Below are 52,238 nucleotides of genomic sequence, written 5' to 3'. Positions count from 1 at the left end.
CCTGGTGCCACAGTGCCCCCCACCCCTCCAGGTCCTGGAAGGAGCAATTGCAGGGAAAGTCCTGATCAATCCTTGCTGCCCTGGGCTGGAGCAAGCCCTGTACAAACAGAATCATCAGAAAACATAGCTGCAAAGTCTCTATGGAGCACATGCAAACTGTAGTTTTTCAAAGATTTATAAATTGGCCAAATTTTGGAGGAATTTTCATGGGGATAGCCACAGGCACATCCCTGCCACTAGGGAGAGCCTCTTGCCAAATTTTCATGTCCTTGCTCCAATGTCTGAGGCCACTATAGCTTCTCAGTGAAGGGGTTGTAAGACTTTAATATGGGCAAAGTAACACTTTTTTTCTCCTATTTTTGCTGAAACATTCCCAAAAAATTGCCACAGGGAGACACCCCAGCATGGAACATTTCAGCTCCAATGGCCAACCTTTGACAAAGGTATAAGTAGCTGAACACAGGGTCTAATCATGGAAAGCATTAGGCAACCATGATGATAGATGTAGCTACCAGCTTTCCCTAAAACAGGTAAGAAACTACAGTGTGGTGTTGCCCTGTGACTGCCACAGGTGAGAAGTGTTAGCTGATGCAGTCTGAGCTTTGGTCAGGCACATAGAGGCTCCTTTACTCAACTTGTTTTAAGCTAAGAAAACTGAATTAATTATTTTAAGGGAACCAGTTGAGTAAAGAAACCTATATGTCAGAATAGTTCAGCCTGCATTAGCTAACCCTTTTCACCTGTGAGTTGGGTTAGCATTAACAACACTGGTTTCTTGTACAGTTGTAAGGAAAAATGCCTTTACATGACTCAGCTCTACTTATTTTGGGGTTCATTTGTTTTCCTGAAGGGGCGGGGAAGGGACAATAGTTATCTGGCACATTTTAAAACAATAGTTATGCTGACGCTATCTCTTAGGGAAAAAAATGAAAATGTTCATTGTACAAGTGTGTATGTAGTTTTACACAGAGGAGAGGTTAAAAAAAATTAATGTAAAACACCAAAATTGAAGCATTTTTGCCTTTAGTTTACAGGCTATTCAATAGATGCCTGCAGATACCTAAATAGCCTTTGAAATAGGTGGAACAAACTTGATTTGTGCTCGCCGTTCCTCCTTTAATAAATAAGGGCATGGTCTTGCCAACTTTTACTTATAGAAGCTGTCCAAATGTTAGTAAGCAGTGCCATTGTAGTAAATGGGCCTGCTCTTTTGAGTAAGTACTTCCATGAGTAAAAGTTTATAGGATCTGGCCCTCGGCCTCCTACAAACACCTAAGAGATCTGTATAATAAGTGCCCTTTTTGTAATATTATCCCCTATATTTTTAAAGGGTTACATAGGGTTTTGGCCCTGATTCAGCAAAGTAGTTTTAAGCATATGACTAATTCTATTAACATCAATGTAATTACATGCTTAAAGTTATGCATCTGCTCAGGTATCTTGCTGAATTGGAACCCTACCCATTTATCTTCTCTTGTATGTTCAAATGCATATAAAGAGCTAAAAGTTCCATGGTTGATTCCATAGCTACGGAGTCCTGGCATTCCCGGTAGCTGTCCACCAGATGGCTGGGTTGCAGCACACATATGGCATGGAACAGAAGCAAGGGGTTTAATACTGCTTCCAACAGTCTTACCTTGTCAAATGCTTTATCTTTTACCATTTATCTTCATGGTGTGGCATATGGCCATCCCTTTTTTGTTGTCATTTGTTTTTAATCTTTGCATGAAATATTACAAAGAGGCAACAGTGGGTTTTCATTGAATCATATATTTAACACCCCCAAAAAAGAGAAGCTACAAGCTTTTTCCCCAGAGTACAAAGCAACATGCTAATATTTTCTTATATCTTTCTTATGTGATTAACAAGTATAATACAAAAGAAAAGGACATAAAAACCACCATACTGGGTCAGACCAAAGGTCCATCTAGCCCAGTATCCTGTCTTCTGACAGTCGCCAATGCCAGATGCCCCAGAGGGAATGAACAGAACATGTAATCATCAAAGTGATCCATCCCCTGAAACCCATTCCCAGCTTCTGGCAAACAGAGCCTAGGGATACCATCCCTGCCCATCCTGGCTAATAGCCATTGATGGACCTATCCTCCATGAATTTATCTAGTTCTTTTTTGAACCATTATGGTCTTGGCCTTCACAACATCCTCTGGCAAAGAGTTCCAAAGACTGTGCACTACGTGAAGAAAAAAAAACCCCTTCCTTTTGTTTGTTTTAAACCTGCTGCCTATTAATTTCATTTGGTGATTCCTAGTTCTTGTGTTATGAGGAGTAAATATCACTTCCTTATTTACTTTCTCCACACCAGTCATGATTTTATAGACCTCTATCATATTCCCCCTTAGTCATCTCTTTTCCTAGCTGAAAAGTCCCAGTCTTATTAATCTCTCCTCACACGGCAACTGGTCCATACCCCTAATTATTTTTGTTGCCCTTTTCTGAACCTTTTCCAATTCCACTATATATATTTTTGAGATGGGACAGCAAGGGCAGGAGGAGTTAATCTTGAATTATAAGTAAAATCTACGCTCAGTGGCCTTCTTGGTGACAGCACAATGACTTGTTACAGCCTCTCTGACATCTTTGGGGGACATAAGCAGGTGCATGTCCTCCCTCTTTTGAGATCTGAACATTCTCAGTTAAATTTCTGATCAAAGGAGATTGGAATTCTTATCCCCTTCAAAACAGGTGTAAGAAGCATCTCATTGTGAGAGATGCTGTCATAACTTAGGCTCTGTCTGCATTAAGGAAATGCATTCCATTGTAACAATATTAGTATCAATGTACTTATGCCAGCAAACCCCTAAAGCAGACAAGCTGCACTGGTGAAGCTCACTTCAGAGTCACACTGGTATGAATTGTCTTAATGTTGACAAAGTCCAAATCACAGAAACAAGTTATTAGGCAAAAAACCTTTACAGGAAAGGAATTCTTTATTAAATGACTTGATCCACAGGAGGTCAAATCCAAAGCATGACCCTTGTACACAGATATTTCTCTCTATGAAGGATGGCCTTGCTGCATGCAGGAGTCATTGATAATTAGTATGAAGTTCAATTCTATTATATGCAATCGGAGGAGGAAAGAATCATTCCACATCCAAACAGCTGTGGAGTAGACTAAGCCAGGTTGAGTGAGTCCGTATTACTAGCACATCCAGAAAGGGAACTTCATAAAAAAAAAAATTAAGGACACAATCCTGTCACTGGGACTATTCACAGCATGAGGAACATTTCAGTGTGAATGATGGCATCATCATCTGCCTCTATACTATTTATGACAAAAACTGAAGGGGAAATCTTTACATCTGAGAAAATTAAAGAAGAGATCTCTCAGCTTTCTGGTCAATTAGACATGTCAAAATATAAACAGCAATAATGGAAGGCCTGGATTTTTCTGACCCACGTTCTCTCTCCATGGCACAGAATTCACTGGGAAAACAGCACTTGTTCATTTTGCGCTTCCCAGGTCACAACTGACACAGCAGTCTCAAACCCAAGACTACCCAAGCTATGTCCCCAATGTTCAGAACAGAAAAAAAAAAACAGCTTCCTGCTCTTCATCAACAGTAACCTGTGAAAACTGCTAATGAAACCATCAAAAGGATAAAACTACAAAAGGATGCAACTGTGCCATAACCACTATAATGCTATTTTGTTAAAATGAGATGGAGTATTTAAAGTGAAGTTGCTGAGATTGACATTCTTGTTCAATGATCTGGTCATATAATATTGGATGCATCATAAATTTATTATAAAATTTGGCCACTGACCCTTTCAGGAATTAAAGATAATCTGCCAGTATGGTTTTGTGTAGTGTATGGTTGTTGAACTTAGTTTTCATTAGCCTCCCATGCAGCTCAGGATTTAAGTTCTTAGCTTTTGATGAAACACATACAATTACTCATAGCCTTCAGATTTTTCACTAGGAGTTGTTCTCTCATCAAATCTCTCAAGCTAAGCAGGGGCAGTGTGACTCTGTACTTGGATAGACCTCCAAGGAAAATCCAGGTAATACAGGAATCATTGTAACGATTCAGTAGATTTTGCTCTTTTGAGTCAGTCTTGAACCTAGACTGACTCATGTTACTGATGCATTATACTATTGAAAGTGGTATCTTTCAGTGGAGACTTCATACAAGTCCTGGCCAAACTATTTCACGGCACTTTCACAAGGTGAGGGCAATTTAGCATTGTGTCCATGCCCAGTTTGTGTATGCATAATAAAATCCTTCCAATTTCGTTTCCTTCTCTCACTCCAGTTGAGTAAGTTCTCTTCAGCTACCCAACATGGATGTGTAGTAGTGTTATGCTCTATTTAACAGTTGCCAGCATTTCACCAGATAGCTGGCTATACGATTCCTGTATATAGTGTGACAAAGTCAGACCTGACAGCTACAGGAGTTAAAGCCCTTTTTTCTATGCACTGATAAGAGGTTACCTCAGGTTAATTAGAGTCACACCTGAGCCCAATTAAGGACTTGCTGGTGACCTTTAAAAACCTCTTCCCATGGGAGAGAGAGGAGAGCAGGGACAAGAAACAAGCTGCGGAAGGATGGCAGGGAGAAAAGGTTCCACCTAGGGGGAGAGCCGTTCGCCTCCCTACTGGGGAAATACTGAGTTTACTATGGTTTGAGGAGGGGTTGAGGACCAGGAGCCAGCATAAGAAGGATCAGTGCTCTGGTGGGAGCAAGGAAATGAATTTGTGTTAGAAGTTATGCTTAAGGAAGCAATTCAGGCCAACTCTGAGGCCTAGCTTGTGAAAACTGTATATAAACTACTGTTAAGAATTATAAACCCCTAGAGAAGGACTGATTTAATCCAGCCACAGCCCCCACCCCCAGCCTGCTGACAGAGTGAGAACTGTTGAGGCTGACGTGGTGATAGAGATGCGTTGCCACAATTTTATATAAAAAGTTTGGAAGAGGCAATATGTAAATAAAGGGACACTGTTAAGGTCCAAATATTCCTTCCCCTGCACAAATTGCTTGATGGCCTGTGTTGTTCAGGAGGTGAGAGTAGATGATCATATCGATCCCTTCTGGCTTTAAAATGAAAGTCAATATATGCCTATGGTCACATGTGAAAATGATGAAATCCCTTAATTTAAATGTCAGAATTCTTAGTCTGTTATTGTGAGACACTGAGTGGTGGGCAATATGCCAGATACACATTGGAGTGAAGGGCAGTATCCACAAAGGAGTAACTCCATCTAGCGATGTTGTCTTGCAGCAACTGTGTGTCTACATAAAGGCTAGGGGAGAAATCTCTAGCGCAGAAAACATCAGGCGGTTGGCCCTGCAAGTCAGCTCTATCGTCCGACATCTCCTGTAGATGTGTTGGCTTCCAAATGTCTCAGCCTCCAAGCTTTTGGGCTCAGTCAGTATCACCAAGAGGGGTTTTGGTCTTAAGACGAGCTTCTGCCTCCTTATTTATTTCTGCCTAGGCATATATGCAGCAGGTTCAGGTACAATGGTCGCCCTCTTTAAACTTGCTTGTTGGAATGTGAGGACAAAGTACACGATATGCCAATGACCCTATGAAGTCCACCATCACAGACTGCAAGCTGAAGAAACCTGACTGATGTAGCCCCTCTATCTGAAACCAGACTAGATGACAGGTTCTCTACACGAGATGCAGTACAATTTTTTCAGGCATGGAAAAATCAAACAAGACTGCTGTGAGCACAGGATAGGTTTGGCAGTTAAAAATTCATTAGCATCCAGGGGCAAATGTCTTGTTACAACATCAAAATGCATCATAGCATTAAGAATATCTACCACAGGTGGCTTTGCTAAAATCAGGATATATACCCCAATACTTTCATCTGTGAACAGAAGGACTTGCTCCGTCAGCAACTTGAGAGCATTACCAAAAAGCTACCACTGGGAGATTTCAACACTAGAATCGGCTCAGCTCATGAGATGGGGCCACTATGCACTGGCCACCACAGAGAGGGAAAAAATGAACCACAATGGGCAAAGACCACAGGAGCTCTGCACTCACTGGGGGCTGTGCATTGCAAACTGTAAGGAACTTATGCAGCCTGTGCAAGGCCCGTCACTGAAGTAATTTGGCTTACCCTGGTTCGTCATCATCCACAAGAAACTGCCCACGCAGGCTATATAAGAACTCAACAAGTGCCAGTCTGTGTCTGCCAAACCCAGCAGCAGCCTGACTCCCTACTCGCTAAGTGCTGTGTTGTGCTTTTTGAAATAAAGTCTGATTCTGCTTCAACTGAAGCAGAGTCTGTTGTGAGTGCTATCTTGTCCAGTGACATCAACACCTACTTCCAAGATGGTCGTTGCCAGTGCTGGTCATGGAGACACCTCAGATTTGAACACTGGCACCAACTGGATTTAACTGTCACCTGTAGAAAACACCTACAGGATGTTCTCCATACTTGCAGTTTTCACAGTGAAGTCTGGGCTGTGCTGCAAAATAAGGCTTTTACTATGGAAAATTCATTGTACCGAACACCACTGCCACCTATACAGTATCAGCTCAAAAGACCAAACAAGGTGTCTTCAATTCATTGCAAATCTCAGGGAAGCTATGTCATTGATTCCATTTTCCCTGAATGCTGATGTAGCATGGAACACAGTCAGAATGAATATCCATATATAACTGCAACTTTGGCTTTTGGTAAAAAGACTGTAGAAGATAAAGACTGGTTAGCAGCATACTCTGAGAAATACTTCCAGTTATTGAAACAAAATGCACAGCATATCTTTACCACAAAATGAACTCCTCTCCTGAGATAAGTGCTAACCTCAGGCTGGCCAAGAACGCATTGCAATGAACAACAAGGCAATGTGCACGATGACACTGGATCAAACTGTGAGAGAAGGTAAAAATGTCCTTTGAAAATGGAGAGCTAAGAGGTATGTATGATGGATTCAACCAAGCAATATATCCTTCAGCCAAGAAGGCTGTCCTGCTCAAATCTCTTAATGGAAACATATTGTTGACAGAAGCAAACAGATGCTATGCTGGATGGAACACTATCACAAACTCTATGCACGTGAAATCACTGTTTCGGAAGAAGCACTAAATGTGATCCCCAGAGTCCAGATTATCGAAGAGCTAGATATAGAATCATCTATGAATGAGCTTGAAAAGGCAATCACTTCCCAGGAAAGGTGACAAGAAAAGATGGAATTCCAGGTGACATAGTGAAACAAGGAGGACAGATTGTGCTTAAATATCTGCCAATGTTCTGTTTGCCTGTTGGAGGGAAGGAGGTGTGCCACAAGGCATGAAGAATGCCACCATCACAACATTGTACAAAAACCAAAGGAGATCAAAATGATTGCAACAGCTACAGGGGAATCTCTCTCCTTAGAGTTGCTGGCAAGACATTAGCACAGGTCACTCAAGACTGCAAGTTCTTTTGCATCTATGCCAGTAGATCAATTATCCATCACTGTTGCACTAAGGCAACTGCCAGAAACATTGACACCACCAACTGGGAAGACGCAGCTAGCAACAGCCCATACTGAAAGGCTGTACCAGGAAGTCAGAGAGACCAAAGAGAGTGAAAGTGAGGAGAGCAAAGAGGAAAGCGCAACAGGCCTCAAACACCAGTCATGCTCCAGCTTCATTTTCTGGCCATGCCCCTTATGCATGCATTATCTGTGGCAAGGACTGTTGCTCGAGAATTGGACTTTTTAGCCACTCACGATGTTGCAGGAGTGCACACAGAAACTGAACTGTTTTGATATAGTTAAACCATTGTCTTTCAAGACAGACAGTTGCCATTCCATTCCGATCATAAGACAAGTCAAATCTGTGCCTCCCAACTATCTTGACTCGAGGCTATTGGAAACTCTTGAGCAAGACTGGAAGTATTTAGCAGATAATTTAGTATTATAGGGTCTTGCATCTCAAAAAGCTATATTTAAAGAAAGCATCACATTATCAAAAACAAAATAAAGAGAGCTACAAGTAAAATGTCAGTTATTTTTCAACATGATGTGGTCATTCTACTTTCAACCTCAATTAGTCAACCAGCAAATGATTTGAATTTGCTATAGAAGCTGGTTATTAGAAATAAAAAACACCAGAATAATGTTAAGAACTCCATCACTACCATAACAAGATTTCACACACATACATATAAATAACTTACAATAATTTTGTAACAGTTTTATTGATTTATGACATCTTGCCATATCAAAAACAGTTTAGAACACAGTATAATGAGCATTATATTGTAAATACATTTTGTTTTACCATAGGATTTTATATTTTACTCTGTGCAATTTCAGTTTCTTTTTAAAATAGCATCCTCAAAATATGAAGTAAATTAAGGTGGCTTTTAAAATATATAATATTCCTTCATTGTGTTGTTCTGACAGTTGTAGTCTGTTCTCCTCAGTATTACATTTATTTTCCTTAAAGGGCAAAAGCCATGTTGCTTCAACCACAAAATGTTATTAAGTTAATAAAAGCCACCTTTGGTTTCCTAATTTGTGCAACTGTAGATTGTTTTAAAAACATCCTCTAAAATGTTTACAAAACAGAAGGACAACAGTGTCATCATGGGCCCAATAGTTTCATCATGTCAGCCCAGGAGGCACATGTCTGAAGTAAGAAGAGATTTTCAATCCAATTGCAAAAAACCAAAAACTTTATTAATAAAGTCACAGTAAGACTATTACGTTTTTCGTCCCTTAAAAAAGTCCACTCCTTTCAGTGCTTCAGGCAGATATTCTTGCTCTGCAGGTTCCTTGTACATCGGGTTATATTTATAATCTTTACCATAGCCCAAGTCCTTCATGAGCCTGGTTGGAGCATTTCTCAAGTGCAGTGGAACTGGTGGAAGTGGTCCCTGGTGGTTTCTCAAACATGCTTTGACATTGCTGTATGCACTGTACACCTCAATAGACTTGGGTGCTCTAGCAAAGTAGACTACACATTGGGCTAGTATGACCTGCAAAACAGAGGGAGAACAATATTACTTCACTTTTAGATTGTAAACTCTTTGGAACAAGGACCATCATTTAGTTTGTTTGTACAGCATGTAGCACCAGGGACCAGGTCCTTGTCTGGCCTGTAGTTGCTATTGCACTATGACTGTTTAATAATAAATAATAATAATAATAACAACACTTCCTCTTGCTTCTGGCTGATTAAGAAGCAAAAGAATAGTTAACTTAGAGTACAAAGTTTTAAATATTATACAAAGAAACCAAGAGTGACAAGACAAAATAAAACTGGTTGAAAATGTGCGTATGGTCATACAAACAAGTTTGACAGCCTTACCTCACATTCTGGCATTCCAATAAAATGACAGCCTTGGTATGCAGCAACTGCTTGTGTTAATGCCAAAGGATCTCCCAGTCCTACAACAAAAAGGATCATATGTGAGTAAATTAAAAACAGCAAGTACTGTCTTTCTTCAGCTACGCTACGAAGTCATACCTCTGCTACTAAAGCGAAGGTATGTATGTCTATTTTGGGGTGGCTTTTTCAGATAACAGGTCATTTTAGATAATATATGTATATGGTTTCCCCAAGACTGCAACCATCACATCTTTAGTAAAGTATCATAAGGGAAGTTTTGGTGAATCAGTCAGCTGTGGATAAGCCAGCAAGGTGTTTACAACTGGGAAAATAGCTAGCAGGCTTTGAAGTCAGGGTGATTATTATAGAGTTAGTTTCCTCAACTACCAGAAAATATGGGTGTCCCTAACACCCTCTGGATAATTTACGTTCAAATGAAAATACATTTTTAATCAAAACAATTTTATTTTATTTAACTATCTACTGAAACTTAAAAATTCAGGGATCTGTGTTTTTCCTGTAAGAGTTTATCAGATCACTAACACCGAAAGTGGAATACTGAATGCAGTCACCCACTTAATCTGAGGTGTCAATTATATCATCATTTGTTGCAAAAGAAAAAGTTTAGCCCTGAACTCTAGTTATGACAACAGACTTTGATTTGTTGTTTTTTTTAAGCAAACAGATTTTTCCAAAAGTAACTGATGCAAACTGAAGAATGTTTAGATATTATTTTTTAAAATGTTCCGGTACTATTATTGTGGTGCCCACCTATATCTTCGCTTGCAAATCTCACCAGCCTTCTTGCCACATACAGTGGATCCTCACCACCTTCAAGCATTCGGGCAAGCCAGTAAAGGGAAGCATTTTCATCGGAGCCTCGCATAGATTTATGAAGTGCAGAAATACAGTTGTAATGCTCTTCACCTATTTAGAGAGGGGGAAGAAATGGCGAGACATGTTATGTACAGAAATGTAACTGAACAAACCCACAAAACATCTATTTGTTTATTACTTGTGCTTTCACTGGTAAATACATTTTAAGGGATTTTTTTAAAACTGTGTAATAATTAGATATGGGCCAAAACTCCAGATTAAAACCCTAAATCTGTGCATGTATATTGTGTCTGATATGCAGCAGGTTTTTTTTTTTTTTTTTTTTTAAAGTTTTTACCTTTTCTTTATACACTGAAAAACAAAATTGTTTTTGTAGTTCTCCTTTAAAATCTGTCTTCAATAAGAAAAAATTAGTAAATTTTAGGGCAATTAGGAATCAGGAAAGCCATATAGAATATTCATGAGGCCCAAGAAAGGGAAAACATATTCCAGGCAATTGGTGAGTATTACTGGGGAAGGAATTAGTCAACAAGCTTACTGTACCACCATTTTTGAATATTCATGGAAAACTGTGGAAGTGACAGAAGACTGGACAAAAAACAAACACTGTACTACTGATCTAACAAAGAGAAAAGGAGCCTAGCAATTATGTTCCCATAAATTGAACAATATCTCTGACAACATACAGCAAAAATTAAGGGAAAGTATTTCACTCCTGTGCCAATTTTTTCCAATTAAGACAGGGAGAAACCTGGAAAGATGCAATACTGAAAGATCTACAGATGACAGAAGATAGTAAATCAGATGTGAATTTGCAGTATTAGATATCAACAAAGAAACCAATGCAATTTATGATGAATACATAGAGATGTCATATCACAAAGTCTGGAGGAAATAGTTTTTCTCTACAGTGCTGGTGCAACTGCATCCTGAAATACTGGATTCAGTTACAGGCACTTTCTTTACCAGACAGACACTGACAAATGGATGGGAGCTCAGGAGGGAAGAAAGCGATTACATATGGAGCTAGAAGGATTGAAATGCAAAGAAAGTTTAATATATAGAGATTGGCTAACTAACTCTCCCAGGGAGACAACTGAGGAACGGGAATTTTTGAGCAAAGCAAAAGTGGATACAACTAAGAATAAGAAGGGGGAAATTAAGAAAGGGAAAGTTTCTATTTACAAATTTGTGTGTACTTGATTAGCAAGTTTTTTTAAAAAAATAGGTATGTGTTTTAACTTTCCTTATCATCTGCAATTTTTTTTGGCTAAGTGTCTGGTGTGCTTTGGTTTACAGATACCATAAATATAACATGCATTATTAAGACAACTGACTGCACATAAAAGCAACTGTTACATTTCTCTTCCTCCTCTACCCCCAAAAATTCACAACCACAGGGCCATATCTTTAGCATTCATAGGTGCACGTTAGTTTGAGTATAGTTGAGTAACCTTCTGCCATTGAACTGAAAAGGAAAACACAGACTTTCATGGGCGCAAGACCGGACCCATGTCCCATATGGTTATTGTAATCATCATATTGTTATTCTATCTGGATTTTAGACTCACAAGTGTGGTCTTCTAGAACATACAAGCCTGCAGACAGCTATTTTTAATAAGTATTCCACACAGAGTTCACTGGTATGCAGTCATTAACATGCCAACATACGCAGCATATCTGTGCTCCATCATAGCACTCAAGCTTTCAACTTCAGCTGGTAGCAATAAACCCAAGCAGCTGAACTCGCATCATGCTCTTGGAAGAGGCGTCTCTTTGTCTCTTATAAGTAAAGACGACACACTTGCCCATCTTTTTCTAATGAAAGTGCTTTCGTGTGCTGTTTGGGCTGCTAGATGGGAGTTCACTTTGTAATACAACACCAGATGGGGAGAATCCACACATGTATATAAACCCTGAAACACAACAAGGTATGTATTTCACAGCAGATGACTAAGTCCTGTTGGCATAGAAAAGGCCATATTACTATTCTACATTTACATTACAGTCACAGCTAGAGACCTCAACCAGGTCAGCATCTCATTGTGCTAGGCACTGTACAGACAAAACAAGCAATAGTCCCTGCCGCACGCATATTCTGCCCTTTTCAGCCAGAGAAGAATGTAGCCAGCCTGTGGATAAGGGATAGCAAGTACACAGTAAAAGGGAGACCACAATAATAGAACACTATATACCTAAAGCGTCACTGAACTACAGTGACCGCTAGCATAGAGGGAAATGGTCAAGCAGCATACATGACACTTCACAGACTAGGGAGAAGGGAAATGTTGGAGGAGGATACAGGAGGGCAAATTGCGACTCTTAAAAAATTCATCATGGGCTCTTAAAAATTGTTTGCTCTGTGTGTTAATCTTTCAAAGGCAATATCTGATAAACTCAAACAGGTAAACTGCATGGAACCCAGTGCATTTACCTCAGGGACGAGCAATTGACCTAATATGTTTATATTTGAACTAGTGGCTTCAGACAGACACATACTATGGCACCTGGATACATTCTAACTAGACAGACAGAGGACTGGAAGTTGAGGGCACTCAACACCCCACAAGACGTGTTGAGCATTTCAAAGGACTGGGCCATAAAGAGATAGCAAATTGATAAAGGGTGGGGAAAGGTATAACACCACGCTAGTGAATCCCGGGACGTGAAATTTGGCATTTGTCTCCTTACTGTCACAATATCCTCTCCTTTCTTTTTTTTTTTTTTGCTGTCTACCACTAGTCTTGTGTCTCTCCCCAATCAAATCAGTTGCTGGCTGGGTGTCCTTTACCCAAAGATTGTAACAGAAACCTTAAAAGCACCATACAAAGTTTAAAAAAACCCAAACCTACAAATCTCTCATTACAAATTTTGGTAAGTGTAATTACAGATAATCCATTACATTTGATCTACTGGAAAATTAAGTCAATCCATTTTCCAAACTTTTCTTGGCATAATTTTCAGAAGCTAAGATGCAGTGTCATTCACATATTTCCAAAACACTAGCATATAAATCGTTAAATATAAAGAAACTCATCTAATCCTTAATACTCAATCTCTAATTCCCACACATACGGCATAAAAAGGTACAAAGAGCCAGCATTTGAGACACACAGTGTTGCCAAGTCACTAATTTAGCAAGAGCTGGTATCAAATTAGGAATCCTTACATGCAGTTACACGTACATGGCCTGACATTAGCAAACTACAAAATTCATTACCTTATAAAGCAACTCCAAAAATAAAGTGAACCATTCAGATTTTCAAACTGCATTTTGTTGTGAATATGAGCACTGAAAGACTTTTCAGAACGAATAAAAATGCCACTGAAGCATTCCATCTCCCCCACAAAATAAACTGTTAATTAAAAAAAATCCTTTTCTCTCAAACACCTACCAAACAACAAACCAACCAAGCAAAATACATAACATTAGTTGACACTGGCCTGCCTAAAGGTCATTTAGAAACTCTACAATAGTTATGTTGTTGCTGGTATATAATATGTAAAGTGCTTCTGGACAGCAGAAGCTGTATACATATAAAATTTCTAAGCACCCTCTGCTCTGCCATTCCAGCGATTCCATTCCAGGCCTTACACATCACCCTGATACAATGCTTCTCCAGGGCTCAAACGAGACCTAGAGTTAGCGGAAAGGAAAGTCTCTCTCACTGGCATTGGAAAGACTCCCAACTCTTGCCTGCCTCCAGAAACCAGCACTCTGGGATTAGGCAGGGACTCAGAGCACTGGTGTTTCACAGCTGGCAGCCTCTGCCAGATCGACAGTCTGCAGGCACCCACATCAAGACATGAGCAGTGGACTATTTCACTGAAACCATGTGCTGTGATAGGTGCTGGAACTAGAGGTGCTGGCTTGAAGTGGTTTCCATTATATACATCGTTTATAGTTTGGTTCAAAGGCTCTCCGCAACCCCACTACACAAGTTGTTCCAGCACCGCTGTATGGCGCTCTCTTTTGTGAGACCGGCACACCACTTTAGGTCATGTGATTTGGGGTCAACCAACCAAATTACATTTAAAAAACTGAGGTTAATAAACATTAGGTTAAGTCTTAAAGTATCTGAAATGGAATCTGTGCTCTGTGACAAAAATGTGCAAACTGCTCCCTCAATTTCCCAGCAACATTTTAACTACTCACATGATTTTGTTTATTTGAAACCGCATTTTTGGATGCTTACCAGAAAAAAAAATCCATGCATCCCCATCAACCCTGACCAAACCTATATTACTACCTTGCAGCAAAATACATAATGGGCTTCAATGGCTTCTTCTAGGCTCCAGATGGAGGAGAGATTTTAGTCACTTGCCCTCTCTGGCAAATTTTCCACATCAGGGGGCCTAGGTTTATGCCAACATAAGCCTCGGTGAACCTCATCTGAATTTGGCCCACATGTGAAATGGAAAGAGCCCAGCTTTACTCAGTTCTCAGGACAAGTTTGTAGGGCTGGCAGTTAGAATAAAGTTGGAAACTGAGCACATCTGATCTGGTCATTAAGAGAGATAAGAAACCAGAATATCTTTTTTGGAGGGAGTGGGGGGAAGAGGGGAAAACAGACCTTTTTTCAGAGTAGAACCACAATTCAAGACTAGTTTTTTAATCAGTGACAGCTGGGAAAAAATAAATAATTCAAAAGATATACAAGTATATCCTCAGTCCTTGCTGCACAGCACTACCTTCAGGGTAACCGCTCACCTGCTCGGTCATACAGGATATGGGATCGCTGTAGTCCTTCCTTCACATGGTCTTCCGTTATAAAAACTCCATCCACAGAGCAACCTTGTGTGCTAGCCTGATGAGAGGTCTTCCCTGCAGTTAATCTGGCCTGAACAGCCAACTGGAGTCCATTCAGTCCAGTTCTTGCATCACCATCACAAAGGTAAGCTAGAGTGCTTACAGCTTTTTCCTCTATGTACACAGGGGACCTACAATAGAATTAGACCACACTGTTTTCATATTCACATTACATCCTTTTCATTGCAAATTACTCACAACGTTATGTGTTTTTGTTTGTTTGTCTGTTTTGTTTTTTTTACAGCATTTATTGAGAAGTATCTGGGTTTAAAGAGCTGTCCTTTATTTCATGCCATTGTGCTGAAGTATGGCAGGGACTCTGAGAACTGTATGTGACCTATGTGCCATGTGTGTTATAATGCTTAAGCACAATGGTATGTGTAAAAGCCGGAATGGAAGATTTCAACCATCTCTGAACTTCCTTGTTTTAGATTCAACAGGGAAGTTTATTTAATGGTAGATTAGATGATTTTAAAGCTCATCCTGTCTGTCCTGGGACTGTTGTGGACTTCACTCAATCAATATTTAATAAAACACTGACACCCTTGGATGGAAGGCACTTCAGAACTATTCTTATGCACAAAAATGTGGTACTTTTAGCATGAAATTATCCAACTGCACATTATAGACTAATGAGGCATTATGCAATCACTATGACCTTTGAAACTACTGTAAACAAGAATTGACACCAGATCACCTTTTTAAAGTTAAAAAGTGTAAAAGTGTATAAAAGTCTTAGACCATAGAAAACAGATAACAGGAAATTTGTCTTGGGGCCAAATCTTCACGGGTGTGCACATAAAACTAAGGAATAAAAAAGTCATTATTATGACCATAATTTGTATTATAGTAATTGTACTAACACTGTACAAACACACAGAAAGAGACATTCCCAGTCCCAAAGAACACAATATAAACAGACAAGACAGACCGAGGGTTGGAGGAGAATGAGAAGCATAAAGTAAAGTGACTTGCCCCAGGTCATACAGCAGATCAATGGCAAACTGGAAACAGAGCCCTGTTCTCCTCCTGACTTTCAATCCAGTGTCCTATCCAATACATAGCAGAAGCTACTGTAATTAAAAGTGCAGCATGAACAATGACTAACTGTGCCATTTCCAGTAGTCGACTGAAAATAAATAAGTTCATCAACTGGGGATTAACGCATGGGGACAGGAGAGAGAGAGAGAGAGAGAGAGAGAGAGGTGATTCCACACTGAGTGCCCTGACACTCCAAACAATTTAGGATTCACCCACAGCTCTGTACTTCATTCACTGAAAGATTTATCGCTATTATCAGAAATGATGCATGTCGAGGCCAGCTACCAAGGCCAGCATTTCCAGACACACTGATCTGCTAATCTTTATTATTTGACCTGGGTCTTTATAGGGTTATGATAAATAGCTTAGCCGAACCGGCAACAGCTGCAAGGGCTCTGAAATTATACGTACAAGGGCAGCAGTAACTCTCTCTCGTTTTAGCCTAGTCAGAAGCAGACCTGAATGGCAACACCAGATATATATATCAGGTTTTTATTCCTCTCATACTAAATGCTTGCTGCACACCCCCAAACCAGAAGGCCATTTTTACTAAGAAAAAGATAACATAACACGCACGCCCTCAGCTATCACCCTCCTCCACACCTTAGTACTTTTATCTGAGGGACACAAATACAGAACACTAAACAGGTGTTGCTAATGCCTCAGAGGTGTAGTCTGTAGCTTACGTGTCCCATCTCCTTTATGTGGTGGATTTGAGGGATTGGGAATGGCCTACGGATCTGCATATTCTTGTGTCCACACCATCCCCAGTCTCTAATCCAATGCTGCACAAGGATCCCCACAGAACCATGCTCTGCAGTGTGCAGGGAATGCACATCTGCCACACTGAGATAACTTTACTTTTTCCAATGACATTTCAGGGGAGGGGGAGCTGTGGAATGAAGGAAGCACTGTGCAGTACATCTCATTGTAATAATGCATCATCACAGTCTCTTTAAATATTAAGGTATCAGGATTCATCCTTCAGAGCTACAGTTGGCCACTGGGTTTTGTTATGTTTTGAAACAAATCAGTAGGTGCTAATCAGTCGTAGCTGAATAAAAGGTTATTTTTAAAGCACAGCAGGCAGCAAACACACTTATACTACAAGTGCCTACGTCAATGGAGAGCAAGAGCAAACAACATGCTGTATGTTTAAAAAACAAAATACTTTGGCTTTCCCAGTGGGGAAGATTAGAGAGGAGGATTCACAGAATAGTTCCTACAGAGACCAGGCATTTGCCTGATTAAAAAATGGCATGAGGCATTTCAGGCTTCTTGCTTTCAGAATATAGGCTGAAACTGAACCCACATCCAGTGGCTAGGGCAGCAGACTGGGAGTCAAGAGAGCTCTTAGGGGCAGGGATTATCACTTACTATGTTTGGATAGGCCCCAACCTTGCTGAGGCCTACCAGCCCTATTGCAATGTAACTGTTAAATAAGAATACATTTGAGTTCTATTCTTGGCTCTGCCATGGACTCATTGTATGACCTCAGTCTCTCAGTTTTACTGATAAGGTGTTTATGTATCCCACTCCATTGTAACGACAGGGACAATAACCTTTACCCTTCTTGGTAAAGTGCTTTGAGATTTATTGATGGTGTAGAAGTACTGGTCTTATTTCCACGAAAGCAACATTATACCAAATGTGACCCAATATAGCTATTTTAAATAAAAAGGTTCAGTACTGCACTGCAGAAAATTTAGACTATTATACAACAAATTCTTATCAGCTCCATTATTATTTATTAAAAGTCAATAATATGCTTAATGCTGTAACATGATCGAGACAACAGGCTCTCGCCCGAAAAGCTTACTATTTATTAGGCTAAAATCCACCAGGGCAATAGGGAGAACATCTTGATTAAAGCCAGAAGTATCAGTGACATTGCTCTCTTAGTTTTCAGGTGAAGGTATTTTAGGCAGGCAATAATAGGACTCCACAATAGGGCATTGAGAGCACAGATGAGGGTGTAAATAAAAAAAATCTGCTTCAAAAGGGAGAGAAGACTGAAAAATATTATATTTCACTAAGCACATTTAAAAAAATTATTGCATATTGAACGTGAGTTAAAACAGAAATGAGTGGAGAAATTGCCATGCATGAAACAGTCATGCTTACAATACAGTGCAGTCAGTGGTTTTAAATAAGGTTGGGATTCCTTCCCATCCCCCCAAAATATTTCAGTAGAAGAGAATACCCCTTCATCAGGGGAAACGAATACTTACAGTAATTCATTCAAATGCATTTCTTCCCTTGAGAATTACTATTTCAGAACAAATTGTAGCTGTGATCCAGAGACTCCAGATTAAGAGTTTCATACACAGTGCGTTTGCTAATTTTGCTTTAGCAGGCAAGATCCTGATTACAAAGTAGTGTTTAATTATGTCAACACTTCGGTTTCCAAAACCAAACTACTTTGTCTTTTTCACCCTGGCCTGCCATCCTATGCTCAGAAGCTCAAATCCATTCTCTGTGTTTTTACACAGACTTGCCCCTTACCCTACATGCCTTAACAATTGCAAGGCAGGAATACTACTCTGACCTCTCAACAGGTTCATGCTCATCTTACAAATGGACTATCTAGTATTTAACAGGGAACATACTGGATGCCAAGTCTTGGTGTTTGTACCTTGTAACTAAAGATACTTGGAGACAAACATATAAATAAACAAACAGGGATACCCCAGGAACTATCACTTACTGACAACAAGCTGGTATACCAACTAAGGTGAAGGAAAACCACAGCTAGATAGTTTTTCCAAGAGTAAATATCTCGCTAGCTTGTCTCCACTATGGAATCCATCTGAATCCCAGCATGGACTACCCTAAAAAATTGTCATCAGACCAAATTCTGAGGTGATGTGCAAGATGCTATAAGTGAGTGCAAGGGAGTCAAAGTGAGTGTAGCCTACTTGTAGAAGGGCTGGAAATACAACAAACAGCAGGGTGCAATATAAAGTAGCCCCTCATTTCTTTATTGTCTACCCTCAAACCTTACAGTCCCACAGCAAGTTACACTAGCGCAGACTCCCTTCTTAGAGCCATATAACATCAATTTTGAAGCACAATTTTCAAAGAAATAAATAAGCTCTTCATAAAAATAATAAAAATAACTGATGGTACAATACATAAGGTGGTGGAAGCTACAAGATCACTTCTGAATTTGGCCCTTCATCTCAGCTACAATGTCTGCAGGAAAGTTGGAGAGAATGTTGCGATAAGAGGGGAACAACTTTCTGAAAGGCTTGAGACCAAAAAGGAGATTTTAATCAAGAGGATTAATGAAATATTGTTCCACTTATTCGTTTTATCTTAATCACAATATACTAATTACTAGACTGAATTGCATGGCATCTAGTGGTTGCTAGTGCAGGGGACGAGAAATCAGGACTCCTACATTTTGCTTAACTCAGATACTACCTTGCTCGGTAACCTTTCTATGTGTTTATATACATGGTTATCTAAACAGACAAAGTTGGGAGGATTAAAAAAAATAAATACTTGTAAAGTCATTTGATTTCCTGACATTAATGTTACATTGCACTTATACAATGTATCAGTGTATGTAGGACAAGGCAAGAATGAATATATTTTATTGTCATATTGTATATCTGAAAGACCCCAACAAATGAAAGTGTTGGTAGACTCTCTTTACATTTCAGAAAGATGTCTAATCTTTGGTATGGACTTTTTTTTCTTCTTACTTCTCCCCCTCACATTCTTGTCTCTCTTTTCCTTTTTCCTCCTGGCTCAGGTTTACAGCGACTGAGATAATGGTGCAAAGTTACAAGGGAGTGCTTTACCTGGAGTAGTTTCTTTGAGCACAGAACTAGGACCATAGAATTTGCAACATTTTTCATCTTAGTATTTATCTTCACAGCTGGCATAAGCAGGGGCAACTTGGCTACAATGGATTTGGAGCAAGTGTAACACAGAACTTTAATAACTAAATTCAAAGGTTGTTAAAATAACATTAGGAATCTAACGTAATAATTGACAAAAATAAGGAAATAAAAATTAGGTGGACAATCCACTTAGTTGTAGTTACAGGAGGGGTCCCTAAAATGCCAGGTGTTAGACACTATGGCCAAGGTTTCAAACTTGGGTGCCTGTAGTCAGGCCTCTAAATCCATATTCAGCCACCCACATGTAAGGGGTTTGATTTTGATAGGTCCTCAGTACTCCAATGCCTACAGAAGTTGATGGGATCTGTAGCTGCTTTGCATATTTGAAAAGCATTTTACATATAAGAATCTTAACATGAATTCAGTAGTGTAATTTCATACACCCAAGTTTGAAAACTTGGCTCATACATGCCCACTACACATAAGAGAGTGACTTCAGGAGAGAATCATGCTGAACACTGAAATCTTTTGCTTATGCTTTTTTATGACTAATCCCCAGCTTTGTGCTTTAAACTAGTTGTCCCATCACCAACCTCCTTTGTAACCAAATACAACATACTGTATCTTTCCGTGCATGTGCTCATAATGAAAACAGGAGGGGGAGGCGGGGAGGGAGAAACAGAATAGATCAGTTGGTAGAACTCTTACCTCTGGGCCAGAAGAACAAGTTCTACACTAGGACCTGGGCTCCTACCCAATAATAAACAAACATTCTATCCAATGCTAGCAAGAGAATGAAAAGACGTTCCTGAGCTTTAATTACCACCCTCATCTATATCACAACAATTTTATTTCTTGAGGGTCATTTATGGTCCAAAGTGGGTTTTAAAAGTTGTATTAAATAGATACAGTTTTGTGGACATGAAATTTGGAGGGAACTCGACTAGAACATCCTTCAAGGAGCTCCAGAGGGCACTTCCATTGATGCAGCAGGAGGCAGCCCATCTCCTGAAGACAGAAGACCTTCAGCTAGAGCAGGGGTCCAGGGTCCCTTGGGGGGCTGCAGACAGGTTTCAGGGGGTCTGCCAAGCATGGCCAGTGTTAGACTTGATAGGACCCAGGGCAGAAAGCCAAAGCCCTGCTGTGAAGGATTGCAACCAGGGGCCCCAAGCCCCACCACCCAGGGCTGAAGCCAAAGCCTGAGCAACTTAGCTTTGTGGTCTCCCCTGTGGTGTGGGGTCCTGGGCAATTGCCCTGCTTGCTATCCTTTAACGCTGGCCCTGGCTTTTACATGCAGAAAAACAGTTGTGGCACAACTGGGCCATGGAGTTTTGATAGCTTGTTGGGAGGTGCCTCAGAAAGAAAGAGGTTGAGAACCCCTGAGCTAGAGGGCAAGAGGAAGTCCAGCATACGCTGTTATGCATTCACGTCACACTTCCCGTCAGTACCCGCCCAAGCTGGGGAAGCTAATGATTCAACCAGAGGACCAAATTCAGTGATGAATCCTGGTCACGTGCAACCTGAGGCACTAAGACAATGACCCTTTAATTTATACATCTTTTATGCACCCTAACTAGTCTGTCACATCACTCAACAGGGGGCATGTACTACTTTGGGAAATTCTGCCTTAATCTAAATTTCCCCTTCATCCCTCAATTTCAGGGAAAACTTCATTTTATATGAAAAGAAAACACCACAAAAAACTTTTTAGGCCTCGGGACTGCATCCAAACTTGCATGCTTATCTCCCAGTACAGCGTGATGAATTATCAGCTAGCTGCATCTACTGCTAGAGGTATTCTGGAGGTGATTGGATTGCTGAGAGAGAAGAATGTCAAGCAGGGATGAGATGAAAGTGGCTGGGGTGGAGGGGAAGAGGGAACATGCACTGAGAAGAGAATTAGAAGGACAACAGAAAAGCAAACAGAAGAAAAGACAAACCACAGAGGTAAGAGACAAGATGTATAGAAAAGGATTTTTTTGGACCACTAAGAGCACCATTTGTCAGACACACAAGAAGCAGGAAGTACCAGGAAAGACCTAAAGAAATCTTTAAAGTTGGAGTTTCATCTTTACTTTTAAAAAGCTGGGCCCCCATTTTTATCACTGGTTAGGGACACTGTCTGTCATGGGCAAATTCCTGAAACTATGCTAGACAGACTTCTTTTGACTCTTTGTGCTGCTTAATTCATCCAGAGCTAGTAGAAGATTACAGATATGGAGTCGAATGAAACCTAAACCCTCACCAAATGCAAATGAAACTATGCCTTGTACTTTAATCCCATATACAAAGGAAAGCCTCCAAAACCCAGTCAGGGTGTAGTCGCAAACACAGCTGTGCTGTTACATTAAAGTTGACATGCAGCCCTCCCTCCTCCAAGCTACAATTCACATCCCTGTGTAATATATAAAAGCAACAAATGGGTAAACAACGTCAGGAATGGTGCCCTAAATAATGTAACAGAATTCACTACCGAATTCACTCATTCACTACCCTAAACTGTACAATATAGGAATTCATATTGCTCATGTAATACAACAGAAGGACAAAATACATTCTCCGGGGCTATAGCTACACGGATATTCCTGCACTATTACTTACTTCCTATGAACACACTAAGTTATTAATTATAACACAGTTAAGCACTAGTATGAAAACAAATGAAATAATAACAAGCATGAAATTTAAACAGCGCTATGCACTATTTTGAAGTCATTAGTTGCCCATTTTAAAATGATGACTGCAAACAATTTCCAGTGTGGGGAAGAGGGAGCAAAATAGAGAATTTTATTTTCCAAGAAAACGTTACACTCCCCTCTACCCTTTTCACCCTCAAGATCACTCAAAAATACACCTGTAATCCCCATTGTAACCTGGGAAGAAATTGTGATTTTAGTTTCTCAGGTACGATACCCAACTTTTAGTATGGCTTTATTTTAATGCAATTGATTTGGACAATTAGAGGAAGGAAACAGGAACTATTTTAAAATATTTTATTGACTTCACACAGTGAAGAGATAAAGTCGTATGTGGCATATAGCAACTTCATTTGCTGTATAGGTTCACAAAGGTTCCAACTCATTTGAACAAGTTATGCAAAATACAGCAGCTTTTTGGCTAGTGGGCTCAAAATAAGGAACACGTGATGCCCTATCTACCACTGCACAGTAATATGATACTTTTACAACCAACAACAAAAAGTACTGCATGAGGGTATGACAGGACCCAGTTAGAGGCTTCCAAAGCAAAGCCTCAGCTGCAGAACAGATTTACATATCCTACGGGTGAGTCAGAGGTGACAAATCCAAGTATAAAACTCTTTACTAATTCAGACAGTAGGGCTGGGTTTTTTTGATCCACTGGTAGCTAATACTTTGTATTCTTCCCCCTCCCCCCAGCTAGCATCCAACATATGTTGCTACTTCTTTTCTTTACTATTAGGAGTGGTTTCCTTTCTCACCTCTAGCTCTCTCTGGCAGCCTGTCAATAGATTCCTCGGGTCGTGCGTGCTAACACATGGCAGTTTGTAAAGTACTTACTCAGACCTCTTGCTGCTGCTGCCATTCGCAGAATCAGTGTGTTGCTCGTCTTGGACTAAAACCCGGATCCCCAAGGACCTGATAGCCCGCATCAGAATAGTTTCCATCGCCTCAACAGAGAGCTTCTCGAGAACAATAACTCGACATCGACTCAGAAGAGCGGAATTGACCTGGAAGGAAGGGTTTTCTGTGGTTGCCCCGATCAGCGTCACAGTCCCACACTCAACGTGAGGAAGGAAAGTGTCCTGAACATGGGAGGCAAACAGAAAAAATTGATCAACGACAACCTGAACCATCCCAAGTGAGTAGGTTATTAGGCATTTTAAAGTACATTTTTCATGGCTTGCTATTCTCCAGCCTTCCAGTTGATATACCTTACGAGCTCACTCACAAGACAGCTCATCAGCCAGTTGCCTAAATGAATTCATTCCATTCACACAGTATATGACTGGTTATTTCACTTTAATAACCTGTTCTTTCTCCAAGAATGAACTGAGATACTGAAAAGAATGGCATTAGAAAAATGCAAGTCATTACCATTTAGTGCTGTGATTCTGTTTCATCGTTAGGCAGGCAGCAGATACCATGAAAAGCTGCCCTTATGGAAAAGTCTTATAGAATTTAGCAGTCAACGAGGATATTTCCTATAGTTTTTTGGATCAAGCTTTAAAATTCTATGGAAGGGATAATAATTCTCTATTAAATGCTACAGAATAGGTCAAAAAACTACAGAAAGAATTTATGAGAAACAGCTAACCTACCAGTTTTAAGAATGATTTCTATATAGTCATATTCCATTTCTGTCAAACCCTATTGGTTTGATGCCTACCAGTTTTTGTAGAACTTTTTCCTAAAGGCATCTGAAGTTTTGAAGCTGTGGTATTAAAGTTTTAAAGAATATGAATAAAAGAAATGATGCTCAAGAAAGAAAGATTCATATTGGCTGTGGTGAGGTACTATTCATAAATACATTTCATGTCTCAGTTCGCTTTCTTTTCTCAGTAGAAAAGAGTGGGTATGTACAAACAAAAAACAAACAAGGAATGCCTGCAGGCTTCCTAGTGACATGCTTTTAATTAAAAACCTGAATGTAATATCACTGAAATGAAGGCTCTTCTTAATAGGCAGATATATAGGAGAAGTGAAGTTGTAAGACGGCTATAAAGAAGTAAAATTTCAGGCAAAAAAAGTGTCAGATTGACAATGCATGTAAAACTTCTACAAAATCCGATTTGGTTTTGAATTAAAGTTCTTGAAAGGCCCACAATACACAACTGAGACTCCTAAATTAGAAGCCTAATTTAATTTTTAACTTCTACAATAAAGTTTCTGAATATATCAAGCAGTGACTTAAAATATAAAGGTAGAAGAAACATTTATTGTTCAGCACCAAGGTACATACATTTTAGGCAAGTAATATTTTGACAGAAACTTTGTTCCTGACAGTTAGGTGGAGCAGTACCTGCTGAGATTTATTGAAACGGTGAATCTCATCAATAAAGAGGATGGTCTTCCTCTTGAGGAGTCTTTTTTCATTCTCGGCTTGCTTGATAACATCTCGGACATCATTTGTCTTGGCACTTGTTGCGGATAAAGTCACAAATCTTGTACCATTCTTCTTGCTGTTGCTGGCTATGATATGCGCTAGAGTAGTCTGAAACAGAGGAAAGAATTAGCTTTTTGAAATAATTTTGGATATATGAAGTATTTGCCTAAAGGAAAGAAGCCAAGAACAGAGCAGCATGTTAACCTAGGGAGAGTGCTGACACCTTAGAGAACAGGAAGCTCATGTTGTTCTAACACAGGGAAGATGTGAAAACATTCTGCTAGAGATCTCTGCCAGCTCCCATCCTCCACTTTCCAGAATTGCATTTTAAGTACCTACTTGGTATCAATATAGAAAGAGCCAGTGCCCCAATTTAGCACAGCTTTTGTGACAGCTGTTTTTTTCGCCCACTGAAGAAAAAGGAACCCCTTCCTCCAAATGTGCTGTTGCTACAGAGGACAGGAGATATGCTGCTCTTCATTGGGGGATATTGCTATAAGTTACCACACAGCACAACAGCTGAGGATACTGAGATGCTCACAAAAAGTTACATGAAATTAGACAGCATTTGAGTATTTTTAAAAATCAAAACACAGCATTTGCTGTTCTCATTGCCAGGAAAATGAAACAATAAATGAATAAATATTCAGCAAAAAGTAGTTCTCCATATGGCCTCAGCATTTTAATAAAGAGATGTTATAATCATGCTAAAAAAAACCTGACTCTTTACAATCTAAATAGGATATTTTCTAGGCAACCAAACCTGGCCTGGATAAATGCAATGCAATTACTACCTGCCAAACAAACTTTTGTTTTAAAGGATGGTTTTCTTGTTTTCCTCTCCATGACCCTCTCTGTACCAGCCACTCCTTCATAGCAGTTTTTATTTATAGGGATTTAAATTGCATTCATTTTAGCATGGGAGCAGCCTGCAATGCTACTTTATAGTCTGCGGTGTTGTTGCAGCTGTGTTGGTCCCAGGACACTAGATAGACAAGGTGGGTGCCATAATATCTTTTATTAGACCAGCTTCAGGACCTGAAGAAAAGCTCTGTGTAGCTCAAAAGCTTGTCTCTTTCACCAGCAGAAGTTGTTCCAATAAAAGGTATTACCTCACCCACCTTGTCTTAATTCCACTTTATAGGCAGACACACTAAACTGAATGTGCACATTTCAGATTTTTTTTTTTTCCCCAGTACCACCTTTGCTTCCTGAGAGTAGAGCACGCAGCTCTGTGTTCTGGAACACTGCAACAAAAAGCTGAGAGTTTTTTCCCTGAGCTGCCTCCTCCTTCACTAATGATGCAGGGGACAAGTACCAGCAAGCCAAAGATTGTCTTGAAAATATATTCCAAGGATCAAAATTAGTGTAGCAGGTGCACTGAACCTGATCCTCTTGCAGGGAAAGATGTGGAAACAGAGTCATCTACCAGTCTAAGAGTGACCCATAGTGCCAGCAGAAACCTGTTTGGGGTTCCTTCAGTAACAGCGCTCTCTTCCTTTAAATGGCTCCTCTCCTTGCCCCCAAGGTGGGTCTAAATCCAACTGTCCTCAAGTAGGAGAAGAGTGACTAAAGGGGATAATACACCCTTAATGGAGCAATAAGGTATCTCTCGCTTGCTGTAGTCATTGTGTGCTGATGGAAGATGCCTTCCCCATTTTCTTTAGATGAGGTTTGGTTTCAGTGTGCCTGATGTTCTGAAACCAACACAGCGTCATCTCACATACTGAGTCCACACCTCTGCCCATCCCCATTGAGCTGGTTCACTAAAGTATTAATTTCCCTGTTCGAGTGCTCTAGAAGACTATGCTAGAACACTGTAAACTGCCTGTCCTGCTCTGCTCAGGAGATCACCACCAAAGCTGCCCCTCAGACCTGCCTTCAGTCAGGAAGCAAAAACATCCAAACATACATACATACAATCGAGACACACACACATTATCGCCTTAGAAATTAAGTTGCCAAAGTAAACCCAAAGTTGGTGTGTCCCTACAAGTGGGATGATAGATTCAGAAAGCGTTGAAGGAGAGTATGCCCACACTTTAAAATACTGGGTGCACTAACTCATTGGTTCATCCAGTCTAAAGGCTGAAAACAAAAACTGATCTTCCATTTTCTTTGAAAGCAGCAGAAGAAATGGATGATTTGACCAGCTGGCTGTTCACTTTCCTGAATTTGTCCTTTAGCTCTACTCAGCGAGGTATCCCCCACTGTGAATTTAGGCAGTGATTCCACATGTTAATGGGACCACTCACACACTTAAGATTGACATACACTTAAATAACGTGCTAAATCAAAGCCTGGCAGAAGAATGCAGGGGAAGCTAGTTTTCATTTCTGACTTCTACAATTGTCAGTCAACGTATGCAGGATTCATAAATGCAGGTCAGATCTGCCACTTGTTTGCAAGGGAGGGACATAAATACAACTTTAAAAAAAAAAACCCCCATTCATTTCTGGTATAAAAAAAAGTTTGCAATTACTGTATTTTCCTGTGAAGCAAATTTGAGCTAGGGTCTTTGAACATGTCACCTTCAAAACAAAACATTCTCCCCCAGATATATAAATATTTTTGGATATTCTGAAAATTTATTTAGATAAAGAAAAACATTTGGGGGGAATAAACCTGAGGATAACATTAGAGTCACAGATTTCAACTGAGAACTTGATAACAGTTTTCAAACTGATGAATCTGGATACTACTCCCTTCCCCCCCAAAGGTCAGAGGTCATGCCATTAGGATAGGGTAAACTGCATTTGAAAATTAATGCTGAAAGCAGTCATCATATTCTTGGCCTCTTCCTTATTATTCCATGCCATCAGTCCTTTAGAATTAAACTGCCTATCACATAGGTGTGGAACGTTTCCTTATTTCCCGAGTTCACTTCTTTTTCATTTATGCATTTTGATATAATGCCTGTAGCCAGAGCTAACAACATACTATACATTTTTTGTAGTGTATTAAGCTACAATGAAGCCAGGAAATATATACTGTAGTGGAAACATAATAGGATCCCAAAGTACAACTGCTCCCAAGAATGCCATTGCTTGCACAGACAAGCTCGAGGAAATGTGCCAAACTACTATGGCGTTTTCCAACAAATTTAGTTATAGTGTATTCTGGGGATGAGATGAAATCTATTACTAAAAATCCAGTACAGTATAAGGAGAAAAAAGCACTAGATATTATATGGACATCTGAAATTTAATTAAGTTCCTAAATTTTTACAACATAAGCCGGCTATATTTTTAGTGTTACACTGAAGCTTGTTTTTTAGATGAATTAACAGTATTTCCCATCAGAACACAACACAATAAATTGGAGGAGACATTTAAGCAAGGTAATAGTCTGCTTCCTCATACAGGCACAATGTACAAGTACTTCTTGTTTAGATAGTATTCTTTGCTAATAGCCAATATGAGCATTGCTCCCACACCTATTTAATTCAATGGCATTTACTTAAGTGAGAACAGGATTGGTCCCATAGTTTGAAGTCTACAGCTTTAGCACAAACACGAAGCAAGGGGCAGGACTGGGAGCAAACGTTATTACAGACCAAGACAGCCAGCTGGGATGGAGCAGCATGAAAAGGAACTAAATGTGCTCATTTCACAGCCTTGCGACAGATACCTACCCGGCCAACAACCCCGGGACACCAGCAAGGAGAGCAGTTCCCTGGGATGGGTTTACAAAACCTGTGATCTGCCCCAGCTGAACTATGGGTTACCAGATATATTACTGAACTAACCTTGTAGCACCCCATTCTGTCTGGGAGACAAGGTCAAGTCAGCTTCAGACTAAAGGAAGCTGGCAGGATAGGAGATGAGCATGGCTCAACTGTGGCAATGGCTGTGTAAATAATAAAAATTTAAAAAATTGATAACACTTAGCTATGGGGAGATTCCAATATGCTTACTCACCTTGGATGGTATCTGACTCCAAAAATAGCCTACTATGGACTACTTGAGGAATAAGGTACTGATCACTGTGAACAACAGTTTCAGAATCTGGCTGATAGCACCTACAAAACCCAATTCAGATCAGGTGTAAACAGGCACAAGGCCACTGAATTATACTTACTGAAAACAGAGCTGTGCCTGCTTACACTAGGTCTGAATTTGTCCCTTTATATTCAAACTGCTTTACAGATACAATGGGCCGATTCTGATCTCACTTTCACCGATATCATTCCTTTGACCTCAATGAAGTTGCTCCTAATAAGAGCTGGGTAAGATTTTTTGTCCAAAATTTTTTTTGGCAAACAAAAACACAAAAAACAACAAATCAGATTTGGTGATACCAAAACGTTCTATGAATTTATGTTGGTTTCACCAAATTGTTTGTGTCTTGCCCCCCATCTCAAAAAAAAAAGTTATGAAAAAGTTGAAACACTTTCTTTAACATTTTGATTTTTTGTTTCCATATGACTTTGTTTCAAAATTTCCTTCAATTTTATTTTAAAAATTCAAAAATGTACAAATTGCTCAAAATCTAAATGACACATTTCATTTTGGATTGACCACAGCATTTAATTCAACCCCAAATGCAACATTTTCCAACTTCTTAATTATCCAAAATTTTTGGTTTTGGTCTGACCTTAAATGATTTTTTCCCCCTGGAATTACCAGCAAACTCAAAAATTCCATATTTACACAACTCTACTCCTGATTTACACCAGTGCAAGATCAGAATCAAGCCCATTATGTTTGGAGACTGGTTCTTAATGGCAGCAGAGATCATCATTTTTCCATATCTGTTTTTAATTTTAAACTCTGCGCTGTTGTAGAAGCCATCTTGATTCTTAGTTAAGATCTGAACTAAAGCTCACTGAAAGACTTTCATTGACTTCAGTGGGCTTTAGCTTAGGCCCCAAAGGATTAGGAGGGGACATAAAATGTAACCAAATATTCAAATAGTTCAGATGATAACTCAGTTGCTAATTAGAAGGGGAGAGAGGAAATCATTTACAGGACATTTTACAACCAAGAGACCAGAAACCCAATCTGCAAATATTTTGTGTCTTGTCATGATGAAGTTTTGAATAAAGCAAATACAAGGGACTGGTTAAAAATAGATAAAAATAAACCCAATGAAATTTAATACAAATTGCAAGGACAGCTTGCTATGTTTTGATGTTACACGTTCCTGTCAACATTACCTACATTAACCTAGTATAGGATTGCACACACAAACCCAAGCAACAGTGGCTAAATGCTCTCTGCCCTAAAATTCTCTAAGCAACAGTGTCCCAGATACCCAGTTATTTACATTTCCCTCCCCTCCCCCCCACAGGTTAACAGCATGCTTAACCTTCCTTCCTTTTTTTTTTATTTTTATTTTTTAAATCACATTGATCTACAAAATTGTTCAGGATTTTGCAGCCCCAAAACTTATCTGTAACAGCAAAGTTATTCTGTGCTTGAGCTACTGGTATGGACATCCCCCTGCTGTCTCTTTACTAAAATTGGGTGTCCCATGGCAGACAAGCAAAAATCTAAATCCCCACATTAAAGTGTCATAAATCACAGCACAGCTTACTCAAATTGCAAACTTGGATTTAAGCAGCTGGGCCAATATAGACATTCATAAGAGTTTCTGTTTTTTTTTTTTTTTTTTTTTTTTTAATTTGAACAGTCAGGATCCATTGGTAGATAACCTTGGCATTTCTTTGAAATGTGCTATTTACATGCTGTCTGCTCATTTTTTGAAGAGCAAGGTTATTGAAATATATAAAAGAACATAAGTTACAAGCACACTTGTAAAATATAAATAATACATAATAAAATAAAATAAAATAAAAGATGGGTTAGCAAGATAGTTAGTATCTTTTTGGTTTATAAAAAAATAGAGCAAAGGGACAAAGTTGCAAACACATCCATGACCTTATCAAACCCAACTGAGAAAGCAGGCTTTTAAAGACCGTACTCCTTTTGGAAAACATGACAAACCTTCCAGTAGCAGGGAAACTTAAAAAACAATTTATCCTAAAGGTACATTAATTTGGTCCCATTAATTTTGACCACACCCCCTCAAACATATAAATTCAGTCAAGGCTGAATTCAACATAATTAGTCAAGTCTCACACACACACCTCTCTCTACCATTGTCAGCAACAGATCCCCCTGAACTGGGACCAAATGCAGATGGGATAAAAACCAATTTGAGACCTGAGATGGGTGGATATTAACTGTGCCTCTGGGTACTCCCTTTTTCTTGTTCTTGTTTTTGAAGATAAGAAAAATAATGGGATAAGACTCTTTATGGAGTGTTTTTCATATACCTTAATTGTACGTATGCTCATATTATTCAACTTCAGTTGAATGACATGATTGGGGTTCATGTGGATTTTAATATTGTTGCTATTTAGTTGGTTTGGTAGGCTGGAAAAGACTTACTTTTCTTAGCAAGAAGGATATTGAGGCTTTTCTATGAACAGGAGATGGTACAGCCCATTCTGAAGTTTACAATTTCTGTTAAGCATTCTTGATATTGCTAGTTTTGGTTTTAAGGAGGTAATGTAAGACTGCTACCTATTTCACAGGACTGAAAAAACAATGATGGGGCTTCTACAGAAAAATTCTTAACAGATACTTTCATGACAATTAAGAGGCCTACAGAAATGTTGCAGAATCCTGCAACAACTGCATTCCCTGTTATGTCTACACTAGCGCGGTAAGTCAACCTACGCAATGCAACTCCAGCTACGTGAATACGTACCTTAGGTTGAGTTACCGCGGGATCTCCACCACAGAGGGGTCAACGGGAGAAAATCTCCCATCAATTTACCTTACTCTTCTCATCGGGGGGTAGAGTACAGGGGTCGACTGGAGAGTAATTTGCAGTCGATTTGTCGGGTCTTTACTAGACCTGCTAAATTGACCACCAGTGGATCGATCTCAGAGCGTTGATCCTGGCTGTAGTGTAGACATGGGCAGAAGTTGTTAATAGGTCTAGGAGTCTAACTTACCCCACCTTATGTATCACTTCTGAATTTAACCTAAGGTATCTGATGCTATTCCTATTTCAACACACGAACACTTGAGATGATTTCTCTGGCATCTACGGCTTAGAATCAAGATGCGATACACTTGAAGCTAAATTACATATGGTGTCTGTTAATATTTCTCCACTGGAAAACCCGGCTAAGAGGGTGGAGCAAAGTCTTAAGGAAACACAGGGAAGTCTGTACTGGAGACAAGACCAAAGGACAAAAAAAAGCTTAGTGGAGAATTTTGATTAAGGGCAATTCTCCCCCTCACCTCCCAAAAAGACAGAAATATGTCAAAGCTATACTGAAGTTTTCAATATTCATGTGTTATGTTTTCATTTGACATTTAAAAAGGGGAACTTTGTGATTTCTACACTCTTTGTTGAGCTTCTTGGGCAATTTTGATACTCCCCTCTGGATAATAAAGATTTTCAGGATTATTAATAAAAGGTTCTACACTTTTGTCTTTTAATTAATTGTTTTTCAGATATGATGATGCAAAAAATCATACACGACCGAGAAACCATAATGAGGTTAATTTGAAAAAGAATGGGGTATATTTTCTTCAATAACAGAAAAAGCTAACATCTTTCCTGAAGTTTCAAAGGATACTCAAGCTAGATGAAAAGCTATATTGCTTTGGGATGAACTTATTCCTTTAGTCTTTTCTGCTTTTGTATCTTTTCCAGCCAAAAGAAAGCTAGGTAGTAATCAGAAATAAATATGTTAAGAATATGTTAATGGTAAAATTTTGTTTTGTGTTTTACTTAAATTAATAATAGCAAGTGTTCCTCTGAAAAATGGGAAATACAATATTATCTGGTTCTTTGCTGCAAAATACAGTTTTTGATTTACATTGCTTAGGTTACAAATAAATATTTTAAGATAATCAGTCTTCTTTTTTCTCAAGATGTTTTGAGGTCTTTTAAGCTTTGATAAGATTTTGATGATGTGCCAAATTATTTTACCTTTATCTGCTATATTGTCCATGTAAACGGATACTGAATTATTTACTAATTTAAATGATTCTTAAAAGCTAGAAAAAGAAACGTTTAATCCTGAAGAGGTGCTTATTGGTGGATAAAGACTTTGAACAACAGAAAGCTTTCACCCTCTGACCAGTCACTGTGTGGTATGAGCAAACATCTTTCTCCATAAGGTCTTTTTGATTTTGAATACTGATTGAGGTTCTCCCTTCCCTTCTCTGAGGAGGTATTTTTTTCCCCATCCGACTAGTTTCTTAAGAGTACTGTATCCACACACAGTAAGATCCCCCATTATTTATCAAATAAGATCTTAGACTATACTTAGGTCTATCAAAGACAAAAAGCCAAGGAGGATGACAGACATCAATGTAGTCCTGTTTCTCATCATTAGAGTCATCTTGGTTTAGTAGTGTGGACCACCTGAAATTTACAGACCAGGAATTTAGGGAAGAACATTTAATTAAAAAAAAAAAAATTTCCAGCAGTTTATATGAGAAGTGATTGAGGTATAGTTTAAGATTTTAGTAGAAGAAGGACCAAGATAAAGCTGAATTCTACCAATATTCTGGAATATTAAAGTTAGGCAGATCTGAACACAAGGAAAATGGAGAACTTAAGGGTAATGGGGCTTTGTGTGGGCACAGAAAAATGTTGCAGGACTGCAGACATACATTCACGGTCCCAAAGAGTTTACAATTCAGGTAGCTTTTTGAAATTAATCAGTCAGTGAATAAAAGGGATAGAAGAAGCATGGAAGCAGGAAGAAAGAGAGAGAGACTGTGAGACCAGAGAAAGCTGAAAGTTAACTAACTTAGAAATACATCAAATTTATTTACAAACAGAAGGGCTTGAACAAAATCAAAAGAAAACAATCCCGCCTCCCAAAAAAACCCCTCTCCCCTCAAGATTCATACAGTGAATTTCAGGTCCTATCTCTAATAGAAACTTAATTATTATACACAATAAGTACATTGATAAGACGTAAATTTTAATGCAGCATAATTTTTTATCCACAGGAGCAACTAACCATAGGAACAATTTACCAAAGGTCATGGGGGATTCTCCATAACTGCCACTTTTTAATATCAAGATTGGATTTTTTCTGAACGATATGCTCTACAAATTATTTTGGGGGAAGTTTTATGGCCTGTTAGACAGGCGCTCAGATTAGATGATCACAATGATCCCTTCTGGCCTTGGAACCTATCAATTAGAAGCAAATAATTGATCAAATAGCAGACTTTTTGAGGTGAGGGAACATATTTTTGGTTATTATTGGTTGAGCGCTGGCAGCATACAGCTCAGCACCTTACAGAAGGTGAACACAGCCATTTTCTATAAGATATCCTACCAGGAACGGATACAGAGACACCGTCAGGTGTTCCGCTTATCATCACCAGTTGTTCCAGGGAAGGCCATGGAATTACCCTGGTAAGCACTGCCCCATGGCACTGAAAGCAGCACTGAGCCCTAAGGAAATGCACAGAACAATTAGAATACCTGGAGGAGCTGGCCTGCAAGGAACTGTTTCTCCCACAGTTACTGCCCCGTCCATCCCAGGGTATGAAGAGAGACTAGGTGCGGGAGACTATCTTGTATTGGACCAACTTCTGTGCTGGCGACAGAGATAAGTTTTGGAGCCACAGACACCTGAAGAGCTGTGTGTGGCTCAAAAGCTTGTCTCTCTCACCAACAGAAGTTGGTCCAATAAAACATATCACCGCCCTCACTTTACCTCCCTAGTGCACTGTTCATTTAACCAGGTGAGCAGAGAAATTCAGAGCAGGAACAGAGAATGGGAAGGAAGCTGCGTTTGGGTAAAACCTTCAATGTTGGCCGGGATTTGTGAGGCCCGTGTCAGGGTGCTGGTGCCCCGGGTGGAAACCGGGCTGACCCTTGTGGAGGAGGCTGTGCTGCCTAGTGACATTCAGGCAGGGGCTCCCTTGGGCCGCTTAAGCGGCCCCGGCGCCACTCACCTTGCCGCAGCCAGGGGGCCCCCAGAGGACGAGCGAGGGGATTTCGTCGGCCTCCAGCAGAGACCGCAGCAGGGTCTGTTCTCCCAGCACCTGATCCTGCCCCACGTAGTCCCCCAAGGTGCCCGGCCGCAGCTTATCGGCCAGGGGCTTCCCCTCCAGCTTCTGGGCCACGGTCTCCCCGCTCAGGACAGCCGCGTGGCTCCCGGGGCTGGCAGCCGGCCCTGGGCAGGCGGGGGCCGGGCTTGCCCCTCGCTCCTGGCCTCGGGCTGCAGCAGCAGCAGCTCCCCTGTGAGCCCCAGCGCCCGGAGTTCCCGGGGGGGCTGCGGCCGCCCGGCCCTTGTGGAACAGGGGGAACACGGGGGCGGCGGGGCCGCTCCCGCCCTCCGGCTCCTCCTCCTCGCTGCTCTCCCCCGGGGGCCCGGAGAGGCGCATTTTCTTGCTGGGGGCCTGCGGGCTCCGCTCCGCCTCGCCGCCCCTCCCCGCCTCCGAGTCCTGCAAGCACCCGTCCAGGTGCGAGTTGATGTACGCGGCGGGCAGCTCCCACAGGCACACGGGGCAGCGCACCAGCGGCCCGGCCTGCTGCGCCCCGGCCCCCTCCATGCCCCTGCGGCTCCCCGCGCGGGCCGGGGCCGGAGCCGCCGCCGCCGCCGCCTCCCCCGGCCCCACCCACAAGCGGCCTCCCTTGCCAGAAGCCGGTAAATGCTCCCCCGCCCGCCTGCTCAAAGCTACAGGCCCGGGCAGGCAGATTGCTTCCTGCCGCTGCGCGCGGGAAACGAATGTGACCGGCCCGTGTCCTCCTCCTCTTGTAGGCGGCCGCAGCGTGTAGACCTTCGGGAGCTGTAGTCCTGCGGCTGTGGGCTAGCTTCGCTTCTTTCCTGCTCGAAAAGAGACACAGAAAGTTGTAACTCACCTTCTCCTCTCCCCCCCGGTTTATTTAGACCTGCTCCCTAGCAAACTTGCTGCACTGGAGGGGGGGTTTGTCTCTGCAGGGGGGCTGTAACAATTTGTGCAGTGGGGGTGCTGAGAGCCATTGGACCAAACTGTAAACCCTGTATATCATAGAATCATAGAATATCAGGGTTGGAAGGGACCTCAGGAGGTCATCTAGTCCAACCCCCTCTGCTCAAAGCAGGACCAATCTGCAATTTTTGCCCCAGATCCCTAAATGGCCCCCTCAAAGATTGAACTCACAACCCTGGGTTCAGCAGGCCAATGCTCAAACCACTGAGTATATGATGGAAACCACTGCAAGGCGGGCGGAGGGGGGTGTGGTAGCACCTGTGGTTCTCTGTGTGTCCTTTCAGGTATCTGCTGGTGAAAGAGACTGGCTTTCCAGCTGCACAGAGCTCTTAGTCTTCTTCAGGGCTGGGCGCTGGGTCAGAGGTGTCCTTGGTACCACACACAGAGCTTCCCCGAAGAGAATATGGCCCAGAGTTTTATAATGAGAAGGCGGGGGTTTGCTGGGTCTTAAGAATTGTTGGGTTGCTCCCAAAAATCCATCTTATTTGAATGTATTCAAACATATTTTTATTCCAGATTATTTTGTTTGGGGTTACTTCTGGTGCCAGTACCTAATGCTACTTAATAGTATTTTGAAAAATTAGAAAGCAGAATCCTTAAAACAAATTTTATTTGTTTTTTTTAAAGAGCTCAGTCTTTTAAACTGTCACATATTTAAATATTTCTAGTAGTAATTTGTCTCAGATTTAGGCCCTGATCTGCACAAGTGCACATGCTCAACTTTGCACATGCAAGTGGTCTCACTTTTCTTTTTTTCTTTTCATTTACACTCTTTCCTTTCTTTTATTATGCTATGCACTTCTGAGCAATAACTATTGTTACCACTAATACCTGTACCAATAAAACTCACTATCATACCTCAGCTTCAAACAGTGAAAAATCATGAACTTTATTAAACATCCCTGAGATGTGTAATATCACCATTGAAATTCACCAAAAGCTTGAGTTCCGCTGCACACTTCAGACATTTTAAAAATAAATCCTGACTCCTGCAGGCAAATCGTGAAGTGTAACTTCATAGAGTTCCTCTGATTTCACACTGGTGTAAGTGAAATCAGAACTGGGCCCTGTGTGTTTGCTTTGTTAGATTCACAGGCCATTTATCAAAATACCTTGATGTTTGTTTTTTTTCTTGAGAAGAGTCAGAAATGTTGTTAGGTTTTTTTTAAAAAGTCTTCCCATTGTCCTACAGTGTAAAAAACATAGCATGGGTTTTACTAGATAGGAAAGTATAATAACTAGTACAGTTACCATCATAGTTCATCAACTAAAGTTGACCTAATGGTAAATCTTTCCAGGTTATATTGGTTTTTCCTCCTATTATACATTTAGTTTTAATTATTCATTATTATATAACTGTTCCTATCTTGTAAATTTCCAGGTCAGTCTAATGTTAAAGATGTACTGTGCTGGGGTACTGAAATGTAAACAAGTCTGGCTACTATGTAATAGTACCTGTCTTCTGACTTAAATCTTGAAAGTGTCTGGCAAAATACTAGTATGTAGAAAAGGTAACAGATGAAGTTTTGGTTTGAACTCATGATGAAGGTTTATAGATTATTATTAATACAGTACCCAAAAGTTTGCAAGGCACGTTACAGAATATGGAGTAAATCAAGTCCTAGCTGAAGAGCTTACAATCTAAAGAAACAGACTGAGAAAGAAAAAGGATATACATTTTCTTAGCAGTGCCTGTATGCCTATATTATATTCCTGCCCAGCTCTAAACACTCTCTACCTTATTTCACCTGGGTTATCGATATGTTGCTATTATGCAAATGTAGAGATAACATTATACATGCCTCTTTCCCACATAATCATGCGAGCCTCTGTGGCTCTGTGCAGTTGAAAATAGCTGTGGCCTTTAGGCCTTTGTATGCCCATGAAGACAACAAATGCCTGCTCTGAGGTAAGCTATCCTGGCCAAAGTGGAATGCTGGCCTATTGAGGAAGACTGAAAGGAAAAGCCCCTCAGGAATGAGTTGGAGCAACACTTAATTCTAGGTCCATCTTCTCCGTTCTCACCAAAACAGCCCAGCCCACAGAGATTTTTTTTTTCCCATTTAAATAACATGTATATTTTCTGAATTATTTGACAGTAAAATTATGTAGGACAGACGGATTTTTGTATTGCACATGTTAACTGTTGGGACAGAGTTACAAGGTAGATTTAGGGCGGATTAAACCTGTTTCTGTGGTAACAGATGGCTCTAGGCCCAGTCTCACAGGTTTCTGCTTTATCAGATTACCAAAGAGTAGTGGGGGTGCTCTGCTGTCTATCTTATCAGTGTTGTAGTGGTGATCACTCACTGCTGTTGAATTCCATAATTGAACCCTGGAAGCCTTCCCTTGTTTACCATGTTGTTTTAGGATGGTGTGAAGATAATAATGGAGAGGAGTGACCTAACAGGTGGGCAATGGGCCCCCATCTTCTTTTCTTTCCTTGCTCCCTGCCTCTCTGTACCGGAAAGATAATGGAGCAAATAATTAAGCAATCAATTTGCAAACATCTAGAAGGTGATAAATAACAGTCCTCCCTTGTGGATGGGGGGAAGCAGTAAATTTTTAAGAGCAGGTTAGACAAATACCTGTCAGGAATGGTCTAGAGATAATACTTAGTCCTGCCATGAGTGCAGGTAACTGGACTAGGGGACCTCTTGAGGTCTCTTCCTGTCCTGTGATTCTAAAACACAGCCATGAGGATCACAACATCTTTAGGCTTGTCACCCCTTTAACATTTTCCCCAGCTGATTGAACATCAGTCAGCTAGGGAAAAATGTGCCCTTTTCATTAGGACATGTCACTGTCATTAGACAGATTGCTACATTTGGTGATCATGGGCTGGGAAAGGATGTGGTCTTTAAGTGATTACAGAGAGACTTAGGCTTTCTGTTGCCATTGGGGTACTTCTCTCTCACAGTAGGAAGCACTCTTTGCAGCTGTGTAGTCCAAAAGCATTTCAGAGTCTATGAGTAATGAGAGCCATGGGATTATTTTTACCTGGATTACAGCCTGTCATTTGTCTAACAGCTTTTAAATATTTTCCTCCACACACTTGCTTAAAGCAATCTTCAAAATATATTGTGGGCTAGATTCAGTCCTGGAATATACCAGCTAAAGTAGCTAATCATAGACTATCAGGGTTGGAAGGGACCTCAGGAGGTCATCTAGTCCAACCCCCTGCTCAAAGCAGGACCAATCCCCAACTAAATCATCCCAGCCAGGGCTTTGTAAAGCCTGACCTTAAAAAACCTCTAAGGAAGGAGATTCCACTACCTCCCTAGGTAACCCATTCCAGCACTTCACCACCCTCCTAGTGAAAATGTTTTTCCTAATATCCAACCTAAACCTTCCCCACTGTAACTTGAGACCATTACTCCTTGTTCTGTCATCTGCTACCACTTTAGAACAATTTAGATCCATACTCTTTGGAACCTCCTTTCATGTAGTTGAAAGCAGCTATCAAATCCCCCCTCATTCTTCTCTTCTGCAGACTAAATAATCCCAGTTCCCTCAGCCTTTCCTCATTAATCATGTTCTCCAGCCCCCTAATCATTTTTGTTGCCCTCCGCTTGACTCCTCAATTTTTCCACATCCTTCTTGTAGTGTGGGGCCCAAAACTGGACACAGTACTCCAGATGAGGCCTCACCAATGCCGAATAGAGGGGAATGATCACGTCCCTGGATCTGCTGGCAATGCTCCTACTTATACAGCCCAAATGCCGTTAGCCTTCTTGGCAACAAGGGCACACTGTTGACTCATATCCAGCTTCTCGTCCACAGTAACCCCTAGGTCCACTTCTGCAGAACTTCTGCCTAGCCACTCGGTCCCTAGTCTGTAGCAGTGCATGGGATTCTTCCGTCCTTAATGCAGGACCCTGCACTTGTCCTTATTGAACCTCATCAGATTTCTTTTGGCCCAATTAGTCTAGGTCCCTCTGTATCGTGTCCCTACCCTCCAGCGTATCTACCACTCCTCCCAGTTTAGTGTCATCTGCAAACTTGCTGAGGGTGTAATCCATGCCATCCTCCAGATCATTAATGAAGATACTGAACAAAACCTGCCCCAGGACCGACCCTTGGGGCACTCTGCTGGATACTGGCTGCCAACTAGACGTGGAGCCATTGATCACTACCCGATGATCTAGCCAGCTTTCTGTCCACATTATAGTCCATTCATCCAGCCCATACTTCTTTAACTTGCTGGCAAGAATACTGTAGGAGACTGTGTCAAAAGCTTTGTAAAGTCAAGGAACAACACGTCCACTGCTTTCCCCTCATCCACAGAGCCAGTTATCTCATCATAGAAGGCTATTAGGTTAGTCAGACATGACTTGCCCTTGGTGAATCCATGCTGACTGTTCCTGATCACTTTCCTTTCCTCTAAGTGCTTCAAAATTGATTCCTTGAGGACCTACTCCATGATTTTTCCAGGTACTGAGGTGAAAGTGATTGGCCTGTAGTTCCCCGAATCCTCCTCCTCCCCTTTTTTAAAGACAGGCACTACATTAGCCTTTTTCCAGTTATCCGGGACCTCCCCTGATTGCCATGAGTTTTCAAAGATAATGACCAATGGCTCTGCAATCACATCTGCCAACTCCTTTAGCACCCTTGGATGCAGCGCATCCGGCCCCATGGACTTGTGCTCGTCCAGCTTTTCTAAATAGTCCCGAACCACTTTTTTCTCCACAGAGGGCTGGTCACCTCCTCTCCATACTCTGCTGCCCAGTGCAGTAGTCTGGGAGCTGACCTTGTTCATGAAGACAGAGGCAAAAAAAGCATTGAGTACATTAGCTTTTTCCACATCCTCTGTCACTAGTTTGCGCCCCCCATTCAGTAAGGGGCCCACACTGTCCCTGACCTTCTTCTTGTTGCTAACATACCTGTAGAAACCCTTCTTTTTACTCTTAACACCCCTTGCTAGCTGCAACTCCAAGTGTGATTTGGCCTTCCTGATTTCACTCCTGCATGCCTGAGCAATATTTTTTATACTCCTCCCTGGTCATTTGTCCAAGCTTCCACTTCTTGTAAGCTTCTTTTTTGTATTTAAAATCAGCAAGGATTTCACTGTTAAGCCAAGCTGGTCGCCTGCCATATTTACTATTCTTTCTACACATCGGGATGGTTTGTCCCTGTAACCTCAATAAGGATTCTTTAAAATACAGCCAGCTCTCCTGGACTCCTTTCCCCCTCATGTTATTCTCCCAGGGGATCTTGCCTATCAGTTCCCTGAGGGAGTCAAGGTCTGCTTTTCTGAAGTCCAGGGTCTGTATTGTGCTGCTTTCCTTTCTTCCTTGTGTCAGGATCCTGAACTCGACCATCTCATGGTCACTGCCTCCCAGGTTCCCATCCAGTTTTGCTTCCCCTACTAATTCTTCCCAGTTTGTGAGCAGCAGGTCAAGAGGAAGTCACTGCATTCAAGTTGCAGTGGGGGAGGTTTAGATTGGATATTAGGAAAAACTTTTTCACTAAGAGGGTGGTGAAACACTGGAATGCGTTACCTAGGGAGGTGGTAGAATCTCCTTCCTTAGAGGTTTTTAAGGTCAGGCTTGACAAAGCCCTGGCTGGGATTATTTAACTGGGAATTGGTCCTGCTTTGAGCAGGGGGTTGGACTAGATGACCTTCTGGGGTCCCTTCCAACCCTGATATTCTATGATTCTATGATTCTAAGAGCTCTGCCCCTAGTTGGTTCCTCCAGCACTTGCACCAGGAAATTGTCCCCTACACTTTCTAAAAACTTCCTGGATTGTCTGTGCACTGCTGTATTGCTCTCCCTGCAGATATCAGGGTGATTGAAACCCCTATGATAACCAGGGCCTGTGATCTAGTAACTTCTGTTAGTTGCCTGAAGAAAGCCTCATCCACCTCATCCCCCTGGTCCGGTGGTCTATAGCAGACTCCCACCATGACATCACCCGTGTTGCTCTCACTTCTAAACTTAATCCAAGACTCTCAGGTTTTTCTGCAGTTTCATACTTGAGCTCTGAGCAGTGATACTGCTCTCTTACATTCCGTGCAACTCCCCCACCTTTTCTGCCCTGCCTGTCCTTCCTGAACAGTACTCCAGTCATGTGAGTTATCCCACCAAGTCTCTGTTATTCCAATCACATCATAATTCCTTGACTTTGCCAGGACTTCCATTTCTCCCTGCTTGTTTCCCAGGCTTCTTGAATTTGTGTATAGGCACTTAAGATAATTCGCTGATTGTCCTGCTTTCTCAGTATGAGGCAGGAGTCCTCCCCTCTTGCACTCTCCTGCTCGTGCTTCCTCCCGGTATCCCACTTCCCCACTTACCTCAGAGCTTTGGTCTCCTTCCCCCAGTGAACCTAGTTTAAAGCCCTCCTCACTAGGTTAGCCAGCCTGCTTACAAAGATGCTCTTCCTTCTTTTCGTTAGATGGAGCCCGTCTCTGCCTAGCAATCCTTCTTCTTGGAGCACCATCCCATGGTCAAAGAATCCAAAGCCTTCTCTCCAGCACCACCTGCATAGCCATTCGTTGACTTCCACATTTCGACGGTCTCTACCTGGGCCTTTTCCTTCCACAGGGAGGATGGACGAGAAGACCACTTGTGCCACAAACTCCTTTATCCTTCTTCCCAAAGCCACATAGTCTGCAGTGATCTGCTCAAGGTCATTCTTGGCAGTATCATTGGTGCCCACGTGGAGAAGCAGGAAGGGGTAGTGAACTGAGGGCATGATGAGACTTGGCAGTCTCTCCGTCACATCATGAATCCTAGCTCCTGGCAAGCAGCACGCTTCTCGGTTGTCCCGGTCGGGACGGCAGGTAAATGACTCAGTCCCCCTTAGGAGGGAGTCCCTGACCACCACCACCCACCTCCTTCTCTTGGGAGTGGTGGTCGTGGAACCCCCATCCCTAGGACAGTGCATCTCATGCCTTCCAATCGGTGGAGTCTTCTCCTGCTCCCTTCCCTCAGATGTATCATCTATCCACTGTCCACATTCGTACCTATGGAGAGAACATGAAAACGGTTGCTCACCTGTATCTGCATTGCTGGTACATGGATGCTCCTCTTTCTTCTTCTGGAGGTCACATGCTGCTAATTTTCTTTACTGTCCTTCTGTCCCTGCTGTACAGCCTGCTCTGATTTTTCAGAATGTTGTGCCCGTAGAAGCATATCCTGATGTCTATCCAGGAAATCTTCATTTTCTCTTATGCAATGCAGGGTTGATACTTGTTTCTCCAGACTTTGAACCTTCTCTTCCAATATGGAGACCAGCTTGCACTTTGTACAGACAAAGTTGCTTCTGTCCTGTAGAAGAAAGATAAACATGGCACATCCTGTGCAGGTCACAACAGCTGATCACTCACCATCCATATTACCTTCCTTCTAAGAGCTTCTTCAGCTGTTGCAGTAACAACTCAGAGAAGCCTGCAAGATGAAAGCCTCAGTAGGCTCTCCCCAGGCGAACTCCAAGTCAAAATCCCTATGTTCACATCTCCACTCGTTCGCAACGGGCTGCCTTTTTATAACCATCAGGCCCACTCAAGGCCCACCTGGAACAAAGCACTCCCAATTCACACTTTTCAAACAGTCAAGCACACGGACAAACTGTCCCTGCAACAGACACTCAGATACTCACCAACACAGCCCCCTAATGCAGCTCTTAGTGTACCTCCTCTCGGACAGATCCCAGTGAAACTACCTCTGTTAGCCTCGCTGCTGTTCGCGGAGGAAAAAAAGCTCCAAGAATCTCTTTCCTGCCCTGGGGAGTCAGAACACAGCAACAAGGCACTGTTCCAGGAATGAGTGGGGCAAGGTCAACTGAAAGATATGCTGACCTAACACAGCCTAGCTTAAATGCTGACAAATAAATTTTCTATTAAAGGGAAAGTGTTCACATGAACATCACATATTTAATTACTTACGTAATCCTATATTATACAAAATTACTCATCTGTGTTACTAATAACAGTGAAAGAATAATTAAAGTCTAATTTACTTTGTATAATTTATGGTGTTTGTCCAGGTTGAGCAAAATGCAAGCAATAAACAATGCAACTGGATTGGTTTGTTTCAGCTTTTTTGTTCTCATGAGCTAGCACAGTGCTATTGTATTTGGGTTTACATCACTGCTAGACAAGGCTTACAAAAATAATTCAAACATTTTATTCACTTTAGATTTTAGGTCTAAAATAAATTGAGAGTCCCTTTCCTTTACTTCTGAAATGTTAGATTTCACTGCTCCCCATCAAAATCTGTAGTACTAGGAGACATTTTTTCAATGCGTGAGTGCAACACATTTTTATACAGATGTGAAAATGGAATTTAGGGCTTGTCTACACAGGGAAGTTGACTGGCATAGCTCGCTGTGTGGACATTATTCTAGAATATAAATCACTTTATTCCAGAATAATGAGTGTGCTTTGGAATAGCTATTGCAGAGTAGCTTAATGTGCAATAGCTATTCTAGTCAATTTCTCTGTGAAATCAAGCCTTTAGGTTCCTAAGTCACTAAAAAACTGGTAATGATATCTAAGACAGGCAAAGGTTACTAATGTCAGCAATGTTTCTTTTTTGAGCCTAGCTAGTTATAGCTACAAAAAAATACCCCCACAGATTTTAAGAGGAAAAAATGTATAACATTTTTATTGCACAGTTGACTTGTTTTTAAACTAAAAATGCAAGAATCATGTTAATGTTTCATCTGTTTCTCCTCATTACAGACAAGAAAAGGAAGATGTCAAATGTCATGAGTATTCACTGATTTATGAAACCAAGCTGGAGAGAGATCAAGATGGTAACCTTATTGGATACAACACAAAGCTATTTAAGATTAACAGGATGGAAGAAATCAATACACAGTACAGCAGTACCAAACTAGGCAAAGTGGCTTTTTTTCAGTGCTTGGAAAAGGTGGAGAGGGTGAGAAGCTTTTGGGAAGAAAGAATCAGTGAACCAGAGCCTGGCACAGAAGATAAAGAGGTAACCAACTACAGAGATATTACCTTCTGTCCTGTGCTTCCCACATATGTATAGCTTAGTACAGTGAAATTTCACTTTCCATGCTATTTTTCATATTTTCCATTAAATATAATGCAGTTACTGTAGTTTTGAGAGATTTTTGAACTTGGGTGCCTAAAGTTAGGCAATTAAATCTGTATTTAGGCACATTGCCTGATTTTCAGAAGACTCATGGGAGTTGTGAGACTTCAGCACCTCTGAAAAAGCAGGCTGCTTATTTAAATGTGGATTTAGTTGCCCCTCAAGTTTAGCAAGTTCCCAATTTAGAAAATTCTGGAATAATTTTTTGAAAAATATGTAAATCTTTCCATGCTACTTAGTTAAAAATGAGACAAATGTTTTAACATCATAGATGGTGATCCTGCATGATTGAAGCTGGTGGGAGCTTATTGACTTCCATAGGAGCAGGAGCAGGCCCATAGCGTAAAGGTTTTGTGCAGAAAGATGGTTGCATGTTCAGCTAAAATTCTCCTTTCTGGTGGTTTGAAAGAATAAAATATTTCCTGACATCATTACATTTTACTAAGGAGAAAAGCCAGAGAAGCTACTGACTCTACTGACCTGTAGTTCAGACAATAGTTAGGGAGTAGTACTTAGAACCAATGCAGTGAGAAATTATTTGTTTACATACCAGTTTGTGAAAAATTACATATATTTTAGTTTTTATCTGTGGGAGGGAAATGTAAATATTCAAAGGTTATAAATGGCAACCTGAGACATTTGTATAATTTTAAAGTTATTCTGAGATGTTTTGCTTTTATATTCAAACACCAAGAAATTTAGTTTTTAATTATTTTAATCATTATTCTCATCATGATATATTTGGGGGAACTAATTATTTTACTATTAAGTGTGCTGCTACTGTTGTTAGTCATTTTTAAAAAGAAAATATTTATGTATTACAAAAAACCCCCTCTCCTTTGTATAAAATGCATTTCTAGTCAATTTCAAGGTAAAATCAAGACTCTTCTGACAGATTTCCAGGTCTCTATATAGGATTCACACATTATATTAAAACAGCATTGTCACATTGTCAAAGCTACTAGTCCCCATGACTACAAGGTTAATTTCTGGGTGGTGGGTTGTTGTTTTTTTGTTTAGTTTTTTTTTTGGGGGGGGGGGAATCTACTAACTCCCCAAAATGAGGGTTGTGTCAGTATTAAAGTCACAATTATTGGGCTGGAGTGTGGAAGCAGAAACCAGTAGTGTTGACTTGCACCCCACTCCGTCCGTTCTTTCTGCCTGCTGCAACATTCTTATCTGCAGGGATTTGGAATGAAGAGATTTCCTGTTGTTCTGAAGATTCTCATTCATTTCAGTCCACAGCCATGTAACAAAAATGTGGCAGGCAGGAATAGGAGGGCTGGATGAACTGTTAGCCAGTACTACAGTAAACCCAACATAGAATCATAGAATATCAGGGTTGGAAGGGACCTCAGGAGGTCATCTAGTCCAACCCTCTGCTCAAAGCAGGACCAATTCCCAATTAAATCATCCCAGCCAGGGCTTTGTCAAGCCTGACCTTAAAAACTTCTAAGGAAGGAGATTCTACCACTTCCCTAGGTAACGCATTCCAGTGTTATGTCTACCATCGTCAGTTTATTGCAAGCAGGTTGTCCATTCTAAATTGGCATTTTAAGTTTTTTGCTGGTGCCATATATATTTTACAAATATTGCTGATTCCCCAGGCAATACAAGTAAAATATTGCTCAAGGGTAAAACTAGTTGTCGAGATTGTTATAATAACTTGCTTTAATTAACTGGGTGGCCACTATCATCGCTGAGCACTCTTTCCTTCCCAGTGGTCTGTGAGTGTCAAAAAAGGAATCAAAACCAAATCTTCTGCTTAGCAGGGCAGAGCCCTAGAGTTTCTGAGCCTTCCTGCATATAGCAGGTAGTAGTCTGGATGGTTGCAAGCTTGTTTCCCATTTCTTGGGGGGGGGGCTCCATTAATCATTGATTCTAACTTCATCACCTTTGATATGTTTCAAGAGTTAGTGCTTTGTTAGAAGTGTTGCTGGAACTGGTGCAAAAACTTTTGAGATTCATTGGAAGAGGTGTGACTGACTACAGGCCTCCAGGAGGAAAAGGAGCAAGTGCCGAAGCAAGGTTGTGTCCTCCTACTCTAGCCTAACAGTCTAGTCAAAAGAACAATCTTGCTCAAGCTAAAAGGTAGTATAATTCTATTCTAATGACATTCTACCATCTTTCTTGAGCAAGAATTCCAAATACATAAGCTTGAATGATGTTTTTCCTAATACTGGTCCCAAATTAACTCACATAAAAGTCATTGGCAAAACTCCCAGATCCTAATTCAGCACAGCACGTAGGCATGTGGTTAAAATTAATGCCTAAAATTTTTTGCTGAACCGATTGGGCCTAAACCATGGTGTAGGTGTAGAAGAAAAGTGAGCCCTGTATATAAAAGCTTTTAGTTTTATCCCCAAGCCTGTTGAACACTATCATAGTTTTATTATATTATACAATGAGAGGAAGAAGGAATAATTTTCCCTGCAGGAATGGGTGGCTGTGCGGGGAAAAGCAGGGGGTGGGAGTGCAGACTTAATTTCAGCATGTGGGATCTCACTCAGATTGAACTCAATGGTAAAGCTCCTATTCATTTCAGTGGGAGCAGTACCAAGCCCAGAAAATATGCCAGTGAGGTTGTGGGAGGAAATGTACAATATTCAGAATATTTATAAAAGATGTGTTCATTTGAAAGGTAAATGTTATCAGAGGCTAATTGGGCATAATTATAGAAGAAAATACACACCCCACATCCCCGGAAATAGCTGTCTTTCTAGAGATGTTACTTTTCTAAAATAAACAAACGTTATCTTATTTTCAATATTACTTATATTTTATAAAATCAAAAAGCTTAATCTGAAGACAAACACCCAAGGAACCATTAGAACAATGGAAAACAAATAACTGTGCTGCCAATTCAGTTATGTGTAATAGCTCAAAGAAAATCACTGGGAGAAAGCTGTGGTGTGCATTCCCCTTGTTGGCACTCTTCTTCAGATCTTCCGCGGGATGAAAAGTTACTCACTGAATACAAAAAGGGTTGTTCTGGCAAATTAGAATTTCTTTCTCTGTTCTTTGTATATATTTTTGTTCCCTCTGGGCCAGTGTTCAGAACAGGCCCTTCCTATTATTTTTGCAACTATATGGGTTCAAATTAAAGAACATTGAGCTACCAAAGAAGAAAAGATGGAAAGCATGAGAGTTAACAAGAAAAAAAAAAGGGTAGTTTTCTGATCAACTTTTATATGCAGAATGTTCTATTGCCCTCCCTTTCTACCTGTGGATCAAATTCTGCCCTTGGATGTGTGCACAATAGCACAAAAGCTGCACAACTGCAGTCAGGCAGAATTTGGCCCCCCAAACTATTTCTATATCTGAAGACCACTTATAGCCTGGCAATTATTTATGCCACCAGAGTTCAAGAATTTTGGAGTTAACTGATAGCATGATTACTTTCGTCAATCACAGTCAAGTTCAACCCTGTCTGATTAACTCAGTTGACTTCAGACTGCTCCAATTACAGGATGACATCCTGGCCCATTGAATTTCACCCTCAGTCTCTGCCCCTGGCCCTCAGCTGGTAGAGAAGTGTGGTTTGACAGCAAATGGAACTGAAATCCACATGTTTAAATTGGTTGCAGAGATTCAAAATGAGGGGAACCAAGCATAAAAACAGAGCACACTGTTTTAAATGATATGGGATTAGTTTCTTTAGTTGTAAACATGTTCTTTAATCTCATTTTCATGATTCTGGTGCAAGTAATTTATTTATGATTTATTTGTTAATTTTATTGATTTTTTCCAGTGCCCACTGCTCTAGCTGCCAGGCACTTGTTTACAGAATTCATACAACAATAAAATCACGCATGATGGGTGGTATTAAAAGACCATTTCTTTAGGACTACAAAACCAGCCAAACAGCTAACCCAGTCTTAAACTCAAACTCTCTAAACTCTGCCAGACTACCCAGGGGAACAAGTTTTAAAGGCAGGGCCCCTCAACTTTAAGAAAGTTCTGCTCTTGGTCCTGGAGTGATGTAATTCACCCCCACAGCCTGAAAGCAGATTTCAGTGCAGCAGCTCTCTAGCTATTATGGTCTGGAGTGGTGGCTGCGACTAGTCCAGGCTTCCGTGCAGGGTTTCTGGATTGTATGATTTTGGGCCTGGCCAACCCCCTAATTTCCTTTTCCTACCAGCTTATTTAGGGTCAGCGCAGAGTTCATCTTTGCAGTACACTGAAGGTGCAGAGACCCCTCTGTTGCCGGCACCCAGTGCCGAGAGGCTGAACAACAGCTTGAGTGGTTCGTTACCCGGTGTGCTACACCCAATAATCACAACGGGGTGGAGAAGCAGAAAAGTTTATTTGCAGCTGCAAAAAGGTACAGGGAGAATAAAATCTCAAATCCTGCACAACAGAGCAGGAAGTTACACAGGCTTTTATACATCCTTTTCCCCAGCATACTTATCCAATAGCAAGCTGCCCCAAGTATCCATATAGCCAGCCAATCCAGTTCCCAGCTAGTTCCCTGATTCTCTGTATCATTTGTTAAACTATACATAAAGCTGCTTTATTCAGCATTGTTCTTCCATATCTCCTCTGTTTGGCCTTGCTTAGTTTCAGGCAGTCTGACTCTGCAACATACTGTTGCAGATTCTCAGCATAACTGCTGTGTGTGCCTCCAGGCGGGGGGGCCAAGGACACTTGGGCCTAGCACACAGAGCTGCTGCGAGTGCCTCCAGGCAGGAGGGGGGGGGGGCCCAAGGACACAGGGGCCTAGTGCGAGGGGGCTTCATCGACACTCGTGGTCTTCCAACCCCTCGAGTTACCTAGTGGCCATGCCCCAGTGTTCCCAACAACTCCCCCCTTTGAGAACACTCAACAGCCTTGGCTCTGAGTTTTCTCACTTGGGCTTGCTACATTGGAGATATTAACTGGACGGCAAGTTACATTTCCAAACCCCTTTTTTGTGGTAAGATTATTTGTAAGTGTTTCCCTAAAAGGGGAGGAACCATTACACCCACACTGTTGGCCTCCCCTGTTGGTCTTTATCCAATACCCATTAGCCCACTGTGTAATAACACAGGAGCTCTTTTCCCACAGGATGCCCATAGGGATCAGATTGGTTTCGGGTAAAACATAACACTTCCTTAGTGAGTACTGCAACTGAATACTCCTGGTCCTGATAGGTGGCTTGCTGTAAAGAGGTCTTGTTTCAGAACGGTGAGTTCGTTCTTTCCTGCTCTTTGGTGGTGGCTAATTCTGCTAGGGTCAAGGGCAGCATGTCAAGGGGCATTCCCGTTTTGGGGGATAGTGGAGTTGGAGCACATACCCAGCAATCAGTCTGGTTTGTTAAAGTAGCAACATGGTGTGCAAGCAAAACAAAGGAGTTATGCTCCCGATATGCACAATTTGGAAATACCAATACAAAGAATAACAATGTTACCCAATTAATTATTACCAGAGTCTTTTCAACCCAGGGTCTCCAGAACCTGGGTGGGCCCATTTTAGCATTAAGGTGCCCGCTATTTGTGTTTTTTAAACAGTAGCTTTAGCCCGAGATCGTCACTAGATGAGGAGTCAGCAGGTTGAACGGTCCACTGTTCTGCTGACGAGGGGGCGGGTACTGCCTTCAGACGAGAGTGATGGATCCAGTTCTTGTGTCCCTTGATTTTTGCCGCTGTATGGGAGATCAGCAGGACGGTATAGGGTCCTTTCCACTTTTCCTGGAGAGGCTCGTCTTTCCAGGTGCGAACAAGCACAGAGTCACCGGGCTGTAAGGAGTGGACGGGAGAGTCCAAGGGGAGAGGCTGGGAATCCTTGGTATACCTGTGAAGAGACAAGAGAACAGCAGACAGGGAACACATATACTGTGACAAAAAAACATTACCCAACTCCCATTCCCCTGACAGAACCGGGGTGCCATTCATGGGCCATGCCCTTCCAAACATAATTTCAAAGGGACTGAGCCCTAATCTACCCTTTGGGAGAACGCGGATACGGAGTAGGACGAGGGGCAAAGCATCAGGCCATCGCAGTGAGGCTTCTTGGCACACTTTTGAGAGATGCCGTTTAAGGGTCTGATTGGTACGCTCCACTACCCCACTGGCTTGCGGTCTCCAGGGCGTATGGAGTTTCCAGGGGATCTGTAAGGCATGTGAGATGCTTTGAATGATTTTTGATGTGAAGTGTGTCCCATTGTCAGATTCCATCCACAGGGGGAGTCCAAAGCGAGGAATGATCTCCTTAACAAACTTGAGGGCCACTGTCCTGGCAGTGCAGTTACGGCATGGGAAGGCTTTTGGCCATCCGCTGAACCGATCCACTATAACAAGGAGATATTTGAACCCTTGGGTTCGGGGAAACTCAGTAAAGTCTATTTGCCACACTTGTCCGGGGCCCGGAGTGGGTTCTAGGGCAGCTGGTGGCACAGGATGTCCCGGTCGGTGATTATTCTTTTGGCAGACTAAGCTGTCCGCTTGTACCTGGGCAGCCAGGGGTCGGAGTCCGGAAGTGATAAAGTATTTTCCCATTAGCTGGATAAGTGCTTCCCTGCCAGCATGAGTGGTTTGATGTAGTTTCTGCAGCACTGGCCGGATTAGGCCCTTTGGTAAGAGGACCTTCCCTTCTGGGGAATGGAGCCATCCCTCCTTTTCCCGGAGACTGAGTTTGTCAGTTAGCTGTCTCTCCTCCCCAGAGTACTGAGGGGTTGGAAGCTCCCCTACTGATGGGATAAGGGCATGCATATGGGCGTTCTCAGCCTGAGGGGATGGCAGGGTGGCAGCATGCTTAGCCTCTCTATCTGCCCGGGCGTTACCTCTGGCCACATCTTGATCCTCCCTTTGATGGGCTTTACAGTGTACCACCGCCACTTCCGAGGGGAGTTGTACGGCTTCTAGGAGCCGGAGGATTTGGGGCCCATACTTGACTGGGGAGCCTTGGGCTGTCAGCATTCCCCTTTGCTTCCATAGGCCAGCATGAGCATGCAGCACACCAAAAGCATACTTTGAATCAGTAAAAATGTTGACCCGCTTTCCTTTTGACAGTTCAAGTGCACGGGTCAGGGCTATTAGTTCGGCAAGCTGGGCAGAGGTCCCAGCAGGCAAACCTTCAGCTTCCACAGTGTCATGGAGGGTCACAACAGCATAACCCGCCCTCCTTTGCCCATCTATTACAGTACTGCTACCATCAGTGTACCACTCATAATCTGCATTTGGGAGAGGTACATCCTTTAAATCCGGACGGCTGGAGTACTGGACATCTATGATCTCTAAACAGTCATGTTTCTGTTCCTCTGTTTCTGGCAAGAGAGTGGCTGGGTTAAGGGAGGGGCA

At 41.4% G+C, this 52,238-nt stretch overlaps 1 protein-coding gene across 3 annotated transcripts; it reads right to left on the bottom strand.

The window, feature by feature from the left end:
- Positions 1–8,167: 8,167 nt before the first annotated feature.
- On the bottom strand, positions 8,168–43,623 carry WRNIP1 (WRN helicase interacting protein 1). 3 transcript variants are annotated; one of them, XM_073332195.1, is made up of 9 exons: positions 43,499–43,620; positions 42,192–43,167; positions 34,877–35,751; positions 24,843–25,034; positions 23,381–23,625; positions 14,851–15,080; positions 10,074–10,229; positions 9,282–9,361; positions 8,168–8,949 (listed from the first exon to the last, which is right to left on the bottom strand). In XM_073332195.1, exons 3-9 carry the CDS (start codon positions 35,474–35,476, stop codon positions 8,674–8,676), a joined length of 1,779 nt encoding a protein of 592 aa, XP_073188296.1. In that variant the 5' UTR covers positions 35,477–35,751; positions 42,192–43,167; positions 43,499–43,620; the 3' UTR covers positions 8,168–8,673. The 3 variants fall into 3 exon arrangements, 2 of the variants coding, with proteins under 2 accessions (XP_073188296.1, XP_073188297.1); XM_073332196.1 differs by having other exon boundaries at positions 42,895–43,167; XR_012157350.1 differs by having other exon boundaries at positions 8,861–8,949; positions 10,099–10,229; positions 43,499–43,623.
- Between the last annotated feature and the right edge of the window lie 8,615 nt (positions 43,624–52,238).

Source organism: Lepidochelys kempii, chromosome 2 (genome assembly GCF_965140265.1).
Source record: "Lepidochelys kempii isolate rLepKem1 chromosome 2, rLepKem1.hap2, whole genome shotgun sequence".
Taxonomy (NCBI): domain Eukaryota; kingdom Metazoa; phylum Chordata; order Testudines; family Cheloniidae; genus Lepidochelys; species Lepidochelys kempii.
This window is presented reverse-complemented; position numbering and strand designations above follow the sequence as displayed.

Coding starts and splice junctions, on each gene's coding strand:
- WRNIP1 (XM_073332195.1), bottom strand. CDS start 35,476: ATGGAGGGGGCCGGGGCGCAGCAGGCCGGGCCGCTGGTGCGCTGCCCC. Junction 25,035..34,876: donor GGCCCCCTGGCTGCGGCAAG/GTGAGTGGCGCC, acceptor CCTCTGTTTCAG/ACTACTCTAGCGCATATCAT. Junction 10,230..14,850: donor TATCCTGTATGACCGAGCAG/GTGAGCGGTTAC, acceptor CTCTCTAAATAG/GTGAAGAGCATTACAACTGT.